Genomic DNA, 55416 nt, shown 5'->3' with positions numbered 1-55416 from the left:
TTGCTAAAGAAGAAATACTCAATTTGAATTACCGAATGCAGTACCGGTGAAGTCCTACCGGCCCCGGAAGGCTGGGAATTCAGGTTGTCAAAGTGCGACAGTTTCCCAGCCGGAATCAAATTTCTTCGGTTAGCACTTGGTGGACGGCGAGTAGTTAGGGCCAATATAGTGTTCCTGGGTCCTCATTGGATCCGTTCCTCGAACACTTAGTGTATTTCCCTAAACCACCTATGAGCGCTTCACTCTAAAAAGACCTTCACTGATTGGATACTTTATCCTCACGTTGGACTCATTATCAGCCAATAGGAGGGCAAAAGCGACAGAGGCGTCAGGTCACCTGGGAAGAGTCTGCAGAGCCTTTGCCCGCCAGCGCCTTCGCTCTTTGGGTCCCTGAGTTAGACCGGTTGTTTGCGATCGCCGCGGCCGGGGCTGCGAACCGAAGGGCTCGCTCCACGCCTCTTAGGTCTCTACCTCATCCGTAGGTGTGGCCCTGATGGTGCGGCAGGCTCTGGACTCCTAAAGCTCTGGAGCGGTATGTGGGGTCCACGGGCGGCAGACAAAGCAGTGGAGCCGGGAAGGCCGCGGGAAGCGGCCCCTGCACCGAGGCAGCGAATCCGCCTGGGAGGGGCGCCCCGCCTGCCTCTTGTCGGATCCAGTAGTGCGTCCCAGTGAGGCGCTTTAGCACGCTCTACCTCCACGTGTCCCGTGAATCTGTTAGCTTTGCTCACTTCTTCTCTGTCCCCCTCACATCCGACTTTTACTAACCCCAGCATTATTGATGGGTGTCATCTCATCTTTTCATCTCTCCAGGTTATTCTTTGGTAACTTTCTGTTAGTTTTGTGCACCTGCATGTCTCCTAAGAGCGGAAAGACATAGTTGTGTTAGGCTTAATTCAAGAGAGACCAGTGTTCCCATTTTTATATTTAAGACTGTATTTTGGGAGGGCGGGAGTAGGTACTCGTGAAGTTAGCAACTCCTTTGGTGATACTTAGTGCACTGAAGTGTCAGGGCGGTGCAGAAGGTACCTCTAACACCTGGCAGGACAGATGTCCCCACATGAGCAAGTAATATTCTGGTTTGGTAATTGCTGGTGTTTGATTTTGCCATTTCGCGTTCTTACTTTAATCTGATAACCGCTGAGGATTGTTATGTGAGATAACAGGCTCTGAGAACTTAACTTGTCAAAGTTACAGTTAACTCTTCGAGTAAGGGGAAAGTCAGAGTTAACCTCAATGCTTATGTTATTTTTATCAAAGCCCACTTAACTGAATAAGGATTTAGGTTAAACGTATTCCCTTTGCAGCTCTTAGCATGTGAGAATTAAATCTTTGAATTGAATGGTGAATCTTGACTGTACGAGAAGGAAAAATCTTTCAGGCATCTGCCTAACTACAGGTGTCTCGCATGTATCATCTAACTGCTTGCTTCTCAAAGTGTAACAAGTAGCTTAGGCCTCACCTGGAAGCTTGTTGGAAATGCAGAATCTCAGACTCCCACCTTCTGAATCAGTATTTGCTTTTTAACAGGAATCTTTAAGTTACCAGAGTGCTCATTAAAGGATGAAGAGTATTCTTTGTCATAGAATGATTTGTTTGTCCAAGTTGAACTAAACAAAAGAGAAAGTAAAGGTATAAAAAGTTTTTTCACATTTTCATCATTTGTTAGTGAGGCTATGGCCTTTATTTTTATTTTTATTTTTTTGAGATGGAGTATCGCTCTGTGGCTCAGGCTGGCTCAGTGGCTCGATCTCGGCTCACTGCGACGTCTGCCTTCTGGGTTCAAGCGATTCTCCTGCCTCAACCTCTGGAGTAGCAGAGGCCTTGGCCTCCCGAAGTGCTGAGATTACAGGCATGAGCCACTGTGCCCGGCCTCTTGTAGAGTTTATTATTATTATTATTATTATTTTGAGACGGAATCTCGCTCTGTTGCCCAGACTGGAGTGCAGTGCCGCAATCTCGGCTCACTGCAAGTTCCGCCTCCTGGTTTCACGCCATTCTTCTGACCCAGCCTCTCGAGTAGCTGGGACTGCAGGCACCCGCCATCACGCCCGGCTAATTTTTTGTATTTTTAGTAGAGATGGGGTTTTACCGTGTGAGCCAGGATGGTCGCGATCTCCTGACCTCGTGATCCGCCCGTCTCGGCCTCCCAAATTTTATTATTTTGAAATGAGCTATCACTCTGTCGAGCTCCCAGGCTCAGGTGATCCTGCCACCTCAGCTTTTGTATTTTTAGTAGAGATGGGGTTTTGCCATGTTTCCCAGGCTCGTCTTGAACTTCTAGGCTCAAGAGCTCCACCCCTCTGGGCCTCCCGAAGTGCTTGGATTACCGGCCTGAGCCATGGCACCGGGCCATCTCACAGAGTTTTAGAGCTTAGCATTTTATTCATATGTTCATAGCCATGTTTAAAAGATTTGCATTTATATACCAGCATAAAGGTTTAGTGGCTCTTTGTTTTGGCAGCAGAAATCACGTGGTATGTTTATTAAAATGAGTATTGGGCTCTCTTTCCAAATACTCCTATTTAGGATGGGGATAGAGCCTAGGTCTTTGCGTTTTAACAATAATCCCAGTTTATTCTGTTCAGGTCCCCACTTCTTGGTGTTAGCAGTTTAGATAAAACACAACTAGAGAAAAACTTATTTTCTTTTGAACTTAATGCAGTACTCATTGTAGAAGGAGATAGGAAGGTTTTTTTTTTTTTTTTTTTTTTAACTTACATTATGGTTTATTGGCTACTATAAAATTGCTCAGGTCAGTATATTTCAGATTATTTAATAATTCTTCTCACGCCTGTAATCCCAGCACTTTGCGAGGCGGAGGTGGGCGGATCACCTGAAGTCAGGAGTTTGAGACCAGCCTGACCAACATGACAAAACACCCCTCTACTAAAAAATATAAAAATTAGCTGGATGTGGTGGTGCATGCCTGTAGTCCCAGATACTTGGGAGGGTGAGGCATGAGAATAGCTTGAACCTGGGCAGCAGAGGTTGCAGAGAGCTAGGATCATACCATTGTACTGCCTGGGTGACAGAGTGAGACTCTGTCTCGATTTTAAAAAAAGCAAAAAATCAATTCTTTTGGCCAGTGCAGTGGCTTATGCCTGTAATCCCAGCACTTTGGGAACCTGAGGTGCACAGATTGCTTGAGCCCAGGAGTTTGAGACCTGCCCAGGCAACACAGCGAAACCCTGTCTCTACAAAAAATACAGAAATTAACTGGTTATGGTGGCATATGCCTATAGTCTCAGCTACTCGGGAGGCTGAGGTGGGAGGATAGCTTGAGCCTGGGAGGTGGAGGCTGCAGCTCACTCTGCTGAACTCCCAGGCTCAGGTGATCCTCCCACCTCAGTTTTTGTATTTTTAGTAGAGATGGGGTTTTGCCATGTTGCCCAGACTGGTCTTGAACTTCTGGGCTCAAACGATCCACTCCACCGGGCCTCCCCCAGAGTGCTTGGATAACCAGCCTGAGCCATGGCACCTGGCCATCTTACAGTTTTAGAGCTTAGCGTTCTATTCATATGTTCATAGCCATGTTTGAAAGACATGCCTTTATACACCAGCATAAAGTTTTAGTGGCTCTGCCACTGCCATCCAGCCTGGGCAACAGAACAAGACCCTATCTCAAAAATAAAATAAAAATTATTTTGCACTTTGCCAAATTGGGCATATAGGGAGACTGAATCCTGAAATATTCATTTAAAATCATTTTTTCCAACCTATGAAGATAGACTTTTTTTTTTTTTTTTTTTTTAAGAGACAGGGTCTTGCTGTGTTGGCCATGCTGTGGTAAAGTGGCTGTTCACAGGCAAGATCATAGCACACTGCAACCTTGAACTCTGGCCTCAAGCGGTCATCCTGCTTTAGCCTCCCAAGTTACTGCACCCAGCAAAGGCAGACATTTTTATCAAACAGCTTGAGTGTTTGTGTGAAGTTGAAAAAATTAACACAGAAACATAATATGTATCTAATACATGAATTGGGGTTAGAGTTGTAACTTTTGTTTATCTGTTTTCAATTTCCTAACTATTCTATTGCTATCTCATAAAATCTGCTTTGTGAACTCTGCAGTCCACAGAAATACTGATCATTTAACAGAATTTAAGCAATGGCCAGGTGCGGTGGCTCACGCCTGTAATCTCAGCACTTTGGGAGGCCAAGGAGGGCAGATCACCTGAGAGGTCAGGAGTTCAAGACCAGCCTGGCCAATATGGTGAAAACCTGTCTCTACTAAAAATCAAAAATTAGCCGGGCGTGGTGACAGGCACCTGTAGTCCCAGCTACTTGGGAGGCTGAGGCAGGAGAATCACTTGTACCTGAGAGGCGGAGGTTGCGATAAGCCAAAATTGCACCACGCCACTACAACCTGGGTGACAGTGAGACCCTGTCTCAAAAAAAAAAAAAAAAAAAAAAAAAAAAAAAAATTCAAGCAATGTGGTAGTTAGAAATGGATGTCAGAGTGACTTGCTATCATCAAGAATATTAAAGTAAGAAAAATGAGTCTTGACTGTGAGGAGTTCTCTCCTGAAGTTTTACATAAAACCCTTGTAATTTGAGGGACAAATCACAGCTTCTGTCAGCTTTTCTTGCGTTCCTTTAAATGCCATGGGAAATGCAGTGACCACAGCTTCTGCCTCTGTTATACAGTAAACCCATAACATTGTCGGATTCAACCAAGCATGAATCGAAATATTGTACAGTATTCTCAGGATTTGAAATCTGTGGATATAGAGCACCAGCTGCATTAGCTAAGGTCTTTGATGGATCCTGTGCAGATGCTGATTGAGCGCACTCCTTATCAGTGCTCTTTGAAGATTGGAAGGTTTTTTTTTGTTGTTTATTTTATTTTATTTTATTTTTTGACGGAGTCTCGCGCTGTTGCCCAAGTTGGAGTGCAATGGCGCTATCTCTGCTCACTGCAATCTCTGCCTCCCGGGTCCAAGCGATTCTTCTGCCTCAGCTTCCCAAATAGTTGAGATTACAGGCGCCTGCCACCATGCCCAGCTAATTTTTGTATTTTTAGTAGAGACAGAGTTTCACCACGCTGGCCAGGCTGGTCACAAACTCCTGACCTCAGGTGATCGACCCACCTTGGCCTCCCAAAGTATTGGGATTACAGGCATGAGCCACTGCACCCTGCCAAAGATTGGAAGTTTTAGTTGTTTCGATTTTTGTTCATCCCAAAAGAACAGTAAAACTATATAACTTTTTTTCAGTATAGTTCCTACTGAATAGTTATCTAATGGCTCCTTGAATGAGAATGGAACTCTCCAGTTTCAAGGCCAGCATTGTATGCAAAAGGCCAACACTCAGAGTGTTTGGTTCTTTTTTCCCTGATTTATTGTAAAAAGTTTGATTGTAAATTAGTAATTTATAGTTGTATATATTTATGGGGTACAAAATGATGTTATGATTCATGAATATAAAGTGGAGCAATTAAATCAAGCTAGTTAACATCTATCACCTCATACTTATTTTTTGTGGTGAGACCACTTGAAATTTACTCACAACAGTTCTTCTCTGTTTTGCTTTTGAGACGGAGTCTAGCTTTATTGCCCAGGCTGGAGTGCAGTGGCATGATCTCAGCTCACTGCAACCTCCACCTCCCGTGTTCAAGCAATTCTTTGGCCTCAGCCTCCCGAGTAGCTGGGATTCCAGGTTTGCGCCACCACGCCCGATTAATTTTTGTATTTTTAGTAGAGATGACATTTCACCATACTGGTCAGGCTGGTCTCAAACTCCTGACTTCAGGTGATGCACCCGCCTTGTCCTCCCAAAGTGCTGGCATTATAGGCATAAGTCACCACGCCTGGCAACTCATAGCCTTTTTAAAACCTGGAATACACTATTTTTTTTTGATTTTTTTTTTTTTTTTTTTTTTTTTGAGATGGAGTGTCACTCTGTTGCCCAGGCTGGAGTACAGTGGTACGATCTCGGCTCACTGTAACTTCTGTCTCCCAGGTTTAAGCGATTCTCCTGCTTCAGCCTCCCGAGTAGCAGGGATTACAGGCGCCTGCCACCACATCCAGCTAATTTTTGTACTTTTAGTAGAGATGGGGTTTCACCATGTTGGTCAGGCTGGTCTTGACCTCCTGACCTCATGATCCGCCTGCCTCAGCTTCCCAAAGTGCTGGGATTACAGGCATGAGCCACCGCGCCCATCCAGAATACACTATTATTAACTATATTCACCATGTTGTGCAATAGATGTCAAAAAAAACCCTCACTTATTCCTACTACGACTTTGTATCCTTTGATCCTCGTCTCCTCATTTTGCCTATCCCCCACCCTCTTACCACCATTCTATTCTCTGCTGCTGAGTTCTGTTGTTTTAGTTTCAACAGTTAAGCAACAACATGCAGCATTTCTCTTTCTGTGCCTCCTTTACTACATTTAGTACTTCATTTAATGTTCTCCAGTTCTGTCCATGTTGTCACAAGTGACAGAATTTCCTTCTTTTTTAAGGCTGAATAGTATTCCATTGTGTGATTGTGTATGTATATCACATTTTCTTTCTTTCTTTTTTTTTTTTTTTTTTTGAGTTGGAGTCTCGTCCTGTCAGCCAGGCTGTAGTGCAAAGGCGCGATCTCGGCTCACTGCAACCTCCGCTTCCCTGGTTCAATCAGTTCTCCCTGCCTCAGCCTCCTGAGTAGCTGGGATTACAGACACCCACCACCATGCTCAGCTATTTTTGTATTTTTAGTAGAGACGGGGTTTCACCATGTTGATCAGGCTGGTCTCAAACTCCTGACCTTATGATCTGCCTGCCTTGGCCTCCCAAAGTGCTGGGATTATAGGCGTGAGTCACTGCGCCCAGCCAGTGTACCACATTTTCTTTACCCATTCATCTGTTGATGGATACTCATGTTGATTCTATAACTTGGCTGCTGTGAATGTTGCTGTAATGAACATGGGAGGGCAGACATCTATTAGACAAATTGATTTCCAGTCTTGTGGGTAAATACCCAGAAGTGGGATTGCTGGATTGTGTATCTGGTGCTTTAGCTGTGACTTGCCTCTGCGGTTTTTATGCCAATGATTGGTTCTGCAGGTTCCATTTTGGAAAGAATTTGTGCTAGTAACAGCACTTAAAGTTTATGGGTGGCCGGGCACCATGGCTCACACCTGTGATCCAAGCACTTTGGGAGGCCAAGGTGGGTGAATCACCTGAGGTCAGGAGTTTGAGACCAGCCTGGCCAACGTGGTGAAACCCTGTCTGTACTAAAAATACAAAAATTACCCAGGCGTAGTGGTGTGCACCTGTAATCCCAGCTACTCAGGAGGCTGAGGCAGGAGAATCGCTTGAACCTGGGAGAGCAAGGTTGCAGTGAACCGAGATTGTGCCACTGCACTCCTTCCAGCCTGGGTAACGGAGTAAGACTCTGTCTCAAAAGAAAAAAAAGAAAAAAAAGCTTATGGGTAAGCTAGTTGGTAAATGGGGATATTCAGGATGCTGATAATAAGATAATAGAGGCACCTACGAGGCAAAATGCTGTCAGATCCCTTAGTTGTATTGCTATGTGTTCAGTGTGTGACTTTTTGTTGTGTCTTGACTTTTAAAAAATTGCAGTAGTAACTATTTTCCTTTTGAGAAAATTACTTGCCAAATACTGTCCTACCGAAGCCATCTTTTCTCTGAGTTTTTTATTTTTGCATTTGCTCGGCTCACTGCAACCTCCGCTTCCCTGGTTCAATCAGTTCTCCCTGCCTCAGCCTCCTGAGTTGCTGGGATTACAGGTGCCCGCCACCATGCTCAGCTGCTTTTTGTATTTTTAGTAGAGACAGGGTTTCACCATGTTGACCAGGCTGGCTCAAACTCCTGACCTGCAAATTAAAATTATTAGTGTATTTTAACACTAAATATATTTTTTGGCCATGTGATGTGAGTTAAGGATCTTAGCAGTGGTTTTAAAATTGCTAAGAAGTTATTCCAATACCATTTATTGAATAATCTTACTATTTTTTATTGATTTTTGACATGATATAACTTTATTGAGCATTTATTGTGTGCCAGGCACTAGTATGTATTGTGTTTGTGTGTATTGTCATTTCATCTGGAGAGTAACGCTATTTGGTAGCTGCTATAATTGACCCCATTTCAGAGATGAAGAAACTGAGACAGAGTTTAACGGATTTTCCTAAACTCACAAAGTTACCCAGTGATGGGGCCTGGGTCTGACTCAGTTGATCCTTCTTCCTTATATCAAATGCATAAATAACTTTCTGGGAGGAAGCATCTTTATCTCTCCACTTCCCCCCAATTAGTACTGTTGCTTATAGCTTTGTATATTTCAATACATAGTAAGGCCAGTTTTGCCTTATTACCTTTTTCCTTCAGATAACTTCAGTAGTCTTTGTGGACTTACAGAATAATCTTGTCCCTGTTGCCCTGACAGTTGGCATTGTTACTGATGTTAACATTAAACTCATTAATTTATGGAAAGTATTTACACCTTTATATTCTTCCTAATAAGGAATATACTATGTAAGTTAATTGAAGTTACTATTTTTAATTTGCTGCATATATGAAGATCATTTCTTGACATTTTGATTCTTCATATGTCCAGCATGTTGCCTTTTCTACAATACCCTGTTTACTTTTATGGGAAAAAGATATGCTGACTTTATTTATTTTTTTGAGACAAGAGTCTCGCTCTGTTGCCCAGGCTGGAGTGCAATGGTGCAATCTTGGCTCACTGCCTCCTGTGTTCCAGCTATTCTCCTATCTCAGGCTCTTGAGTTGCTGGGACTACAGGTGCATGCCACCACTTCTGGCTAATTGTTGTGTTTCTACTAGAGATGAGCCTCCACCATCTTGGCCAGTCTGGTCTATTTATTTATTTATTTTTTTTTAGAGACGGAGTCTTGCCATGTCGTCCAGGCTGGAGTGCAGTGGTGCGATCTCGGCTCACTGCAACCTCTGCCTGCCGGATTCAAGTGATTCCCCTCCCTCAGCCTCCTGAGTGGCTGGGATTACAGGCGCATGTCATCACGCCTGGCTAATTTTTGTATTTTTAGTAAAGACAGGGTTTCACCATGTTGACCAGGCTGGTCTGAAACTCCTGACCTCAGGTGATCCACCCACCTCGGCCTCCCAAAGTGCTGGGATTACAGGCGTGAGCCACTGCACCCAGCCGATATGCTGAATTTTTTTTTTTTTTTTTGAGACAGAGTTTTGCTTCTGCAATAGCGTGATCTCAGCTCATTGCAACCTCTGCCTCCTGGGTTCAATCAGTTCTCCTGCCTTAGCCTCCCGAGTAGCTAGGATTACAGGCGCGTGCCACCACGCCCAGCTAATTTTGTATTTTTAGTAGAGGTGGGGTTTCACCATGTCAGCCAGGCTGATTTCGAGCTCCTGACCTCAGGAGATCTGCCTGCCTCAGCCTCCCAAAGTGCTGGGGTTACAGGCATGAGCCACTGTGCCCGGCCGAAATGCTGATTTTAAAACGAAAGTATGAGGCATGAGGCCAGACGCTGTGGCTCATGCCTGTAATCCCAGCATTTTGGGAGGTTGAGGTGGGCAGATCATTTGAGGTCAGGAGTTTGAGACCAGCCTAACCAACATGGTGAAACCTAGTCTCTACTAAAAATACAAAAAAAAAAAAAAAAAAAAAAAAAAGGCGGGCATGGTGGTCTGTGTACGTAATCCCAGCTACTTAGGAGGCTGAGGCAGGAGAATTGCTTGAACCGGGAGGCAGAGATGGTAGTGAGTTGAGGTTGCGCCACTGCACTCCAGCTTGTGTGACAGAATGAGACTCTGTCTCAGAAAAAAACAAACAACGAAAACGAAGTATGCAAAGTGGCAAGACTGCTGACGAGTTTAGGAAATAATAAGTAATATTTTAGGCCAGTTCTATGCTAACTAGATTTCGTTATGTGGGGCAAATTATTGAACTTCTCTATGACTGTCTCCTCATCTGGCAAGTGAATTACGTCAAATTCTGTTTCATTCTTCCTATTCTTCCTTTTCTGTTAGGCAGTAGAATATGGCATAATCAGATGAACAGATGTGTTTAGATTCAGTCTAGATTCACTATTATCTTTCACACTACTGGCCTGAGCCACAGGCTAAATACCTTTCCTGTCTTCTTGATTTGTAGACTTCTGCCTCCGTTTTCCAAGGGCATTTTATTCTTTGTAGACAGAGTATGCTAGGTTTTTGTTCATTGATGAATAAGCAAGCTGTAAGCTAGCCAGCCACTCTTCCCTCAGGCACTAGTTTTAGGGGTAGAAATAGTCTAGAGGAAAAAAAGCACTGGCAATATTAACAGTTTTAGAAGTATAGCAAAGGTTACAAGCTTGAACTATAGAGATGTTTATTGTGACTTTATTGTTAAAATATGTATGCTAGAAAGTAATTTGTTGGAATATTGAGGTTAACATATGTTCTTTAAATATTGTGCACCCAAGTTTTTTCAGTCATCTTATGTTCATTTTTCTTTTCTCAAACTGTAGAGTTGCTGATTTCTAAGTTTTTGTGTGATTTAGTTGTAGTTACCTGATTCTTTCTAAACGTGTTGTAATCCTGGTTATTTCACAAGTGCCATAATATACCTCAGCAACCTAGAACTAATTCTGCAAACCTTTTCTACAGAATTTAAGATTTTATTCATGTGCATGGCATAGAAGATGAATTCTTCCACCTCCACCATGAGTGAAGAGCCTGATGCTCTATCAGTAGTTAACCAGTTACGGGATCTAGCAGCAGATCCATTAAACAGAAGAGCCATCGTCCAGGATCAGGGATGTCTGCCTGGCCTTATTTTATTTATGGACCATCCCAACCCTCCAGTCGTCCACTCTGCTTTGCTTGTAAGTTACCTTTAGTAATTTCAATCTCTGTTTTATTTTTGCAATTAAGGAGATAATTTGGAAAAAGTGCTAGATGACATAGTAAAAAAACTGAAAGAGAGCAATTAATAGTTTGTATTTATGTATATACAAACATATGTATGTGTGGTCTGTTTACACCAGCAGTAACATGCTACATTGTTTTTATTCTTTTGTTTGTTTGTTTGTTTGAGACAGAGTCTCCCTCTGTCATCCAGGCCTGGAGTACAATGTGGCAGGATCTTAGTTCACTGCAGTCTCCACCTCCTGGATTTAAACCATCCTCCCCCACCTCAGCCTCCTGAGTAGCTGGGATGATAGGCACATACCACCATGCTAGGCACATTTTTGATATTTTTGTAGAGATAGGATTTCGCTATGTTGGCCAGGCTGGTCTCAAACTCCTGGGCTCAAGTGATCCTTCCACTTTTACCTTCCAAAATGTTGGGATTACAGCTGTGAGTCACCATGGCTGGCCCTATTTTTATTCTTTAATACAAACTGTAGCATACTCCATGCATGGAATGTTCTACCACTTCCTTTTCATTTAACAATCTTGAGGATTGGATCATATCATACACATAGACACCCAAAGAGGCACTTACTTTGTTTTTATTTTATGACAGCTTTTTAAGATGTAAGCACACAGCATCATGCAATTCACTCATTTAAAGTATACAATTAAGTAGTTCTAGTATATTCACAGAGTTGTGTTACCATCACCACAACTTTTTATTTTTATTTATTTTTTGTAACTAAATTTTTTTTTTTTTTTAGTAGTGATAGGATGTAGCTGTGTTAGCTAGGCTGGTCTCAAACTCCTGGCCTCAAGTGATTCTTCTACCTCAACCTCTCAAAATGCTTAGATTACAGATGTGAGCCACTGTGCCTGGTCCACCACAACTTTTTACCTATTGCTTCCCAGACCCCTCAACTCTCTATCCCTAAGCAAACTATTAATCTACTTTTTGTATGTTTATATTTGCCTATTCTGGCAAAAATGCCTATATATTTTGCATATGAATAGGGCCAAGCATGGTGGCTCACGCCTGTAATCCCAGCACTTTGGGAGGCCGAGGTGGGTGGATCACCTGAGGTCAGGAGTTTGACACTAGCTTGGCCAACGTGGTAAAACCCCGTCTCTACTAAAAATACAAAAAAATTAGCCGGGCGTGGTGGTGGGTGCCTGAAATCCCAGCTACTCAGGAGGCTGAGGCAGGAGAATCCCTTGAATCCAGGAGGCAGAGGTTGCAGTGAGCCAAGATTGTGCCGTTGCATTCCAGCCTGGGCAACAAGAGCGAAACTCCATTAAAAAAAAAAAAAAAAAAGTTGTTAATGTTATGGGAAATTAATGTTACGGAAATTTTATCTATTGTCCTTTACTTAAGGACTCATGATAAATTCCCCATTTAGTCTTATTTCATAATTTTGTATAGAAGGCATATAGGCTTTTCCTTTTGGAAAAGTTTTTCTATTTTGCCTTTACAGAATGAAGTTTAGCAGTCAAAAAAGACATTGGTATAAGAGAACAGTAGTAACAAATGGGAAAAATGGCACAGCCCCCAGTCTGGGTTCTATTTCAATAAGAAATGCAATAAGGATGAGAAGAAAGAGGGGGTTGGTCTATAGATAGGGACTTGGGGCTAAAGGAAGTCTTTTTTTTTTTTTTTTTTTTTTAAATAGACTAGAACATGTCTAAATTCAGAGGGCAAGGGCTACTAGAATGGGAGAGGTTTGAGGGGAAGGCTCTCATAATTGCAGAAAATAGGAAAGATTTGCTAATGATAAAGTTGTTCAGCAGTGTTGAGGGGCTGGTTAGTTTGGTAATACTGAATCGGTATGATTCAGGCCTGCTGTAGGCTCGGAGAGCCAAGTAGTTGGATTTGTGCAGAGTTGTTACTTGGCCAGGTTAAGTTGGGCAGAATGATTGTGCAAGGGAGTTTAGGGTCTTGGCAGGATTGTTTGAAATGATACACAGTAGGTACTAGGCTGAATAAGGAAGGGAAGTATAAAGTCATGGAGGGACTGAGCTAAGGAGAGGGATCAATGGGTGAAAGTTCCCAAGAGGCTGAAGAAAAGATTTTTTTGTTGTTGTTTTTTCTGTTTTTGAGATAGAGTTTTGCTCTTGCCGCCCAGGCTGGAAAGCGATGGCGCGATCTTGGCTCACTGCAACCTCCGCCTCCTGGGTTCAAGCGATTCTTCTCCCTCAGCCTTCTGAATAACTAAAATTACAGACCCGCACCATCACACGTGGCTAATTTTTATATTTTTAGTAGAGACAGTTTTTCACCACGTTGGCCAAGCTAGTCTCGAACTCATGACCTCAGGCGATCTACCCGTCTTGGCCTCTCAAAGTGCTGAGATTATAGGCATGAGCCACCACGCCTGGCCATCAGGTGTGTTGTTTTGTTTTTATGATTTCCTTTTTTTGTCACTGTTAACTTATTAGTGTACACTTTTGTTTTTATTTTATTTAGTGGTTGCTGTAGGTTTTACAATATGCATCTTTAACTTATTATAGCCTACCTTTAAATGAATCCTACCCTTAACATGTAGTGTAAGAATCACACAAGAGTATGTTTCCATTTCTTCCTCCCATCTTTTGTGCTATTTTTGTCATACATTTTACTTCTACATATGTTTAAAAACCTACAGTGTATATATTTTTGCTTTAAAGAGTCAATTATCTTTTAAAGAGATTAAAAATTTAAAAACGCCTTTTTTTTTTTTGAGATGGAGTCTTACTCTGTCACCCAGGCTGGAGTGCAGTCGCACAGTCTCAACTCACTGCTACCTCTGCCTCCCAGGTTCAAGTGATTCTTCTACCTCATCCTCCCTAGCAGCTGAGATTACAGGTGCACGTCAGCATGCCTGGCTAATTTTTGTACTTTCAGTAGAGACGGGGTTTTGCCATGTTGGCCAGGCTAGTCTTGACTCCTGAGCTCATGTGATCTGCCCGCCTCAGCTTCCCAAAGTACTGGGATTACAGGTGTGAGCCACCATGCCTAGCAAAAAAAGGTCTTTTATATTTACCTTCATTTTTATGTTTCTGGTGTTCTTTATTCCCCAATATAGATTCATTTTTGTTGTTTGGGTTTTGTTTTTGTTTTTGTTTTGAAACAGGGTCTCGGCTGGGTGTGGTGACTCATGCCTGTGATCCCAGCACTTTGGGAGGTGGAGGCGGGTGGTTCACCTAAGGTCAGGAGTTCGAGATCAGCCTGACCAACATGGCGAAAACCCGTCTCCACTAAAAATACAAAAATTAGCCAGGCGTGGTGGCCGGCACCTGCAATCCTGGCAGGAGGCTAAGGCAAGAGAATCCCTTGGACCTGGGGGGCGGAGGTTGTGGTAGGTCGAGTTTGTGCCACTTCACTCCAGCCTGGGTAAAAGAACAAAAACCCCGTCACAAAAAAAAAAAAAGAAAAAAAAGATTTTGCTCTTTTGTCTTCTGGCATGTATGGTTTCTAATGAGAAAACTGCCGTAATTCTTGTTCTTCTCTTATATAATGCCTTTTTCTGGCTTCTTCTGGAACTTTATTAGTGATTTTCAGCAAATAATTATGATGTCTTTGATATGGATGGTGGTTTTTTTTTTTGAGATGCAGTCTTGCTCTGTCGCCCAGGCTGGAGTGCAGTGGTGCGATCTCGGTTCACTGCAACCTCCACCTCCTGGGTTCAAGCCATTCTCCTGCCTCAGCCTCCCGAGTAGCTGGGATGCGTGCCATCATGCCCAGCTAATTTTTGTATTTTTCGTAGAAACAGGGTTTTGCCGTGTTGGCCAGGCTGGTCTCAAATTCCTGACCTCAAGTGATCCACCTGCCTTAGCCTCCCAAAATGCTGGGATTACAGGCGTGAGCCACCCAGTGCCCATCTTTTTTTTTTTTTTTAAGTTTTTTTGAGACTTGTGAATAAGTTAGGAGCCTTCATTTCAAAGAGTAGATCAGCTGTTACAGCTCAAAGGATCATTTCTTCCCTAGGGAATAATTCTGAATCATCACATTTAAAGGATTTTATTCTCAAAACAAAAACCTATTTTCTCTTTTTTTTTTTGTTTTCTTGCAATAAGTTGGTAGCAGTTTCAATTTTGAATAGTCTGAACAGACGAATTAACTTATTACTGTTTCTGCTGTAGGCTCTTCGATACTTGGCAGAATGCCGTGCAAACAGAGAAAAGATGAAAGGAGAACTGGGTATGATGTTGAGCTTACAAAATGTTATACAGAAGTAAGTACAGTAGACAGTGTCTCATTTATTTACGTACATACTTATGTTACTTACTTAAAGGGCCTCACTGTGTTGCCCAGGCTGGGCTCAAGCGATCTTCCCACCTTGGCTTTCCAAAGTGCTAGAATTACAGGCATGATTACTACTATTATTGGATTACTATGTTTTAATGTCCTGTAGTTAACTGTTTTTAATCATTTAGCTGGCTGAGGGAGGAGAATCGCTTGAACCTGGGAGGTGGAGGTTGCAGTGAGCTGAGATCGCACCATTGCATTCTAGCCTGGGCGATAGAACAAGACTCCATCTCAAAAAAAAAAAAAAGAAATTTCAATTTTAGGTAGAGAAAAATTACAAATTATTTAGGAAGTAGTTTATTACTGTAGGAAAATGGTAAAACTGCGGAACTGTAAAATAAGCAAGTTAAGATGGTGCTGGTGGGGCATTTAATATTTCATACATGCAGGACATGGTGGCTCATGCCTGAAATCCCAGCAATTTGGGAGGCCAAGGCAGGCGGATCACTTGTGGCCAGGAGCTCGAGACCAGCCTGGCCAACGTGGTGAAATCTCGTTTCTACTAAAAATACAAAAATTAGCTTGGTGTGGTGGCATGTGCCTGTAATCCCAGCTACGCGGGAGGCTGAGGCAGGAGGATCACTTGAACCCGGGAGGTGGATATTGCAGTGAGCTGAGATCCTGCCACTGCACTCTAGCCTGGGCAACAGAGCAAGACTGTGTCTCAAAAAAAAAAAAAAAAAAAAGTATATAACCATTGTTGCTAATCTCTCATCTGTAACTGCTTTGTTTAAGCAGACAGAAGCTTGTGTGACTCTCTAGATACAGTTTTGTAGTAAATTCTTAAGTTTATAATTAAAATAGTGTGAGTAGCCCCAGTAGCTATACTGGCAATTATAAGCATGCATACCCCCACTTTGCACATTGTTCATATGAATATGAATACTTGGCTATTTCTTCCCTCATCCTGTTGCTGCTAATGTGGAAGCCACTAGAACTGGTTTGTAAGAGAAGCCCTAAAGCCCTAAGGAATCCATTGGATATAATGGATTATCTTCTGTGCAGTGTATCTGGAATGGTTTCACCTCTATACTATCCTTGGAGTAATTGAAAAAATAATAACTCAGGGTTTTTTTGTTTGTTTGGTTGGTTTATTGAGACAGGGTCTCACTGTGTTGCTGAGCTGGAGTGCAGTGGTATGATCATGGCTCACTGCAGCCTCAACCTCCCAAGCTCCAGCTCTTCTCCTACCTCATCCTCCCAAGTAGCTGGGACTACAGACATGTGCCATTATACCTGGCTAATTTTTTAGTTATTTTGTAGAGACATGGTCTCACTATGTTGCCTAGGCTGCTCTCCTGGGATCAAGCAGTCCTTCTGCCTCAGCCTCCCAAAGTGCTGGAATTACAGGCATGAGCCATCACACCCTGCCCAGATAGTTGTTGTTGTTGTTTTTTTAAATCGAACTAAATTCTTTTACAGGACCTCAGTTCAGAAAGGGTGCTAGAGAAGTGGTCAGAAGGATAGAAGCAGTGATTAACCAGGAAGAGGAGGGCTGGTTTAAGGATGATGACAGCAGAAGCATCTTCCTTTTTTTCCTGAAGCGAGTCTAGTATGGTCATCAATAGCAACATGTGGCAATTTAAATTAATTAAAATTAATGGCAGGGTGTGGTGGCTCACACCTGTAATCCCAGCACTTTGGGAGGCGAGTAGATCACCTGAGGTAAGGAGTTCAAGGCCAGCCTGGCCAACATAGTGAAACCCCATCTCTTCCAAAAATATAAAAATTTAAAAATTAACCAGGTGTGGTGGCGGGCACCTGTAATCCCAGCTAGTGAGGAGGCTGAACCAAGAGAATCGCCTGAACCCAGGAGGCAGAGGTTGCAGTGAGCTAAGATCGCGCCACTACACTCTAGCCTGGGCGAGAGAATGAGACTCCCTCTCAAAAAAAAAAATAATAATAATTAAAAACTCAGCTCCTCAGTCATATTAGCCATATTCCAAGTGTTTAGTCGTGTCGCTAGTGACACTATTTCCATCATCTCGGAAAGTTGTGATGTACAGTGCCGCTCTGAAATTTTTCTTTTCTTGTCTTTTTTTTTTTTGAGACTGGGTCTCACTATGTTGCCTTGGCTGGTGCGACGTTAGCTCGGTGCAACTTCTGCCTCACAGGTTCAAGTAATCCTCCTGCCTCAGCCTCCTGAGTAGCAGGGAGTTAGGCCATCATGTCCTGCTAATTTTTTTTTGTTTTGTTGTGGGTCTCATTCTGTTGCCCAGGCTGGAGTGCAATATCGTGATCTTGGCTCACTGCAACGTCTGCCTGCTGGGCTCAAGCAGTTCTCCTGCCTCAGCCTCCCAAGTACCTGGAATTACAGGCGCCCACCACCATGCCTGGCTAATTTTTGTACTTTTAGTAGAGACAGTATTTCACCATGTTGGCCAGGCTGATTTCGAACTCCTGACCTCAGGTGATCTGCCTGTCTCAGCCTCCCAAAGTATTGGGATTACAGGCGTGAGCCACTGCTGGCCTTTTTTAATGTTTTGTTTTGTTTTTTTGTAGAGGTGGGGTCTCGACATGTTGCCTAGACTGGTTTCGAACTCCTGGACTCAAGTGATCCTCCTATCTCAGCCTCCCAACATGCTGGGATTACAGGTGTGAGCCACCGTGCCCAACTGCTCTAAATTTTTTTTTTTTCTTTTTGAGACAAACTCTCACTCTGTCACCCAGGCTTGAGTGCAATGGCTGTGATCTCAGCTCATTGCAACCTCTTCCTCTCGGTTTCAAGCGATTCTCCTGTCTCAGCCTCCCAAGTACCTGGGACTACAGGTGCATGACACCACACCCGGTTAATTTTTAGTAGAGATGGAGTCTCACCATTTTGGCCAGGCTGGTCTCGAACTCCTGGCCTCAGGTGATCCACCCGCACTTGGCCTCCCTGTAAGTGCTGGGATTATAGGCATGAATCACCACCCCCAGCCTGCTCTAAAATTTCTTTGCTTAACTGCATCTAGGGCTTTTTTTTGTTTTGGATTATTTTTGTTTCATGGACTATTTACTGGCGAATTACTAAGTCAAAGATGTAAATATCTTTGTCTTTGTATCCCTGTTAATTGTTTTCAAGTAATACCAATGATGCTTTTACCAGCAGTTACTTTTTTTTTTTTTTTTTTTTTTTTTGAGATGGAGTCTTGCTCTGTAACCCAGGCTGGAGTGCAGTGGCGTGATCTCAGCTCACTGCAACCTCTGCCTCCTGGGTTCAAGCGATTCTCCTGCCTCAGTCTCCCAAGAAACTGGGACTACAGGCGCCCGCCACACCTGGCTAATTTTTTGTATTTTTAGTAGAAACGGGATTTCACCATGTTAGCCAGGATGGTCTTGATCTCCTGACCTCATGATCTGCCCACCTCGGCCTCCCAAAGTGCTGGGATTACAGGTGTGAACCACTGTGCCTGGCCTGACAGTTCCCTTTTTATTAGATTTTTCCAAACATTGGAATAGTTTCTTGACATCATAGTTCTCCTATCCTGTTTAATTTGAAATCAACTTTAAAAACAATTTAAACATCTCCGTTGAGACTGATAGAAAATGGATGGTTTGGGTGGGGACATAATTCCACTGAAATTGATTTGGAAAACTTTTTACTTGGATTTTTCTGGTGAGACACTTTATATTAGGTTCTTAAAGGATTAATGGCTGGGCGCTGTGGCTCACGCCTATAATCTCAGCACTTTGGGAGGCCAAGGTGGGCATATCATGAGGTCAGGAGTTCGAGACCAGCCTGACCAACATGCTGAAACCCCGTCTCAAGCTCCTAACCTCAAGTGATCCACCCACCTCAACTCCACAAAGTGTTGGGATTACAGACATGAGTCACTGCACCCGGCCCTGTTTTTTTTTTTTTTTAAGCTTAAATTCATAAGTTTCTGTAATCATTGTCTCTTCATGCCCTTTATAACTTGTTCTTGGCTGATATTTAAAATATCTGAGAACTTCAGTGACTTTTCAATAAACTCTAAAATAACTATCCATAAAAATACTGAGACAACTAATACAAATTAGTCTTTTTGATAGCTTCCTGTAACACACAGTTAAAGTCACCAAAAGTAACTTATCTCTGGTCAACAGTGGCTGAGAAAAGCACCTGATATAGTAATTGAGTGTCTGGAATACTGTCAGATTATCACCCCTGGAATTAAAGCTCTAAATAGCTAGAACATATACAATCTGAATATCAGAAAATGAAGTATTCTTACTCATTCAATAAATAACTTGCAAACATTTTTGTTAGGTTCTATGGAAGGTGCAAAAAGGATACCTTCCTCCTCTTAAAGAGTTCATATACTTATAAAAGAAATAGAAAATTAAGATCAGTAGTATAAGTACAAGCATAGTACTCTGAATGCAAAGGGATAATTGGGTTATTAGGTAGAGGCATTATATGGAAGGTGTTGGTTAAGCTGAGCCTTCAAACATTGAAATAAGAGTTGGAAAGCCTGCAGTCTGGGTGAAGCTCTTCCAGCTAAGGAAAGGCCTGAACAAAACTTAAGGGTAGAAAGCACTCGAGAGCAAAGAACATATAAAAATGCATGGTCTTTGTAGGAGATGGCCAAGTGTCATAGTCAACCCAAAGAATAACAGAAGGACAAAATGAGCTGATGGAGATAGCCAGATTTTAAGGCCTTGAGTGTACATTAAAGGGTTTGGGCTTAGTTGAGCCCATTGATAGGTGAAATGAGGATTCTTTTCTTATGGTTACATGTACTTACTCTGTTCAATTCCACTAATAAGAGCCATTAGACTGTTGTCCAGTGTGGTTAGCCACTCACTCTGTTTGGCAAATTAATTAAAGGTCTATAAAATTTTTTTAGTTGCACTGGCCACATTTCAAGGGCTCAGTAGCCTCATGTGAGCGGAGAGTGCAGCTATAGAACATTTCTATGCATGTGAGCGGAGAGTGCAGCTATAGAACATTTCTATCACTGCAGAAAGATTATTGGACAGCACGGCCCCCTAGATGTTGATGTGAGGATCTCTAGTAGGATTTAAAAGCTTAAGAATGAAAACTTTGTTAGAGCTGTGGTTTTATGATAAATACATAATTTGTAATATGTTTAAAAAAAAAGTAAATTAAAAAATAATTGGTTTCAACATACAAAGAAATCTTGAAATTAGTTGATAGTATGAATGATCCTATTCCAATTTGGTTTCTCCTTTTGGATTTTTATATGTTGTATTTTCTTAAAAGTCAAGGTACTTTCAAATTGAGAGTTGAATGTTAGTGATAATACAGGAACATATTACAACCCGATCTTGTTAGTTGATTTTGTATTTAATTATTTTTATTAGGCTTTTTTTTTTTTTTTGAGATGGAGTCTCCCTCTGTTGCCCAGGCTGGATTTCAGTGGTGTGATCTGAGCTCGCTGCAACTTCTGCCTCCCGAGTTCAAGCAATTCTCCTCTCTCAGACTCCTGAGTAGCTGGGATTACATGCGTGCGCCACCACACCCAGCTAATTTTTGTATTTTAGTAGAGATGGGGTTTCACTATGTTGGTCATGCTTGAACTCCTGACCTCAGTGATCCACCTACCTTGGCCTCCCAAAGTGCTGGGATTACAGGCATGAGCCACCGCGCCCAGCCAAATGTGTTTTTTATACCTCTATAGTGATGGATTTTGAATCTCAATGAACCACGAGTTTAAAATGAAATTAGAAGATTGTTATAGACAAGATGCTTTTTCTACATTATTGATTTTTCTAGGATTCACTGCTATTGCTTTTAAATTGAACAAAGCATTAGAGTGAAAGAAACAAGTCTCCTTTTAGTGGAGAAATAAAATTACAGAATCAGTAGAAGTGACAAGACTAATTATATATGTGTTTCTTTTCAAGAACTACAACTCCAGGAGAAACAAAACTTCTGGCCTCTGAAATCTATGACATTCTTCAGTCCTCCAATATGGCAGATGGTGATAGTTTTAATGAAATGAATTCACGTCGAAGGAAAGCTCAGTTTTTTCTGGGAACTACAAACAAACGTGCCAAAACAGTGGTTTTGCATATAGATGGCCTTGATGATACGGTAAGGTCTGTTAGATGGGAAAGAGAAACCATGTTACTAGTTTCTTCAGTGTCCCTTGCTAACAGTCTTTGAGAATAAATCTCGCTATCAGTATTTTACTAATACAAAGGGTCATTTTGTGCTAAAAAGGTCAATCATAGGATATAAGAATTTAAAATATTTATGTCCCTAATAATAGAACATCGAAATATGTGAAGTAAAACTTACAGAAATGGGGAGAAATAGAAAAATCCACAGTTAGAAACAGAGATTTTTAACACAGCTCTCTCAATTAATACAGGAAGCATACAGAAAATCAGTTAAGATATAGAAGACTCAAATAATACTATCAACCAATTTAACCTAATTTTTATTTTATTTTATTTATTTATTTTTTATATATTTTTTGAGATGGAGTCTTACTCTGTCACCTAGGCTAGAGCACAGTGGTGCAATCTTGGCTCATTGCAACCTCTGCCTCCCGGGTTCAGGTGTCTCTCCTGCCTTGGCCTCCCGAATGGCTGGAATTACAAATGTGCGCCACCATGCCCAGCTAATTTTTCTATTTTTAGTAAAGACAGGGTTTCACCATGTTGGCCAAGCTGGTCTCAACTCCTGACCTCAGGTAGTCTGCCCGCCGCGGCCTCCCAAAGTGCTCGATAACAGGAATGAGCCACCGTGCCCAGCCCAAAGCATGTTCTTTGAACACGGTGAATGCAAATTAGAAATCAATAACAGAAAGGTATCTGAAAAATTTCCCCCAAATTTGTGAAACTAAGTGACACATTTCTTTTTTTTTCCTTTTCTTTTTTCAGGGACAGGGTCTCGTTCTGTGGCCCAGGCTGGAGTGCAGTGGCACAATCATAATCTACTGCAGCCTCAAACTCCTGGGCTCAAATAATCTTTCTGCCTCAGTCTCCTGAGTAGCTGGGACTACAGACATGTGCCACCATGTCTGGCTAATTTTTAAGTTTTTGCAGAGATGGGAGTCTTGCTGTGTTGCCAGGTCTTAGACTCCTGGCCTCAACCAGTCCTCCTGCCTCAACCCTGCAAAGAGCTCGGATTACAGGCATGAACCACTGCACCTAGCTAAATAGCACATTTCTAAAGTAATCTATGAGTCAGTAAATAAAAGAGAAATTAGCATTTCGAACTGAATAAAAAGGAAAGTGAACTGAATAAAAAGGAAAGTGTAGGCCGGGCGTGGTGGCTCACACCTGTAATCTCAGCACTTTGGGAGGCCAAGGCAGACGGATCATGAGGTCAGGAGTTTGAGACCAGCCTGGCCAACATAGTGAAACCCCATCTCTACTAAAAATACAAAAATTAGCTGGGCATGGTGGTATGCCTGTAGTCCCAGCTACTCGAGAGGCTGAGGCAGGAGAATCGCTTGAACCCAGGAGGTGGAGGTTGTGGTGAGCTGAGATCACACCACTGCACTCCAGCCTGGGCAACAGAGTGAGACTCCGTCTCAAAAAAAAAAAAAAAAAAGTGAAGAAAGTGTAATAAAAATGAAAGTGATATATACATGAAAGTGTAGCTGAAATTTGTTGGAAGTAGTTAAACGAAGTTTAAAGTGGAAATTCATTAGCTCCAGATGCATAACTGTTTATATCCAAAAAAGAAAGGGTATCAAGTCAGTGACTTAAGCTTCTATCTTAAAAAAATAGAAGAAGCTGAAGGGAATCACTGGATCCCAAGAGTTCAAGGTTATGGTGGTCTATGATCGGGTCACTACACACTCCTGTGTAGGCAACAAAAACCCTGTCTCAGAAAAAAAAAAGAAACTAGAAAAAGAGAGCAAATTAAAGCCACAACAAGCAGAAGAGAAGAAACAAGAAAGATCCGGGAAATGAAAAACAATAGAGAAAAACCAATGAAATCAAAAGCTGGTGTTTGACATGATTGTTAAAATTGGTAAGCCTCTAGTCGAACAGATCAAGAGAAAAAAAGTCATAAATTATCAATATCAGAAATGAGAGAGGATACCACTATAGATGCTACAAACATCAAAAGGATAAGTAAGGGGCCGGGCACGGTGGCTCACGCCTCCGTAATGCCAGCACTTTGGGAGGCTGAAGCAGGCGGATCACTTGAGGTCAGGAGTTTGAGACCAGCCTGGCCAACATGGTGAAACCCCATCTCTACTAAAAATACAAAAATTAGCCAGGTGTCATGGTGCAGGCCTGTAATCCCAGCTACATGGGAGGCTGAGGCAGGAGAATCGCTTGAACCCAGGAGGCAGAGGTTGCAGTGAGTGGAGATCATGCCACTGCACTCCAGCCTGGGCGACAGCAAGACTCCATGTCAAAAAAAAAAAAAAAAAAAAAAAAAAAAGGGTAAGTGAATATTTTAAATACCTTTATGCCAATAAATTTCATAATGTAGATGAAACAGGTTTCATGAAAGACACAGATGACTGAAGCTCACTCAAGAAGAAACAGATGACCTGATTAATTGTATATCTACTAAAGAAATTGAATTTGTAGCTAAAAATCATGCCATAAATAAAACTTCAAGCCCGGATAGAAGCATGTTTTCTAGTGTCATTGGTTTTAAAATTTTTTTTATTTTTTTTTGAGACAGGGTTTTGCTCTTATTGCCCAGGCTGGAGTGCAATGGCACAATCTTGGCTCGCTGCAACCTCCACCTCCTGGGTTCAAGCCTTTCTCTTGCCTCAGCCTCCCAAGTAGCTGGGATTACAGGTGCCCGCCACCACACCCACCTAATTTTTTATTTAGTAGAGACGGGGTTTCGCCATGTTGGCCAGGTTGGTCTCGAACTCCTGACCTCAGGTAATCCATCTGCTTTGGTCTCCCAAAGTGCTGGGATTACAGGCATGATCCACTGTGGCCGGCCTTAAATTTTATTTTGTCAGCCTGGTGCAGTGGCTCAAACCTATAATCCCAGCACTTTGGGAGGCTGAAGCAGGTGGATCACGAGGTCAGGAGTTCAAGACCAGCCTGGCCAACATGGTGAAACCTCGTCTCTACTAAAGACACAAAAAATTAGTGGGGCGTGGTGGTGCACACCTGTAATCCCAGCTACTCAGGAGGTTGAGGCAGGAGAATCCCTTGAACCTGGGAGGTAGAGGTTGCAGTGAGCTGAGATTGTGCCATTGTACTCCAGCCTGGGCAACAGGGTGAGATCCCGTCACACACACAAAAAAATGTTTATTTTGTCTATATTTTTAATTGTTTAGAGGCTAAATCTGGTCCCTGTTAATCCATCTGGACTGCAACTGGAAGTTCCCCTGAAGTTACCTTGCACAGAGATTATATAACTTTACGTATTTAGGGGTAGCAGTTGGTAGATTACCACTTACCTTTTTAGCAATGCCAGGTAGGTTACATTAGATTATTCACAACTTTTTTCTGTTGTTGTTTTTTTTTTGGTTTTTTTTTTGAGACAAGAGTCTCACTCTGTACCCCAGGCTGGAGTGCAGTGGTGTGATCTCGGCTCACTGCAACCTTTGCCTCCCAGGTTCAAATGATTCTCCTGCCTCAGTCTCCCGAGTAGCTGAGACTACAGGCACCCGCCACCATGCCCATCTAATTTTTGTGTTTTTAGTAGAGACATGGTTTCACCATATTGGCCAGGCTGGTCTCAAACTCCTGACCATGTGATCCACCTGCCTTGGCCTCCCAAAGTGTTGGGATTGCAGGCGTGAGCCATCGTGCCTGGCCCACAGCTTTTTCTAGTTGTGTTTTAGGTGCTTAGGCTCAGGATTTGGGGTTTAGTAAATAAGCTTGAGAAGAAACCTTCCATATGCATATTATCAGAGCCAAATCAGTCCACAGCTATCTTACTGAAAGTGGGATCAGGAGACAATTTCTAGAAAGCAAGTTCTGATAAAGATAAATTGATTCACTGGAAGATCTTAAAATATATAAAATATCTCCAATACCATGTATTTAATTTTAATGAATAAGAATAATACAGTTTCTTTTTAAAGCTAGCACAAATCAAATAATAAAACCCAGCAAAGCACACACAAAAATATAGGCTAACCAGGTGTAGTGGCACATGCCTGTAATCTCAGCTATATGGGAGGCTAAGGCAGGAAGATCGCTAGAGCCTAAGATTTCAAGACCAGCCTAGTCAACATAGTGAGAATCTGTCTCAAAAAAAAAGAAACAGCAGAAACCAAACAAACAAACATATAGGCCAATGTATAGTAAAAACATGATTGTCAAAGTCCAAAATGAAATATTAGCAAGTTAACTCTAGTACTGTACTATCATGTTAACATGTTTTTGGTGACATAGCCTAGCACTAGCTATAAGTTTATTCCATCGATTCATTCAGTTCTGACAAGCAGGACAGAGAGATGTATATCTTTTTTCTTTATTTATTTGTTTTTGAGACAGTCTCACTCTGTCGCCCAGGCTGGAGTTCAGTGTGACACGATCTTGGCTCACTGCAACCTCCGCCTCCCGGGTTCAAGCAATTCTCCTCCCTCAACCTCCCAAGTAGCTGGGATTAAAGATGCCCACCACCATGGCCCGCCAATTTTTTTGTATTTTTATAGAGATGGGGTTTCACTCTGTTGCCCAGTCTGGTTTTGAACTCCTGACCTCAAGTGATCTGCCTCCCTCGGCCTCCCAAAGTGCTAGGTTATAATAGAAGGGGAAGTTGAGTTTAGAATGGTCAAATAACTTAACTGTTTGCTCCATCTATGTAACTTTAGCTTAGTCAACATTTTTTGGACTACTAGGTAGTGTGACTTCAGAATTGAACTTTTTTTTTTTTTTTTTCTCCAGACAGAGTTTTGCTCTTTTGCCCAGGCTGGAGTGAAGTGGCACGATCTCAGCTCACTGCAGCCTCCAGCCCCTGGGTTCAAGTGATTCTCGTGCCTCAGCCTCCCAAGTAGCTGGGGTTACAGGCACCCACCACCACACCCGGCTAATTTTTTTTGTATTTTTAGTAGAGACAGGGTTTTGCCTTGTTGGTCAGGCTGGTCTTGAACTCCTGACCTCAGGTGATCCACCTGCCTCATCTTTGCAAAGTGCTAGGTTTACAAGCGTGAGCCACTGCTCCTGGCCCAGAATTGAACTTTTAATCACAATATTATAATTTCCTAAAAACAATCTAGTTTTATCCTGGAGTTGTAAATATGATTTAACATAATGAAATACTTTAGTATAATATCAGTAAGTCAATAATTTGATAATTTGCTATTGATACCGCTATAAATACAGAAAATCCAGGAGAATGATCTGAAATTTCTTAAAAATATTTTAAAAATCCAGTGACATTATTAAATATATGGAAATCAGTCACTTCTTAAAAGGAGAAAAGTAGTTTTACTCTCCCAAACAAAACAAACAGCTAGGAAGAGTGCAGGGGTGTTTTTTCTTTTTTGTTTTTTGTTTTTTTAAACTTAATGATCAGTGTGATAGTAGCAAGGCTATTCTTAATAAGAGCATAAGAGACTCAATAAAAAAAATTAAATGTCCTCAGTGTTATAAGAAGACTGGAATAAGTGTAATGAAATGCCTGTTTCTGAAAGTTTGTAAGGATGTCAGTTCTTCCTAAATTTGTAGACTTAAAACCAATCAGTAATACCAATCAGTCTGATGATTTTGGAAGTTTATTTCCCAATCTAAACGTTCACATGGTAGAATGTACTAATTTTTACAATAAAAGGGAGCACCTAATGTTAGGCGTTATTTTAGATACCAGGGATACAGTGATGACCAAAAAGCAAAACTTTTTCCTTTCTTGGAGCTAGCATAATTGGAGGAGGCAGACAATAAGCTTGCTAAAAAAGTGTGTTAATTTATGTTGAAATAAAGATAAATTAGACTTATGAATCTCGTTTCTCACTGTGGCATGTGGTTGGCATTTAGTACCAGACTCTACCTGTGGTAAATTAGGCAAGTTGTTTTTCTACTTTTCACTTTACTCACATTTGAAATAAGAGATCAGATTAATAATATCCTAACTTACATATATTGTGCGAGCTTTACTTCACTTTTAAGTTTACCTGGTGTTGAATATGTGGACGAGATAAACATGGTGCTATTTGACACCAATCCTGTAAGAGGGCTTCACCAAATGCAGGCCCCTGCAGAGCAGGGTCCAGACACAGTGCTCTAGATGAGCCCACTGTGGGCCAGTGCTGTGCCACAGACTGTCGCGTCCCAGGCCTCCCTGAGTAGGGTTGAAATGCAGAAGTAGGGAGATGAGCAATGATGTGAGCAGTTGTTCCGAAGGATGTGGAAATAAGTTTGAAAACTGGATATAGTCTACAGACTTGGCACATGGGTCAATTGCAGATTGACCCCTCAGAAATATAAATGAAAACCTGTTCTCAATACAGAAATCAGAAAATGTAGAGTGTGTGATTTGGTGTATGTGGGCCAGAGGTGGAGGGATCTATGAGGAGAAAATGCAGTTACTTTTTCCATTTTCTCTTTGGATCTTGTGTTGAGATGACCACTTGATGGTCAAGTGGATATGTCTGACAGACAAATGAAAATAAGAAAGTCATATTGGAGTGAGTAATGTTAGTGATGGCTAAAGTGATGAGAATAGTCTCCTGAGGGTTGAAGCAGAAAGAAAGTCAGTGTAGGCACTGGACTTTGGAGTTAAGGTGAGACAGAGCTGGAATAATCAGTGGGGAAGTAGAAGGCCAGGATAATGTAGTACCCTGCATTGAAGCATTGAAGGGTACATGTTATACTGTGTTTTGAAGAGTATTAGGAAAATGAGAACCACGCAAGGTATGTCTAACCCTTGAGAATGCATGGTAACCATAAGAATGCCATAAATGAATGATGCAGTGATATTTATAATACCAGGTGATTTAAGGAATAGGGACTTAAACAGTGAATGCTCACTAATTCTAACTTCAGTCTATTAGAATTTATCCCTGGAGATTTTTAGGCTAGAGTATGGATCATAAACCTTTTCTTTTCTTTTTTTTTTTTTTTTTTTTTTTGTGAGATGGAGTCTCGCTCTGTCACCCAGGCCAGAGTGCAGTGGCACAATCTCAGCTCATTGCAACCTCCGCCTCCCGGGTTCAAGTGATTCTCCTGCCTCAGCCTCCCGAGCAGCTGGGACTACAGGCACACATCACCATGCCCAGCTGATTTTTGTATTTTTAGTAGAGGTGGGGTTTTACCATATCGGCCAGGCTGTTCTTTAACTCCCGACCTCGTGATCTACCCGCCTCAGCCTCCCAAAGTGCTAGGATTACAGGCGTGAGCCACTACGCCTGGCCAAACCTTTTCTTTATAGGACCAGAAAGTAAATATTTTTGGCTTTGTAGACCACGATGGGCTCTGAAACTAGCCTCAGATAATATGTAAACAAATGGGTGTGCTTGTGTTCCAATAAAACTTTATTTACAAAAACAGCTGGTGGACTATGGTTTTCCCCACCCGTGAGCTAGAAGAACCTGTGCTTTTCTGCTTTTTGGCCTTTTTTCCCCTGTATTGTGTTCTGCTTTATTTAAGATGTAAATTCACCTTGGCTAACTTCTTTCTGATTAAAAAAATTATTAAAACTGCATATTAGTATTGAAGCTTTAAAAATTTAGGAATTACTATTCTGTTGATCTTGTAAAATTTAAAAAATTTGACTAAGCACTCCCCCACTCTGTGCCCTGAAATAAGATGGTAAAACTGAAATAGGTCATTTGCTGCCTTCCCCCCTCCAAAATATAACTTGGTTTTGGCTGATTTATTACCTTTTATTTACCTGTTTTCATAACAATTTGCTTTTACTTTTTCAGTCTCGGAGAAATCTGTGTGAAGAGGCTTTGTTAAAAATTAAAGGTGTTATTAGCTTTACTTTTCAAATGGCTGTTCAAAGGTGTGTGGTGCGAATCCGTTCAGATTTGAAAGCTGAGGTAAGTATTTAAAAGGCTTAATATGTTTGAGATTACAGGTAAACAATTCAGTTTCAAAGTCGTTCCTTTTTATCTTGACTTAGGCTTTGGCATCAGCAATAGCATCAACCAAGGTTATGAAAGCTCAGCAAGTTGTGAAAAGTGAAAGTGGAGAAGAGGTAAAAGTTGTATTTAATTTTCTTTATATCTAACTCACTCTCAGTTATTTTTTATGGCTAGCAGATTGCCAGTATTTCTAAATTAATAGTGCCAAGTATGTAAGGATGTGCTGTTTCTTGGTTAACAGTAAACTATTTTAGAAATATAGAGAGATCTTTTGTGGATATCAGTCTGCTCTTGCCGATTTTTACATGGAAATAAAGGATATGTGTCTTCCTTGCATTTATTTTTAAATGCATAACCTTTAAATATGCATATATTTTAAATGCATATTTTTTCTTCATAACCTTAACTAATTTTGACAATCCAAAAAATAAAGGTGTATCCACTGAGCAAGTAAATAGGGTGAAAATCCTTGTATCTTGCTACTCTCTTCACTAGCTTTGTGATGGGGGAAACAAATATGCCTTGGGCTCATTTGGGTTCCCATCTCATAGATGGGAGGTTCCATGGCTATCCAGTGGCCTGCAGTGGCTAGACACTTGCTTTAGTCATTATTACACAGAGAAAGGTTGCTCATTTACTCCTAGAATTTCAGCAGATCAGCTTCTGAGTTCTTACTTGTACTCTCTGCTTACTCCTTTCTGTATTGACGCTGCTCAGCAATTGGGCCTGTAGTCATGTAAGAGGAAAGTTTACCCTGAGAATAACCATGGTAATTAGAATAAGGGGTAAAGTTGATTTTGTAATAACTGTTAATATTTTCTGTATCAGATGTTGGTCCCATTCCAAGATACTCCTGTGGAAGTAGAACAGAACACAGAGCTACCTGACTACCTGCCTGAGGATGAGAGTCCCACAAAGGAACAGGACAAAGCGGTGTCCCGGGTTGGCTCACACCCAGAAGGTGGAGCTAGCTGGCTGAGCACAGCTGCAAACTTTTTATCCAGATCATTTTATTGGTGACTTCACTTTGGGGCTCAAGGACTGTGTGAACCAACAAGGGGCCAGTTTTCCATTGTTGTGGTGAACTGTCAAGTGCAATTTGCAATAAGTTATCATGAAAAGTTTTTAGATTACATGATTGCGTATGCTGCATTTTACATTTTATTGGACATTTTACCCCACTGAGTGGTAAAAAGGACAGAGGCTACGGATGGAGTTGCTTTGTTATGAAAGTATTTTGGTTTTGTTTTCTTTCATTTAATTGCCTCATATTTAAAAACCATGGGTCCACTGTTAAAACACACGTGTATGTGCAGCTTTACATTTTATTTTACATGAAGCACGTGATTAGGAAAACTCGTTTTCTCCTCAAGCCTCAGGACCTACCTGAAGAGAAGTTTTCTTGTAGCTCAAGTTGTGCATGAATTACTGAATATTTTACTGTGCTTTTCTTCATGAAGGATACATGCTTTGTACTCTTCACTGAAAGCTGGAAACATTTCTTGTTACCCTCTTTTGTGCCTTTTTATTTTGCCAACCATGTTTATAGAAAGGACATTACTAATCACATTTTGCAAAGTAAAAACATTCATTTGAACATAGTCCCCTAGAAAAACAACTCTACAAAAATTTTGCAGCCTTATTCATTATAATTTTAATAAAATTAACACAAAATCAGTCAAGAAGAAGGAAACATGTATATTAGCGAAGTGTTTTTGGAGACTATTTGAATGTGACTAAATGTGGTTCTGGTTGACTTCTTTTCACTTTGGCTTATATCAGCTCTTGAGAGTTAAACCTGATCATGATATTGCAAACAACTGTAAATGGTCTCTAGGCCTTACTTTGTGATTATACGTTATCTCCTGCTAGAAAAAGATAATGTAGTAAAGAACTGACAAACTGAAAAAAAGAAAACAAAAATCAAATGCCTATGATACCCTAATGCCACTTTGGTATAGAGTCTAACTTTAAAACATGAATTGCTCGACAGAATTCTATTCAGTAGGTGTTTCTTTATATTGCCTTTTGTGAATTTTTTATGAAAATGCTGCAGTTGTGTTGAATGAAAAAGACCCAAATTATAGCTTATGAAGAAATAAAGCCAGGATTGATCACTTAATCCTGTTTCTCATGTCCAGCCAGAAAAAAAGAACTTCAGTGAAGGTAAGATAAATAAATAATACACATATAATACTTTTTTTGGTAGTTAAGTGCTAATTACATATATGTAATACTTTATTAAATTTCTGAAATATTTGGTAACTAAAATTTTCTTTTTTGGAAATTAATAAATCTAGATACATATTAATGTTGATAAGACTAAAAACAAGAAGAAACTGAAATTTCTTTTCATCAACATGTAGAGCTGCTATTTTACTATTTGGAGAATATGATGTGAAAATTGGACCCCAAAAGGTTTCCTTGTGTTTTCATTGTAAAATACCATCATCAGTGAGAGTCTTGAGGTCACTAACATTATCACCTTCTGGAGAGAGAGTTACTGGAGGCATTGAGGATGATTTTTTTTTTCATGTGTTTGGTTTCTCATTCAAGTGACACGCACAAACTGAAAAACAAACAAACAAACAAAAAACAAAAAAAACCCAACAACTTTCAGGGCACCTATTGCTCTAAATGCATAATATAACTTGCCGCCAGAACCAGATGTATTGAAAAAAGAAAATAAAACCACCTTCTTTCTATAGCCATTAAAGCAAAGTTTACTGTTCTAACAAATTTGTATTTTATTTTGCATTGCCACACATCTGCTTATTTAAAAACTACATCCCTTTGGTATTAATGTTTCAGGACAAGTAGGTATTACTGCTTGATGTTTGTGTGTTCTAATTCTAAGAGTTCTTTATTCCAGATTATATAGAGCAGTTAAGGCAACTGTAACAGCATTTTTTTGAAATACATTGTAAAATAATAAAAGGTAACATAATTAAAATTGAGTGGATATTATATACTTGTGGTATAAGTATTATTGATTATTTTTAAATTTTATTTTAAGTTCTGGGATACATGTGCAGAATGTATCATACGTATACATGTGCCATGGTGGTTTGCTGTACCTGTCAACCCGTCATGTATGTTTCAAGCCCCTCATACATTAGGTATATTTCCTAATGCTCTCCCTCCCCTTCCCCCCACCCCCTGACAGGCCCTGGTGTGTGATGTTTCCCTATGTTGATTACTCTTAAGCCTGTGTGTACACACATTGCCTGGCACACTTTCCCAGTTCCCTGCAGTTGTGCCACCTGACTAATTCCCACGCATCCTCCATTTGTTTCCTTCCTGACACCACACCTGCCTCTCCCCAGATTGGATCACTGCTCCTGTGCATATACTCATTGTAGCATCTATCACATTATATCAAAATTGCATATTTACCAGTGTCTCTTCCCTACTAAGCTCTCTGAGAAGAGAATCTTTCTTTTTTAAGTTTTGCTTTGCATTGACACATAATATTTGTGCATATTTATGGGGTACAATAATGATGTGAGTCTTCACATTAACATTGTAGCTGTGCCTGACTTATAGTAAATGCTCAGATATTTTTTAGGGGAAATGAGCAAAGTTTTTTTAAAAATCAGTAAAACATAAACATACTTGTTGGGCAAAAGGAAAAATGTCATGTATTTTTTCTGGGCATGTTTATTTCTGACATCAATATTTAACACATTTCAGCCAGGCACAGTGGCTCGTACCTGTAATCCCTGCATTTTGGGAGGCCAAGGTGGGGAGGATTGCTTGAGCCCAGGAGTTTGAGACCAGCCTAGGGAACATGGTGAAACCTTGACTGTACAAAAAAAAAAAAAAATTAGCTAGCTGTGGTGACAAGTACCTGTAGTCCCAGCTACTTGGGAGGCTGAGGTGGGAGGATTGATTGGGCCTAGAAGATTGAGGCTGCAGTGAGCTGTGATAATGCCAGCCTAGATGACACAGCGAGACCCTATCTCAAATAAAAAGCAAATGTCTTCATTTATTTTGTCATTTGGTTTTTATTTTTAAAAAATGGGAGGGGGCATAATATTTGCTGCATTGAATGGAGCTAGAATTATCCTGATTCTTACAGAATTTTTACAGGAGAAAATGATATACATAAAATAGTGGTTTTTATTTTCTGTTTTATAACTGATAAGCTGTGTGATCCTAGGCAATATTTTAACTTCTAAACTTTTTTCATTAGTAAAATGGAGATGATTCCTCTGCCTCATGGGGCCATTATTAGGATCCAGTGAAAGATGAGTGTTTTAAAAACTAAAAATTTAACAGTGTGCAATGGATTTATTGTTACTGGAAGTTTCTCAAGTGATAACCTTTTTTTTTTTTTTTTTTTTAAAGACAGTCTTGTTCTGTTGCCCAGGCTGGAGTGCAGTGGTGTGATTTTGGCTCACTGCAACCTCCGCCTCCAGGGTTCAAGCGATTCTCATGTCTTAACCTCCCCGGTAGCTGGGATTACAGGCACCTGCCACCAAGCCTGGCTAATTTTTGTATTTTTAGTAGAGACAGGGTTTCACCCTGTTGGCCAGCCTAGTCTTGAACTTCTGGCCTCAAGTGCTTTGCCCTCCTTGGCCTTCCAAAGTGCTGGGATTACAGATGTGCGCTACCTCGCCTGGCCTTCAAACACTATTCTAATCATGCTTTATCTGACTCCTCATCTTCCCGTCTTCACACATCCAATCAGAGAGTTTTTGTTTTTTGAAATTTTTATTTATTTTTATTTTTTTTTAGGCTTAGTCATCTGCTCTTTGATTTTTATCTAAATTTTCTCCCTTGGATAATTCATTTATTGTCAGGATTTTAATTACCTTTTTGTAGATAATTGCTAAACCTCCACTGTACTGTCAACTTTGATTGCACTTTTTTTCCTTTGTAGTACCTATCAAATGTAAAGTCTGAATTTTAATTTTTGTTACAACTGAGCTCATGGTAGGCATGCAATAAATTTTAACAAAAATGAATTCTGTGCCATGTACTATGCTAATGCTTTACAAATATTTATTCACTGAACCCTAAACCACTATGAGGTAGGTACTCTTAAATCACAGTTTTACAGATGGGGAAAAACGAGACAGATTAAGTAACTCATTGGTGCCAGGTTATGGACCTAGTAAGTGGGGAAGCCAGGACTCAAACCTGGGCATTTTGGCTCCTGAGTCTGTACTCCCCCAGAAGGCAGCCTGCATCTTGTGTTCCCCCGCTGTGCCTTTCCAGATTTACCACCACCCTTCTAGTCCAGACCCTTTGGCTTGTATCTGGTCTGGGGACTTAATTCAGGTACCTGTTAGCAGTCAGAAACTCAGTGTCTGGAGACCAGAAAAGTAAGTATATAAAAGCAATAAGCCTAGTCAGGCCACAGCACAGGAAAACAGCACCTGTCTAAAGGAAACCACATTATCCTCATATGGGTGGCTGGCTTTGAGATTGCACAGCTTCTGGACTTTATGGCTCTTCCAGACCCATCAGACACTACTAGAGCCGTATAAGATATGCCTGTTGGCCAGAAATAGGCTACTCTTCCTCCTAGAATGGCCCATTCTGTTATATCAGTTTCATCTTAATAGTATTTTCATCATTTTCAGCTGTAATGTCAACAAAAGCCTACAGACTGAAGTTTAGACTGCTTTGTGCAGCATCAAAAATGCCCTGAGAGTTTAGTCGCCAGCCTAGCCTTTCACAGTTTTGCTAGGATTAGTTCAGACTATGGAAGGCACAGTTGTATATCTCATTGTTAGAATAACAGTCTGCTTTATTTAGCCTTGCCTATTATAGCATAAATATTCCATATTCATCCTACCCTCTAGATCTTTTTTGTAATCTTTTCGGGAATTTCCTCCTTTATACTCTTCTTTAAAATATTATGTTATGAAAATAAGCTCAATATATTACAGAAATGCATAAGAAAGCACAAACCACCTGTCATGTCACAACATAGACAGTCTAGGTAACTGTGAACATCTTGTTTGATTTTATTTTCATTTATCTTTTTACAATTTTTTTTACATTGGCAACATTTTCAAAATAGGCATCCAGAACTGGGTGTGGTGACATGTACCTGGAGTCCTAGCTACTCAGAAGGCTGAGGCAGAAGGATTGCTTGAGTACAGGAGTTCAAGTTCAGCCTGGGCAACATGGCAAGACTCCATCTTGTAAAAATAGGCATCCAGGGTCGGGCGTGGTGGCTCACACCTGTAATTCCAGCAGTTTGGGAGACTGAAGTGGGCAGATCATCTGAGGTCAGGAGTTCGAGACCAGCCTGACCAACGTGGTAAAACTCCATCTCTGCTACAAAATTAGCCAGGCGTGGTGGCACATGCCTGTAATCCCAGCTATCGGGAGGTTGAGGCAGGAGAATTGCTTGAACCCAGGGGGGCGGAGGTTGCAGTGAGCCGAGATTGTGCCATTGCATTCCAGCCTGGGCAACAAGAGTGAAACTCCGTCTCAAAAAAAACAAAAAAAAAAAAGGCATCCAACGGAAAGTCCTGCTTGTCTTCTTTTGAACCTTAGTTATTGGTTCCTCTAACCAGGGACAGCCATTTTTACTAATTTTTTATGCCCATCAGAGAGATTCTACAAATTCACTAACTTTTTCATATTTTTTCCCCACGCAAATGGTAGTGTCATATCCTGCACCTACTTTTTTCCCTTAAAGTGTATCTTAGAAGTTACTGTATATTCATGTATAAAGCAGCTCCCTTCTTTTACAGCTTCAAAGTATTATACTGTATTAATGTTCCATGATTTATTTAGTGCTTTGTAATCTTTTACTCTTAAAAAAACAGTGCTGTATAAGTATAGCTGTAGGAATGATTCCTTGATGTAGAAATGGGCCAAAGGCTAGGTTTTTAATTTTGATAGTTCTTGCCTCCTTAGAGAGTATTCCAGCAAGGTGTGAGAGTGGTTCCCCTCAACTTCTCACTGTGTTATCCCATGTTGCCCAGGCTGGTCTCAAATTCTTGACCTCAGGTGATCCACCCACCTCAGACTCCCAAAGTGCTGGGATTATAGGCGGGAGCCACTGTGCCCAGCCTTAATAACTTTTAACACTACTTGAGCACTTACTATATCCCACACTATCTATTGGACCTTTACTTGTGTTATTTCCTTTAATTATTACAGTGGTCCAGTGAGCTGGGCTTTTTCTTACCCGTTTTACACAAGAAACTAAAGTTTAGAAATAAGGTAACTGGTCATATCACCCTGAATGTGCCCGATCTTGTCTGAAATAAAGTAACTGGTCTTAAGTACACTTAAAAACTAATCAGTGGCAGGGCTGGTATTTAAATCTCAGAGGTCCTTCTTAGTGACCTTTTAGTCTATTGCCCAAATAATTGCTGTGAATGAGAGTGAGCCCAGGTTGAGAAGCATGATTTAGTTCTTGCACATTTAAGATTTTTATTGTTTTTTTCTTTTTGTATTCTTTTCAACATTTTCAGCATTTTTCAACATCAGTCATTTGATTTTTTCTACTCTTCTGCTTATAAGCATTTAATGGCTTACTGTGTCAAGTCTAAATTCTTATGTTTCCAGGAATCACCATGACCTGCTCTCCTTTCCTGTGAATTGACCTGACACTCTTATTTTTACTTAAATTGACATCTTTAAACTTCAGTAAAACTTGCATTGTGTGCTTGGGAGTCCACTCATTCTCTTCTCCTCAACTTAAAAAATTCTATCTGTTCTTCAAGAACTGGCTATTCCATGAAGCTGTCCATGTTTGTTTTGGTTCTTGCTGATTTATTTCCCAGTTGTTCAAACTTTTTCAGCACTTAAACAGTCTGCTGTATATTTAGCCACTGATTTTCTGTCATTTGTATCTTCATTCCTTAATGGGTTCATTATGTAGATTTTGACAGCAGAGATCTCTTTCAAACCTTGTGCTTCCCCTTTTGCACTGCCCCCTTCCTTATCAAGCCAAATTGAAGCCTAATGCCAAGCCTTCTCTTTACTGGTGGCTTCAGGACCAGCCTGTATCCTGAGGTTCTTTCTGGCCCTTACTGACTCTGAAGTCCTTTTCTAACCAATTCTCCTCTGGTAAGAAGTTTAATAAGTTGTGTAAGTACTATTTTTCTCATGTTTAGTTATTTCAGGTGGAAGATAGTACATTAGGACACATTAACACTAATACTCTGTGTGTGATCTGTAGCAAATAGAAATATTCCAATTATGCAGAAGGAACAAAATTGGGCAATGGAAAATGTACTTTCAGGGGAAAAGTATTTATGTGATTGGTTGAAAAGGAAAAATTTTACTTTAGAAATGAATTAGAAAACTGATAGGTAAGAAAGTGGCATAGAATGAATTGAAGATGACAGTAGGGAATAAAAGAAGATGGAAAAAGAAATACATGGAAAATCAACTTTACCTACCTTAAAACAGAGTTAAAGCAAATGTGGATGACACCGTAAAGCAGACTGAGAAAGAGCTGAGTCAGAAGCCAGACTTAGTTTTAGGAAATAAACTTCAAGGGAAAAATGAGTCATCACCTGTCAGTGCAGAAGCTCAGAGAAAAAGTACACTGCTTTAAGATAACTTGTATGTAAAATAAAGATGTATACGGTAAAACTTTTGCTTATATGGGTGTTTACGCTTTTAGTTTTGATTTTACTTCTTTTTTTTTTTTTTTTTTTTTTGAGATAGACTCTCGCCTTGTGTCCATCCTGGAGTGCAATAGCGCGATCTCAGCTCACTGTAACCTCTGCCTCCTAGGTTCAAGTGATTCTCCTGTCTCAGCCTCCCGAGTATTTCAGATTATAGGTGCACGCCACCATGCCCAGCTAATTATTTGTATATTTAGTAGAGATGGGGTTTCACCATGTTGGCCAGGTTGGTCTCTAACTCCTGACCTTGTGATCCACTCACCTTGGCCTCCGAAAGTGCTGGGATTACAGGTGTGAGCCACTGCCCGGCCTGATCTTTTACTTAACTTTTTTTTTTTCTTTTTAGATAGAGTTTTGCTCTCGTTGGTCAGGCTGGAGTGCAATGGCATGATCTCGGACCACTGCAACCTCCACCTCCCAGGTTCAAGCGATTCCCCTGCCTCAGTCCTCCCGAGTAGCTAGAATTACAGGCGCCCGCCACCACGCCCAGCTAATTTTTATATTTTTAGTAGAGACAGGGTTTCGCCATGTTGGCCAGGCTAGTCTCGAACTCCTGACCTCAGGTGATCCATCTGCCTCAGCCTCCCAAAGTGCTGGGATTACAGGCATAAGCCACTGCTCCCAGCCCTTTTATTTGACTTTTAATGGAAGTAGTATATATAGTAAAACTCATGGAGATGGAAATCTACAGGAATTTTTCTCCTGTGATTGAATAGTAAATAACAAGTATAGGCAACTGTAAGGTAATGAGTTAAAGAAAAATTGAGATCCTGATCAATTAGTTACAGTCTAAGATGGGAAAGAAAATTAATATTTTTCCTTCACCATAAAGTTTCCTAATGTTATAATAAAATAGGCCAAGGACTGGGCGCAGTGGCTCACGCCTGTAATCCCAGCACTTTGGGAGGCCGAGGCAAGTGGATCACTTAAGGTCGGGAATTCGAGACCAGCCTGGCCAACATGGTGAAACCCTGTCTCTACTAAAAATACAAAAATTAGCTGGGCATGGTGCCTATAATCCCAGCTACTTGGGAGGCTGAGGCAGGAGAATCGATTGAACCCGGGAGATGGATGTTACAATGAGCCAAGATTTTGCCACTGCAGTCCAGTCTGGGTGACAAGATTGAAACTCCATTTCCAAAAAAAAAAAAAAAAAAAATATTGGCCAAGCGATGTCTTATCCACCAAAGTTTTATTAGAAACAAAAAATGAAGGTACTTTTTTACGCTATATGGTATGGCCTTTCTGGTTGGTGAAATTCAGGGAAGACACAGAGAAAGAGAAATGCCAATAATTCCCGACTCATGCTAAAGGGAGTCACAGGCTTCTCTACCTGAGTATAGCACTTAAAGGGTATTTTTTTTTTTCAGTTATGTCATTAAAGTCAGTTACCAAATATTTGAAAACCTACATTGTTCCATTCATGGTGCTCCTTGGTGGAATTATAGACAGGATTTTCATAGGATTTATAGTCTTATGGGAAGGAAGGTCATAGGACAGATAACCACAAATGTGTTGTATCAGGAAGTTGCACAATAGGTTTGGAAGACCTAGTGTTTGTGGGTTTGGGCAGTGGGAAAGTCAGGGTAGGCTTTCTGGATAAATTGTGGTTTAAGCCAGAACTTGAAAGATGAGCAGGAGTTAGTTGGCCAAGGGGGGACAGGGAGAGCATTCCAGCCAAAGGGACCCCCATTGTGACAGCTTCGAGTGAGGCAGCTGGGTCAAATCTAAGATTATATTGAAATGTTGGTGGAGACCAGATTGAACAAGATTTTGCAGGCTCTTCGAGTCCCTGAATATTATAGTATTTCTTCTCCTAATGTCAGTAGTTCAACTGGTATTGAATCTTTGTATGTTAAACTAATAATAGCTACCATTTATTATGCTTTGTAGTTGCTAAGTGGTTTTGTCTAGTATTTGATCTTAACAATCCTATGAGCTCTGTTTGAAAAAAAAGTGGACTTCACATATGGGAAACATGGGGCATGGTTCAGTACTTGCCTAAGATGAGACTAGTCAGGTTACAGTGTGGAGAGTGGATTGGAGAGGAGAAAAGTGGCTATGAGGCTACAAAGTTACAAGGCTTTTACTAACACATACAGTACAGGGGCAATGCTGGATGGTAAGTAGCAGTGAACATGGAGAGAGGTGACATGTTTGGGAGATTATACTTTAAGGCTGTATCGCAGAAGAATGTGATGATTTGTTGTGAGGGAAGACTCCCAGGATTCTTAGTAGCTGTGCTGATGGTCTTGTTGCGCACTGAGCAAGGAGACACTGTTAGGATAGGATTGTGGGCAAGAATACCAATAGGGGGTCCAGGGATGCATGTGTTAAGATGGGGGAGAGACAAGTATTTAAATGCTAGTGAGATGGATTCAGGAGATAGATCAGATACAGAAGAGAATATTTGGCCGGGCGCGGTGGCTCACGCCTGTAATCCCAGCGCTTTTGGAGGCCGAGGTGGGTGGGTCACATGAGGTCAGGAGTTCGAGACCAGCCTGACCAACATGGCGAAACCCCGTCTCTACTTAAAATACAAAATTAGCTGGGTGTGGTGGCACATGCCTGTAATCCCAGCTACTCCGAAGGCTGAGGCAGGAGAATCGCTTGAACCCGGGAGGCAGAGGTTGCAGTGAGCCAACATCACACCATTGCACTGCAGCTTGGGGAACAGGAGTGAAACTCAGTCTCAAAAACAAACAAACAAAAACAACAAAAAAATTAAGCACAGTGAGAATGTGCTCAGTCTTAATAATTTAGTCACTAATATTTTTTATATTAGCATGAATGGGGTAATTTCCATGATAGAGCTTCAGATTTCTAGATTGTCATCTGCTTAACCTTTTTTTTTGTGATAGAGTCTCATTCTGTCGCCCAGGCTGGAGTGCAATGGTGCAATCTCAGCTCACTGCAATCTCCACCTTCCAGGTTCAAGTGGTTCTCTTGCCTCAGCCTCGCAAGTAGCTGGGATTACAGGTGTGTGCCACCATGCCCAGCTAATTTTTTTTATTTTTTAGTTTTTAAATTTTTGAGACGGGGTCTCGGTCTGCCACCCAGGCTGGAGTGCAGGTAGTGCGATCTCGGCTCACTAACCTCCACCTCCTGGGTTCAAGCAATTCTCTCACCTTAGCCTCCTCAGTAGCTGGGATTACAGGTGTGCGCCACCACACCTAGCTAATTTTTGTATTTTTAGTAGAGATGGGTTTTCACCATGTTGGCCAGGCTGACTTCAAACTCCTGACCTCAAGTGATCCACCCACCTCGGTCTCCCAAAGTGCTGGGATTACAAGCTTGAGCCACAGTGCCCGGCCTTTCTCTTATCTTTTCATTTAATCCTTTCATCTAGTTCAGTGGGTCTCAGCCCTTCTGATACATTAGAATTTCCTAAATGCTTTGTGTGTGTGTGTGTGCGTGTGTGTGTGTGTGGCTTTTTTTTTTTTTTTTTTTTTTTTGAGATGGGGTCTGTCTCTGTCGCCTAGGCTAGAGTGCAGTGGCACAACCATGGCTTACTGCAGCCCCAACCTCCGGGGCTCAAGCAATCCTCTTGCTTTAGCCTCCTGAGTGGCTGGAACTACAGGTGCAAATGGCCATGCCTGGCTAATTTTTGTATTTTTTTATGTAGATAGGATCTCACTACATTGCCCAGGCTGGTCTTCAACTCCTGGGCTCAAGCAATCCTCCTGCCTTGGACTCCAGAAGTGTTGGGATTACAAGCATGAGCCAACACACCTGGCCAGCATATTTTTAATAAACAGCAGTCTGTGTTCCCACTGCAGACAACTGAACCAGAGTTTCTAAGGATGGGGCAAGGGCTTGGGTATTTTGTAACCATGTTGTGGTTATGCTTATACGCAGCCCAGGTTGAAAAGCACGACGTAGTTCTTGCACATCAAATATTTTTATTTTGATTTTTTCTTTTTGTATTCTTTTCAACATTGTGTTAACATACAGTGCACATCTAAGATTTAAAGATCTTCTGAGACCTGCTACCTTAAACTTTTGCTCCATTTAATAAAGCACCTTCTTCCAGCCAGCTGGTTTTAGAAACTACACAAATCATGAATTAGAACAAAAACTTGTATACAAAACCTTTGATTGTTAGTTGGATATCTTTGCTATTTCATTATTTACTAGGCTTTGTATGGCTTTTAGTATGCTCATTTTACCCTTGTGCTTGTGTCTGATCAGCTATTTGATGACAGATATTCTTCCTAGATTTGAAATTTCCTTCAATCTTTCTTTTTTTTTAAGACTAGTTAAGTGAAGCAGTGGGAGTGCAGAAGGAACAAAGAAATCCGTAACTGGTTGTGAGGTGTAAACATCACTGCACTCGGACCATAGATTTGAAGTTTCTTAACCTTGAAACTCTATTTTAGCTCCAACTAGTATTATTTTAAAATAGGTGGTTTAGCAATACATATATCCAAAAATGTTTAGATTCTCCAGATATCTAGAATCTAAACCATCATCAGAGTAAAAAGGCAAGAATATACTTCAAAGTTTTCTCAAGACAATCTTGGCCAGAATGCTTGAGTAGTCAAATACTTAACAAAATGAATATAAAAAATTTAGCACTAGCAACTAATCAAAAGGCATGAACATAAATGCTTTAGTATGAAGAAGCCATTGATAGTCGTAATAACTTTGCATTGCTACTTGGTATCTTACAAATTACAACTTACGCAAACAAAATTACGTTGGTCTATAAATATCGGTTAAATGTACATGCTTCCTGTACATTTATAAATTCTCCAAATGAAAAATACTAATCTGAAATGCTAAAAGCAAAAATGTTATCAGTAGAAAAGCAGCTATTTTATGACTTTTTAAAACAAGTTATGTCTGTTATTTTTCACCTGTTTCAAAGGAATGCATAAGATGCTTTTATAAGTGTTTTTGTTTACGTATAACATACTTAGCACTTACTACAGATGAATGCTGTTGACTACTTAATTTCAAATGCCTACATTTTCAAAACAATGAAGACATATTACTGACCATAAAATGGAAATAGCAACCATTCAAAATAGTTGAACATTTATTGTGTCATTTACTCTACAGAGGCAATCTCATTATTAAAGAAATTATAGCCAGTTTATGTGCATATGTAGGTGCAAGTATGTATAATGTACATTTTAATTTGTAACTATCAAATACATAAGTGTAATGAATATTGGTTTATTTTCAATACAAACTTATATAAAACAAAGATGCCTGTGTACTCTATAAGGAATAGTTTCTGTTTCACCTAAAGATTTGAAAGTTGTTTATAAAATTTTACCTATTTTTGTTTTAAGATGTTGTCTGACTCTGTTGCCCAGGCTGGAATGCAGTGGTACCATTTTGGCTCATTGCAACCTGTGCCTCCTGGGTTCAAGCGAACCTCCTCCCTCAGCCTCCCAAGTAGCTGGCTAATTTTTGTATTTTTTGTAGTTACGGGGTTTCACCATGTTACTCAATCTGATCTCAAACTCCTGGGTTCAAGCGATCTGCCCACCTTGGCCTCCCAAAGTGCTGGGATTACAGGCATGAGCCACTGCCCCTGGCCCTGACATATCTTAAAAATAAATATTTTTGCTTATAAATTTGCCTTGGCTTTTATTTGTAATCTGAGCATGTCGGTGACGGAATTTGGCACCAGGAATGGGATATAATAAACTATTTTAAGATCTTTGTTACTAGTTTATGATTATAGTGTAGTCCCATCTGAGGCATATTCAAGGTTTTGGAATCCAACTATATGTGCTGGGGCAGAGAGAAAGGTTGAGACTTTAAGTTGTGCAGTCACTTCTGCCTGCCTATCTCTTTGAAGAGTATTCCCCAGCGTAAATGTTAAGAGGGAGACATTAATCTGCTGTTCCCTCAAATGGTCATAGATTCTTTGTGGCTTGCAGCATGAGCTTCTCACTGTGCAGAGTGTGATTCTAGTGTTTAAAGATAAGTATTTTTTATACAAGATGGCCTCAAAAGCAAGCCAACTACTTCATCTGGTGCTCACCCAAAGAATGAGCCATCTGTTTGAACACTGAAAGAAAAACTGGCTGTGTTGGACATATTGAGAATCTGCCTCCAACATAGTCTGTAAATGTTGTATACTGTATTTTAAAGGTGACTTAGATTTTCAAGCATAATTTGGACTCCATGAGATTTTTTTTTCTTGTGTGTACAACTCTATGAGATGCAACCACTATAATAAATGCTGCATCCTTCCAATTTTCCTTTGTTACCAGTTAACATAGACAATCACAAAAGCTCTTTATCTTCCAAGGTGTATGGAAACCTCTTTAAAAAACCTTTTCATGGGCTGGGTGCAGTGACTCATGCCTGTAATCACAGCACTTTGGGAGGCCAAGGCAGGTGGGTCATGAGGTCAGGAGTTCGAGACCAGCCTGGACAATATGGTGAAACCCCATCTCTACCAAAAATACAAAAATTAGCTGGGCGTGGTGGCAGGCACCTGTAATCCCAGCGACTCGGGAGGCTGAGGCAGGAGAATCGCTTGACCCCGGGAGGCGGAGGTTGCAGTGAGCCGAGATCATGCCACTGTACTCCAGCCTGGGTAACAGAATGAGACTCCATTTAAAAAAAAAAAAAATTCATTAAGAGAATTAAATGATCTGAATATAAAGTAGGGCTTTGTGCAAGCATTTAAAAAATTACATGTAACTATAAATGACTCATACAAAGTCATTTATAAAATTAACAAAATAAGCCCTAGTCATGGCAGCAGCCTTATAGAGCTATCATCTGTAACTGTCCATTCCAGGAGGCTATGCTGGCAGGACTGGCTGTGGACTAGAAGATGATGCTCTGGAGCAGGGATCAGCACGCTTTCTCTGTAAAGGATCAAAAAGGCTTTGCAGGCCATAAAGTTTATTGCAGCTACTCAGTTCTATAGTTGTACTGAGAAAGCAGTCACAGACAATACGTAAACAAGTAAGTGTGGCTGTGTGTGAGACAGTAGAAACATCACTCACCACTTCACCTTTGCTCACCAAAATGTGCGGGGATTTCTTCCACCAACAACCAGTTCTCCAGTGGACACCAACTTGATGTCCTATAATTCAGTTTAGTTCTGACACTATACCTAGAGATAGTATTGGATCCCACAGGTTAAGCCTCAAGCCCACAAGACTGCCCCAACATTAGATACCATTTGTAAGTCCCAGGTTTTAGCCTGTATTTCTGATCAACTGGCCATAAGTTGGGATTCCCATGACCCCCTCTTAGCAGATTTGATTAATTTACCCTGGACAGCTCACAGAACTCAGGGAAACACATTTTATCAGCTTATCATATTAATACTGGATATAACAAAGGATATAGATCAACAGCCTGATAAAGAGATGCATAGGGTGAGCTTTGGAAGGGTCCCAAGAGCAGGAGCTTCTGTCCTCATGTAGTTGTTCACCCTTCAACATGTGGATGTGTTCATCAATCCAAAGCTCTCCTGATTCCATGTTTTGGAGGGTTTTGATGGAGGCTTCATTACATAGCCATGATTGAGTACAGGCCATTGGTGATCAACTCAACCTTTGTGCCTCTCCCCTCCCCAGAGGGTCAGGGAGTGGGGCTGAAAGTTCAAAACCTCTGATCACATAGTTAATTCACCTGGCAACCAATCCCTCGTTTTGAGGCTATCCAGGAGCCCACCAGGAGTCACCGCATTAAAATAAAAGATGGTCCTATCATCCAGGAAATTCCAAGAGATTTAGGAGCTCTGTCAGGAACTGGGAGAAGAGACCAATATGCATATTATTATTTCATTGTTACAATAAAACTTTATTTATACAAGCATATGACAGATTGGATTTGGTTGACTGGCTTTTCAGAGCTAGGAAATGATGCCCTAAGCAATTCTTCTCAAAGGGTAATTCCCGGACCAGCAGCATGGCGTCACTGGAAACTTATTAGCAATGCAAATTGTCAGACCCCACTTGACAGTTGCTACTGAGTCAGAAACTCAGGACAGGACCCAGCATTTGGTGTTCTAACAAGTGCCCCAGGGGACTCTTATGTATGTAGTGCTGAAGTTTGAGAACCGCTGCTCTAAAAATCTAGACCCCTTTAAGGCCAACCCCAAACTATACAAATAGCTACTTTTGGCAATGTTCCCACTGGTGCACATGATAGTAATTTGAGCAATGAAATAGCTGTAAGCACTCTATTGAGTCAGAAAATAGTTTTAACACTTCTAGTAAGGAAATGTTTGCTTTTCCAATTTCTGAAGTTGACTTTTTCATTTACTATGTTTGAATGTATCCTAAATTTCTCTTTAAAATTTCTCCTTAAATTTGAGACCAGCTTTCATTTGTGCTATTAACACATATACTAAAAACTATGAAAATAGCGTGGCCGGGCATGGTGGCTCACGGCTGAGGCGGGTGGATCACTTGAGGTCAGGAGTTTGAGACCAGCCTAACCAATATGGCTAAACCCTGTCTCTACTAAAATTACAAAAATTAGCCAGGCGTTGTGGCACATGCCTGTAATCCCAGTCACTTCGGAGGCTGAGGCAGGAGAATCACTTGAACCCAGGAGGCAGAGGTTGCAGTGAGCCAAGATTGTGCCACTGCACTCCAGCCTGGGTGACAGAGCGAGACTCTTGAAAGGAAAAAAAAAAAAGAATGAAGAAAATAGTGTGAGGTTTCCTGTTGTTAGAGTGAGACCTAACAATGCAGCATTGTTGCCTATGAGCATTTCAAGTGTGGTTTTAAAAGAGCTATGTCTGGCTGGGCGTGGTGACTCATGCCTCTAATCCCAGCACTTTGGAAGGCCGAGGCAGGTGGATCACTTGAGGTCAGGAGTACAAGACCAGCCTGGCCAACATGGCAAAACTCCACCTCTACTAAAAATACAAAAATTAACCAGGTGTGGTGGTGCACGCCTGTAATCTCAGCTACTTGGGTGGCTGAGGTGGGAGAATTGCTTGAACCCGGTAGGTGGAGGTTGCAGTGATCCAAGATTGTGCCATTGCACTCCAGCCTAGGTGACAGAGTGAGACTCCATCTCCAAAAAAAAAAAACCAAAACCAAAAACGAAAAGACAAAAGACACAAGTCTTACAAATACCTGTGTCAGGATATTCAATGGGGCTTGCTATGGTTGGAATATGTCTCCCAAATTTCATGTGTTGAAAACTTAATCCTCAAATTTATATACTGATGGCATTAGGAGGTGGAGTCTTTGTGAGGTAACTAGAATTAGGTAAGGTGATCAAGGTTGGGTCTCCATGATGGTACTGGTGGCTTTATGAGAAAGGAAGAGAGACCTTGAGCTGGCATGCTCTTGCTTCTTCTTTCACCATGTGATATCGTGCCCTGTTATGGCACAGTAAGAGGGCCCTAACCAGATACAGCTTCTTCACCTTGGACTTCCCAACCTCTAGAACTGTAGGAAATCAATTTCTTTTCTTTATAAATTACCCAATCCGTAGTACTCTGTTATAGCTACAGAAAATGAACTAAGATGGGCCTTTCTTACTATCCTGGAATTGCAGGCAAGGCCCAAAGCGGAGAGCGAAGCATTCTGGATTCTCTCATTTCTGTTGCTCGGCTCTGCCAAATTCCAAATTTACATTATCAACCACTTCCTTCACCCCCAGGTGTATATAAGGAAAGTCTTGGGAAGGAGGAGTGACACCTTGGCCTTTTGGGAAAACAGTTTCTGTAGCAGAAGGCCACTTCCTCTCTTCATGGGGAGAAGAGTGAGGGTTCTCCCCAAACCCAGGGAGTGGGGAGGGTGGCTTCAAGAGAATCAATCTGAGACCAAGAGTGCTTATAGGCCCTTCCTGTATTGTCACTTCAGTGGAGCTGGACAGAGCCTAGAGAGAGTTTGCAATATATCGCATAAGAATCTGGGGCACTAATGTGTACATAGAAACCAATACCCGTGTGTCTATCCAGAAGCTTCTGAAGATGATCAATAAAAGTAGCCTGTGTCAGGAGAGCTTGAAAGGACCTTGATGTGGCATGCCTGGATAGAAGGTGGCAACTGCCACCCCATGCTAAGTGTCCATAGTCCTCAGAGGCTCTAGAAGAGGTATCCAGAGGTTCTTTGGGCTCCTTGTGAAGGAGCTTGGAGGTTTAAGGAAGGGCAGGAACTGTAAAGTCACCTAGGTCAAGTGAGAAGGCAACCCACCTCAAGAGGGGGTTAGGATGTTACCACTCTCAGGGTCAAAGGGGACTAGGCTTTTCCTCCCTGAGGGGCTTCTCAGCAATGAAAGGAGCCATGGTGAAGCTTACAGTAACCCAAGAACAAACAGATAGCTGTTTGGAGACCACCAGCATCAGGGAGAACCAAGTCCAATCATGAGGGCCCCTTCCTACCACCATGAGGCAGGCAGGCAAGTACATCACATTTTGGTCTCCCTAATCCTTCCTGCCTTCCCCCAACCCCAGCCTTAAGATGAAAGGAGAGAAGGTGTTACAAAGACAGACAACCCTGCTACGAGCCCCTGTAGTTGGTATCCAGCCCGTAATTGAGATGGTCATAGGAGTAGGGATGGGTGGAGATTTTGCATTAGATATGAGGGCCTTCAAGTATGAAGGGTATGATTTTACCCAACTTACTAGCCTGCTATGATTTTGTATCTGCTAGCAGAAGATGTCAGACTCCTGGGTCAGAAACAAGTGGCTTTTCATACTCACAGCATGATGAAAGCATGAGCCTCAGTGTATTTGTGTTGGTTTTTCTTGTTCCCAAGTCCCATGAGGGTGATTTCATGGGCTGAGATAACAGAAACATTGTCAGTGGGTTTTGTTCCAGGAGAAGCCAGGGCCAAGAGCCCAGTGCTTTTTGATCAAGCAGCACACATTGTAGCAAACAGCAGGCAAGCTGGTTCCCCTGGCCTCGAGAATGAGCGGTTAGGTGGTGGTCATCTGCTCTGGGATAAGGATGAGGCAAGGGATGGTGCCCAAGGCAGACAATGTAAGGTTGTACTCACTCACAGGTTTGTGCAAATGCAGAATTGGCACCTGAGAGGGAGAGCTTCCTTAAATCTTATGCCCTGGGGGACTTGCTTGCCCTACCCTCTTCCTAGCTCTGCTGGTCATACTGGACTTCCCACTGACTTACTGACTTATTCAGCTGCCTGTGGGACTGGCTACAGAATTTTCTCAGTGTCGAAGGACATGTAGTCCTGGCAGTCCAGTCCACTTAGCAGGAACACGTCGGGGCTCTCAGGGCCCAAAGCGCCTATCCTGACAATGAGATTGAAGCCCAAAGCTGAGCTGTTTTAATAACCCATGGGCCAGATGCAGCCCAGCTCATGGTTCTGACATTTTTAGAGGATTGTAAAATAAACAAGAATATGCAATAGAGATCATATGTGGCCCAAAAAGCTTAAAATATTTACTATCTAGCTCTTTACAGAAAAACTTTGCTGACCCTTTAACAACTGAAAGGCATTTAATCTGTGCATATTTTTAAAAGATGAGAGGGATACTCAATGTTGTGCTTGAGGCAGTCATTTGAAAAAAAAAAAGATTATGTTACATTTATTTCCCCAAAGAGGTGAGTGTCTTCCATAAAATTGTTAGGCAGATGATAGGCATTAGTGCTCTTTCACCCAACTTTAAAGCCAAAAAGAATTTTTCAAGCCAAAAAGAATGCATCAGTTCCTATAGATAAACTGCAGAAAGGGCAGGCATAGAACCTGCCCCAGGGTCCACTGGATCTAGAGATTTAAATGCCATTGGAACTTATGCACATATTAGTTTCATTTTTGCCTCCATAGACTACTGTGGAAGGGCTTTTTCCAAGTGGTGGGGTCCAATGCTCAGGCTACTCCAGAACTCCCCATCTAGGGCTGCAATCTGGGAGGCAACTGGAGGTCTGCTTCCTAGCTACAGGTTGGCCATTGTCCAACCCTACCCAGCAATGTGGCTGGGATGCAGAGGTGCTCTGGGATTAACCTAACCACGTACCCATCTCTGGAGCCAGGGAGAAACAAGATATTTTTACCAGAGAGCAGTGAGGAGCAGCACACAGATGCGACCCTGTGTGTACACACTGGGGACAAACTGGGGCAGTCGCCAGCAATCACCCAGGGTCGCATCTGTGCCACTGCTCCTCACTGCTCTCTGGTAAAAGGACAAGCGTCTTTTAGTTAGGAATAATGTGGGATTCTTAGGCCCTGTCTATATCTGCAGTCAAGGATCTTCACCTGTATAATTTTCCTGGGTTTAGAATTAGTTGCTATGTGTCTGACTGACGCATTAGATTGGCCTCTCTACCCTTGTTTTTATAGTAGTATCACTTTGTTTGGAGGTGTGCTTTGCTGTGACTATGCCTTGCAGCACTTCCTCTTTTAGGTGGGCTGACCCCAGAATAGTTTTTTAGGGGCATCTTTGTTAGTTTTTATTTCTATTTTTTGAAACAATGGCATGATCTCAGCTCACTGCAACCTCTGCCTTCCGAGTTCAAGTGTTTCTTCCGCTTCAGCCTCCTGAGTACCTAGGATTACAGGCACCCACCACCACACCAGGCTAATTTTTGTATTTTTAGTAGAGATGGGTTTTCACCATGTTGGCCAGGCTACTCTCAAACTCCTAACCTCAAGTGATCTGCCTACCTCGGCTTCCCAAAGTGTTGGGACTATATAGGCAGGAGCCACTGCACCTGGCCTTGGGAGCATCTTTGATTAATTGTCCTCTTATGGTCAGAATCTCATCCTGTCCACATGCGTGGCCCAGCCAGATAATTCAATGGCAAACAGTACGTTCCTGATTCTAGACTCTCTGTGTCCCATCATCACAGTGAGGCTTCTGTTTTGCGAATTAACTTCTAGTGTGGGTTTTAGATGATGCTCATGAAAAAAGTGAAATGTGACAGCCTTATAATCCATAAAGAAGCCTGAAAAAACAAACCCTCTAGAGGGTTGACTATATTTGGCAGTTAATGCCAAGTTGATTCCAGAGCCCTAAAAAACTTGCACTGCCCCTTCCTCAGGGAGGAAGCTTGCAATGGGTCCTTCACATGCCTGAGGTCTAAGCAGCTACAGCAAGGTGTCATTTTATTCTTTTGTTTTGGGGATTCCCCCCTTTTTAAATCTATTTTTTATTGCTCAATTGATTACTTTTTGCCCACTCTTTCATTTTTTTTTTTTTTTTTTTTTTTGAGAGAGGGTCTCACTCTGTCACCCAGGCTAGAGTGCAGTGGTGTGATCTTGGCTCACTGCAACCTCCGCCTTGCAGGCTCAAGCCATCCTCCTGCCTCAGCCTCCCAAGTAGCTGGGACTACAGGTGCACACCACCACACTTGGTTAAGTTTTGTATTTTTTGTAGAGCCAGGGTTTCATCTTGTTGCCCAGGCCGGTCTTGAACTCCTGAGCTCAAGCAATCCACCTACCTCGGCCTCCAAAAGTGCTGGCACTACAGGTGTGAGCCACTGTGCCCAGCCTCAATTTTTTGAAATGAAGGGTTAAATGTTAAATTGTGTCTACATTTACATAGTACAAGTGCAGTTTTGTTAAATGGATATACTGCACAGTGGTGAAGTCTGGGCTTTTAGCATAACTGTCACTTGAACATTGTACCCAATAACTAACTTTTCATCTCTCACCTCCTCCTGCCCTTCCACCTTTCCAAGACTCCAATGTCTATTATTCTACACTTTATGTCCATGTTTACATATTATTTAGCTCCCACTTGCAAGTGAGAAAATGTAGTATTTGGCTTTCTGAGTTTTTTCACTTAAGTTAATGGCCTCCAGTTCCATCCATGTTGCTGCGAAATACATGATTTATTTTTTTAAATGACTGAATAGTATTTCATTGTGTGTGTGCGTATATAATAAATATACGTGTATTTCCTTTAGCAATTTTTTAATTTTTATTTTTTTAAGATGGGGATCTCATTCTGTTGCCCAGGCTGGAGTGCAGTGGTGTGGTCACAGCTCACTACAGCCTCGACCTCCTGGGCTCAAGTAATTCTCCCACCTTAAGCCTCCCAAGGAGCTGGGACTACAGGCATGTGCCACCACACCTGGCTAATTTTTTCATTTTTTATTTTTTGTACAGATAGGGATCCCACTATGTTGCCCAGGCTGATCTCGAATCCCTGGACTTAAGTGATCCTCCTGCCTTGGCCTCCCAAAGTGCTGGGATTACAAGTGTGCCCAGCATAGTTCTTCCTCTTTCTCTTCTTCTTTCTTTCTCCTCCCCCTCCCTCTCTCCCTCCCTCTCCCCTCCCCCTCCCCTTCCTTCTCCATCTCCTCCTCCTCCTCCTTCTTCTTCTTCCCATTCCCCTGCCTCCTCCTCCCCTTCTTATTCTCCTTCTCCTTCTCCTTCTTCTTCTTCCTCTTCTTCTTCTTCCTATTCTTCTTCTTCCTCTTCTTCTTCTTCTTGTCTCATTCTGTCACCCAGACTGAAGTGCAACCTTTGCATAGTTCTTCTTCCTCTTCCTCCTCTTCTTTCTTCGCTTCTCTCTTCCCCCTTCCCCTGCACCTTCCTCCTCCTCCCCCTCCCCCTTCTCCTCCTCCTCCTCTTCTTCTTCTTTCCCCTCTTTCCCTTCTTCCCCTTCTTGTCCTCCTTCTCCTCCTCCTCTTTGTCCTCCTCCTTCTCCTCTTTTCTCCTCCTCCCCCTCCTTTCCCCCTCCCCCTCCCCCTCTTCCCTCTGCCTCTCCCCCCTCCTCCTCCTCTCCTTCCCCCCTTCTTCTTCTCCTTCTTCCTCCTCCTCCTCCTCTTCTTTCTTCTTCTTCTCCTCCTTCTCCTTTTCCTTTCTTCTTTCTTCTTTCTTCTCCTTCTTCTTCTTCTTCTCCACAGACTCTTATTCTGTCACCCAGGCTGGAGTGCAGCCTTTGCCTCCTAGGCTCAAGTGATCCTTCTGCCTAAGCCAAATGAGTAGCTAGGATTACAGGGTTTCACTATGTTTTCCAGGCTGGTCTTGAACTTCTCATCGCAAGTGATCCACCTGCCTCGGCCTCCCAAAATGCTGTGATTAAAAGCATGAGCCACTGTACCCAGCTGCCTGGCATATTTCTTTATCCAATAATTTGTTGATGAACTGTTAGGTGGATTACATACCTTTGCTGTTGTGAATAGTACTGATACACATACAAATACAGGTATCTTTTTGATATAATGATTTTCCATTGGCTAGTGTGATTGCTGGATCAAATAGTAGTTCTATTTTTATTGTTGTTTCAGAAATCTCCATACTGCTTTTGATAGAGATTGTACTAATTTACATTCCCACCAACAGTCTATAAATGTTCCCTTTACTCAGCATCCTCACTGATATGGTTTGGCTCTGTCCCCACCCAAATCTCAATTTGAATCGTATCTCCCAGAATTCCCACATGTTGTGGGAGGGACCTAGGGGGAGGTAATTAAATCATGGGGGCTGTTCTTTCCCATGCTATTCTTGTGATAGTGAATAAGTCTCATGAGATCTGATGGGTTTATCAGGGGTTTCTGCTTTTTTTTCCTTCCTGATTTTTCTCTTGCTGCCACCATGTAAGAAGTGCTTTTCGCCTCCCACCATGATTCTGAGGCCTTCCCAGTCATGTGGAACTGCAAGTCCAATTCAACTTATTTTTTTCCCCAGTCTTGGGTATGTCATTATCAGCAGCATGAAAACGGACTAATACACTTGCCAACATTTGTTATTTCTTGACTTTTTAATAATGGTCATTCTCACTGATGTATGATGATATCTCTTTGTGGTTTAAATTTGCATTCCTCTGATGGTTAGTGATGTTGAGTATTTTTTCATATGCATGTTGGCTATTTGTGTGTCTTCTTTTGAAAAATGTTTATTCATGTCCTTTACCCACTTATAATGGTGTTACTTGTTTTTTGTTGTTATCGAGTTAAGTACATTCTGAATATTAGTTCTCTATTGAATGCAAAGTTCTTCCATTCTGCATGTTGTCTGTTCACTCTGTTGATGGTTTCTTTTGCTGTGCAGAAGCTCTTTAGTTTAATGAAGTCCCATTTGCGCCTTGTTTTTGTTGTTTATTCTTTTGAGGTCTTAGGTATTCTAAGACCTCCAAAGGCAATTCTTTGCCTAGACCAATGTCCAGAAAAGTTTTCCCTTAGTATTTTTAAATAGTTTCAGGTCTTACATTTAAGTCTTCAATCCATCTTGAGTAGACTTTTGTATATGGTGGCAGATAGGGATTTAGTTTAATTCTTCTGCATATGGATATCCAATTTTCTCAGCACCATTTATTGAAGAGGGTGTCCTTTCCCCAGTGTGTGTTCTTGGCACCTTTGTCTAAAATCAGTTGGCCATAAATATGTGGCTTTATTTCTGGGTTCTCTATTCTATTCCATTGATCTATGTGTCTATTTTTATGCCAGTACTATGCTGTTTGGGTTGCTATATCCTTGGAATATAATTTGAGGTTGGGTAATGTGATGCCTCTAGCTTTGTTCTTTTTGTTCAACATTACTTTGGCTATTTGGACTCTTTTCTGATTCCATGTGAATTTTAGGATTGTTATTTCTAATTCTATGAAAAATGACATTGGGCTGGGAATCGTGGCTCATGCCTGTAATCCCAGAACTTCGGGAGGCCAAGGCGGGTGGATCACCTAAGTTCGAGACAAGCCTGGCCAACATAGTTAAACCCCATCTTTAATAAAAATACAAAAAAAAAAAAAAAAAAAAAGCCAGGTGTGATGGTGGGCATCTGTAATCCCAGCTACTGGGGAGGCTGAGGCAGGAGAATCGCTCGAACCCTGGAGGTGGAGGTTGCAGTCAGCTGATGGCACCAATGCGCTCCATCCTGGGTGACAAGCACAAAACTATGTCTCAAAAAAAAAAGAAAAATGACGTTGGTATTTTGATGGGGATTGCATTGAATCTATAGATTGCTTTGGGCAGTATGGTCATTGAAATGATATTAATTATTCTAATTATGAGCATGGGATTTTTTTTCCAATTAAAATTTGAGATTTTTAAAATTATACTTAAGTTTTGGGATACATGTGCAGAACGTGCAGGTTTGTTACATAGGTATACATGTGCCATGGTGGTTTGCTGCACCCATCAACCCGTCATCTACATTAGGTATTTCTCCTAATGCTACCCCTCCCCTTTACCCCTACCCGCTGACAGGCCCCAGTGTGTGATGTTCCCCTCCATATGCCCATATGTTCTCACTGTTCAACTCCCACTTGTGAGTGAGAACAGAGCATGGGATGTTTTTTGCGAGGTACCATTTTAGAACTCTATCCTCCGTAGACTGCCTGGAACCCAGTGGTGCCAGGTCTAAAGTGCGAGAGAAACACAGGCTGTGGCTTTGGGGCTTAGGTGCAAGCAACTGTAGCTACTGCACTGGGGGTGAAGGCATGGCTGAGGTGTGCAGCTGCCTTTAGGACTGAGGTGCAAGTGAGGTGCCATTCTAGAGCCCCATCCCCACAAACTCCTCACTGTTCTGGAGCCCTCTGGTGCTGGGACTGAGGCATATGAGAAGAGCTGGCTGTTAACCCTGGTGCTTAAGTACAAGCGACTGTGGGCTGCTGCACCAGGAGCTGAGGCATGAATGGCATGTGTGCTCCCCAGCTGCTGGCCTAGGCTGCTATCACCAAATGTAGCACTCCCTCACACCCTGTGGCAGAGCAACAGCAGAGCTGCTGCTGTCCGCCACTCGAGCATTCTGCTGGTGGCTTGGAGATTGCCTTGTCCTTACCTACCACATCCACCTCCTGTACACATGATTGGGGGTTTTGAGAACAAATCATCCCACTTCATACCAGAGCACCCAATCAGAGCCAGGTTATTAACCAGCCCAACCCACCATCATTGGTACCTGAACACTCTCCTGAGG

At 41.6% G+C, this 55416-nt stretch overlaps 1 protein-coding gene across 1 annotated transcript; it reads left to right on the top strand.

Moving 5' to 3' along the window:
• Positions 1–342: 342 nt before the first annotated feature.
• Positions 343–31996, top strand: ARMC1 (armadillo repeat containing 1). The gene is made up of 7 exons (XM_008000763.3): positions 343–532; positions 10592–10809; positions 14960–15051; positions 20958–21147; positions 28868–28984; positions 29068–29142; positions 29858–31996. The coding sequence occupies exons 2-7, from the start codon at positions 10627–10629 to the stop codon at positions 30047–30049; spliced, it is 849 nt and encodes a 282-aa protein (XP_007998954.1). The 5' UTR covers positions 343–532; positions 10592–10626; the 3' UTR covers positions 30050–31996.
• The last annotated feature ends 23420 nt before the right edge of the window (positions 31997–55416 follow it).

Source organism: Chlorocebus sabaeus, chromosome 8, assembly GCF_047675955.1.
Source record: "Chlorocebus sabaeus isolate Y175 chromosome 8, mChlSab1.0.hap1, whole genome shotgun sequence".
NCBI classification, from domain to species: Eukaryota; Metazoa; Chordata; class Mammalia; order Primates; family Cercopithecidae; genus Chlorocebus; species Chlorocebus sabaeus.
Note: the sequence above shows the minus strand (reverse complement) of the source record. Positions and strands in the feature narration are given on the sequence as shown.

Excerpts from the sequence above, each read along its gene's own strand:
- ARMC1 (XM_008000763.3), top strand. The coding sequence starts at position 10,627 with ATGAATTCTTCCACCTCCACCATGAGTGAAGAGCCTGATGCTCTATCA. Across the intron at positions 28,985-29,067 it reads GTTCAGATTTGAAAGCTGAG|GCTTTGGCATCAGCAATAGC; the intron begins GTAAGTATTTAA and ends ATCTTGACTTAG. Across the intron at positions 29,143-29,857 it reads AAAGTGAAAGTGGAGAAGAG|ATGTTGGTCCCATTCCAAGA; the intron begins GTAAAAGTTGTA and ends TTTCTGTATCAG.